General features: G+C 42.9%; 1 protein-coding gene across 3 annotated transcripts; it reads left to right on the plus strand.

Annotated features, from left to right (window-relative positions):
• The first annotated feature begins 19,459 nt into the window (after positions 1 to 19,459).
• Positions 19,460 to 44,350, plus strand: BTNL9 (butyrophilin like 9). Of its 3 annotated transcripts, XM_069591829.1 has the most exons (11): positions 19,460 to 19,667; positions 26,681 to 26,812; positions 28,864 to 29,211; positions 30,628 to 30,909; positions 36,358 to 36,486; positions 36,686 to 36,718; positions 36,995 to 37,015; positions 38,142 to 38,162; positions 38,388 to 38,414; positions 40,988 to 41,014; positions 42,118 to 44,350. In XM_069591829.1, the coding sequence occupies exons 2-11, from the start codon at positions 26,707 to 26,709 to the stop codon at positions 42,735 to 42,737; spliced, it is 1,614 nt and encodes a 537-aa protein (XP_069447930.1). In that variant the 5' UTR covers positions 19,460 to 19,667; positions 26,681 to 26,706; the 3' UTR covers positions 42,738 to 44,350. The 3 variants fall into 3 exon arrangements, with proteins under 3 accessions (XP_069447930.1, XP_069447932.1, XP_069447931.1); XM_069591831.1 differs by lacking the exon at positions 40,988 to 41,014; XM_069591830.1 differs by lacking the exon at positions 38,142 to 38,162.
• The last annotated feature ends 27,739 nt before the right edge of the window (positions 44,351 to 72,089 follow it).

Genomic DNA, 72,089 nt, shown 5'->3' on the forward strand with positions numbered 1-72,089 from the left:
ATAGCAGACAGGGCTTCCATTCAGGGATCCCACAGACATAGCAAACAGAGGAGCAATTCTTAACTGGCTGTCTCCCCAGGGCTCATAGAAGAGGGAGCAGATATTCTCATTTCCTTGGGTTTTTCCCCTAAAGTGGTCTATTTGCATACTTCAAAAGTTACTTCCTGAAGGTCTGGTAGCTTGCATCTAGTGGCTGACTGTAATCCTCCAGGAAGACAAGGGAAGTGTGGGAATATTACCCTTGCCTTCTTTCTCTAGCCTACACCAAGTCACCAGTGTCTCCATTGAAGGAGCTTATACACATGTCTGCTGCCTGAAGGAAGGGCCTATGGATCAACGGGCTCTGATAGACAACAGGGCATGCATTCAGGAGTCCCATAGGACTGTGGTCCAAAAGAAGTTCTTAAGGGGCTTAGGAGCAACCATCCCATGGTTATACAACCCAGCTCAACACAGAGGGAGCAGGTAAAAAGTCCTACCTCCCAATTTCTTTCTTAGAAGGGCATAGCATTATATGTTCCCAGATGCTAACTGAAGGTCTTGCTTCTAACCCATCTGTGTCTGAGTGCTGACTGTGATTCTCCCATTTAGGACACTGATAGGTAACGGCAAGCCCACAGTTACTGGGAGCCACTAAGAAAAAAGGTCACTTGACCAATCATAAAGGTTTGAGACATAACCAGGAGCATATTCTAGGCTGATTGATGAGGTTCATCTCTTATATAAGACCATTCTGTCAAAACTAGGGGAGAGGGTAACTTAATCTACAAATATTGCACAATAAAAAATTTAAGAAAGAAGTGTTAGCTGAGTTGCATTTAATTATATATGACAATTGAAATAAGATATATTAAACACAGTTTCAGAGATTCAACTAGTGTTAGCCCACATCAAATAATAAATGAACAAAAGTCCTTTATAAATCCCTGTAGCTTAAATATCAGAAAAATTATTTTCATCTTATATAAACTGCAGAATGCTGTCCTGTGCCATCCAAACTAAGTAAGGAGTAAATCCATGAATAAGAAATAGTGATAAACAAAACTAGACACTACTGTCGACTTAAAAAATATTCACAACCTAAAAGTTGAGAGTTATGTTTTATTCAGTGGGAGTTTTTAGGACTTTAAGCCCAGGAGTCAACATCTCAAATAACCCTGAGAGAACTGCTCGGAGGAGGTGAGGGAAGGAACCAGGTTACATAGAAGTTTTGCAACAAAGGGCAGGTGGTTAGAACATTAAAAAATTATTGTTAATTAAAGAAAACCAGATAACCCAAGTTAAGGAATTGAGCACTTTTCTATGAATGGGAAGATGCAAGAATCCGGGCTCACTGAAATCATTCCTTTCATATGCATCTCAGCTATTGCAGCCAGTGTCCTGTGTTTTTCACACTCTGGGCTCCCTTGGGCCTCTCCTTAGGGAACTGCTGCAGTCTGATGGCTGCTTGATTGCAGGTATTCTTCTCTCTCTATTGACAAGAGCTTGAGGGCTACCATCACCACGAAACCCATGCATTCTGCTAATCCCACCAACAGGTGCTATCCTTCCCATCCTGCAAGTCACAGCATAGGATCTCTGCTGATCCAAAGTAGAGAGTTTCAGTCATCTTTCACCTTTAAGTCCTACTATAAGAATAGCCACACAGAAAGTCAATGGCCAGGAGAAGGCCAGGAGTCAGGGTAAAATTTCGGGGGCATAAATAAATATTGCTGAAAATCAGTGGTTTTCATAGGCAGATAGCTGTGTTTCAAGTCAACCAGAAAGACTCTGCATGAGGGTCAAAGCAGAGTGGAGTCAAACATCCAATATTGTTGTTGTTTAGTTGTGTCTGAATCTTTTGCAACCCCATGAACTGTAGCCCACCAGGCTCCACTGTCCAGGGAATTTTCCAGGCAAGAATACTGGAGTGGGTTGCTATTTCCTTCTTCAGGGGATATTCCTGACCCAGGGATCTACTATACAGCAGGTGGATTCTTAACACCTGAGCCACGGGGGAAGCCCCCAAACATCCAATGGCGGGCAGGTAATTCAAAGAAAAAATGAAGAGGTCAAGTTGTGCTTCTTGAACTTTACATAAAGCATAATATCATAAGTGCCGTATGGAACCCAACAATATGGTGCAGGAGATCGACCAGGTGCAGGCAGAAAGTGTGGGTAGGAGCAGTAAAGAAATAAGTGCTGGTGTTTGTGCATGACAAATAGCTGAGAGGAGGTGTGCAAATGACTGTGACAGTCTCTCTAGTGTTCAAATTAAGAGGCTATCTGGTACCTCCATGGACTTCAAAAGCATTGTGTCCAAAATAGCTTAAGCTGGGCTTAAAGGATGGCCAGGAGTTGCCTGGGAGATGAAAGGAGAAGCTCACTGGACCCAGCTGCAGGCCAGCTTCTCCACCCTGGCCTGAGAAAAATCTCAGAGACTGCTTTCCCTTCTTACCTACCCTACTCTTTCCCTTCTTTTCATCTGTGTTTATGGGGGAGGGGAGATGGCTCAAGATGTCTTGCCAGCCAAATGAGAAAACACTGCACAATGACCTCATCAGGAAAGGACTCATTACTGCTTGGTTTTAGGCAAGAGCTGGAAAAAAGTTAGCTTCACCAAGGACTTTCAACAACTGACCTTGATTCTGCATTGATGGCAGCTCCATATGCAATAACTGATTTCAGTTTTGTTCAGCCTCCAAGCTTAAGATGTACAAGAGATCACTCAGTTGCTGAAAAGTAGGCATGACAAACACTTCTGGTAGTTTATTGTTGGGTACTGTAATCTTCCTACAGCCCAATCAATGGCTACTATGCTGTTTTGCATCCTTACTGCACAAAATTAGGACTACATCTATGTGACTGAATTTCCTGTCTGTATAATATATGAATTGAGCCTCTCCGTTGTGATTTTTTTCCTTTTTATAAGAGTGACATGGAGCAGTCACTTTGAAAAAGTGAAAAAAGTGAAATGTTATTTGCTCGGGTGTGTCTAACTCTTTGTGACCCCGTGGACTGTAGCCCACCAGGCTCTTCTGTCCATGGAATTCTCCATGGCAAAGTACTGGAGTGGGAAGCCATTCCCTTCTCCAGGGTATCTTCCAAACCCAGAAGTCGAATCCTAATCTTCTGCATCGCAGGCAGATTCTTTACCATCTGAGCCACCAGGGAAACCCAATCAGTATAAGAGGTCTGCCCAAAGTATGGGTCATTCAACCAGCCCAAAAGTCTGAAGGTGGCACTCTGTGGTGAACAAGATGTCCTGGCAATCCAAGGGGAGAGATTATGGTAAGAGATGACAAAACACAGGAATAGAGGGGTTGGGGGAAGTGGCTTTGAAAGGGCAAGTTCCAGGTTCTCAGGTATTGGGTTTTTGTTTTTTTCATTTTAGGCAATTAATTTATGGTTTTAGTTACCCACAAGAGAGTTTCAGCATGATTCCTAACAACCCAATGCAACTAAGACAGATGTTATCCATTAATAACTATTGCAATGTGGGAGAGAGTTCAGTGCAAGCTGAGTCCATCTAGTGTAGACGTAGCTGCATGTTTTAAAGTGAGGATGAGAGAAAGGGGAGGAAAATCCAGGGGAGTGAAAATAGAAAAAGAGAGGGAGGAAGGGTTAGTCTATGTGACAGGGTTTGATGTTTATTGAAGCTATAGAGACCCTCCTATAGAGACTGAGAGACAGGGGCTCTATCTCTGAGTGTTGGCTGGAACAAAGAGTAAATTCTTTTGGTAGCCTTGAGCTTTCCAGGGAGGAACCTAAAGGGCTAGGTCATCCCAGGGACATAGCTATGAGTTGTTAGAAACCAAGCTAAAGTTTGTTCAAGTCTCTTAATGTGGTTGGTGAGCAACAGTATGCTGAGAGTTTGCAGTCCTTACGGGCCAAGTTTGAGGTCTAGCTTACAGCTGGTCTCAGATGTGTCTGAGTTTGGTCAAAGGGGGAAATTTTGCATGTCCTTCTTTTTCGAAGAAGAAGAGAAATTCTGAACAATATAAGTCTATATATATATATATATATTTTGCTTCATTGATGTTTTGGTTATTAAGTACCAGTTAAGCCATCTGTTAGACTTGGTAGTAGAAGATATTTGCTGGTGATGTGAGCAGTAAGGCATTTAATGAAGTTCTAATCTATGAAAACAAAAAGAACAAGATTAGTGGGAGGATCAGACTATATACCCAGTTTCTGAGTTCACAGTATAGCTAGTCAAAAAGATTTGTAGCTGCTGGGCAACATCAGAAATAATATTAAGGCAGGGAATCTTTGTTTCCTAGGCAGATTACTTAAAAGGCAAAGAAAAACTTTGTATAATTTCTTAAGAACAAACCAACAATTTAAAAAAAACTTTGTTATTTTAATAGAGGAAAGCCAAACTCTAGCTTTGTATCAGTTATGATATTAAAGATCATCAAAAAACACTTCTAAATAAGGCCATACAATCTTAGTCAGCTTGGTCCATGAGAGATAAGATTCCTTTTTCACAGGCCTTCTCAACTTTCCATTATCTGTTCAGATTTTTGTCCTATACTTTCCACTTTCTCATTGTGGAACAATCAGTCATTTCAGTTTAGAATAAAATTACTCTTTTTTTCTTAATTAAACATATCCTACATTCCTTGCATACCTTTCATGTAGAATTGTTTCTCTTTACTCTTATTGTTTCTAGTAGTTTTGTTTATATATATTGATTATAATTTTTAGTCATTAGTTCCCAGGTGGTGTAAAGGTAAACAATCCATCTGCCAATGCAGGAGATGCAAGAAACACAAGTTTGATTCCTGAGTCAGGATGATCCCCCAGAGTAGGAAGCGACAACCCACTCCAGTATTTTTGCCTGGAGAATTCCATGGACAGAGGAGCCTGGCAGTTCACAGATCACAGGGTCGCCAAGAGTCAAACATGACCGAGTGACTGAGCACACACATAACCTTTACAGGGAAAATCAGGAAGTAGACAATTGTAAAGTGTCATATATTGGCATTCTGCAGCAGACCAGTAAATTTAACAAGCATGTGCCTTGTGCTCAGTCGTGTCTGACTCTGTGTGACCCCATGAGCTGTAGCTCCTCTGTCAGTGGGATTTTCCAGGCAAGAATACTGGGGTGGATTACCATTTCCTTCTCCATTTGTAAACATAACATCTCACAATTTTTATAGGTATATGTTTCCTTATAGAATAATTATTTTAGTGTGGCAAAAAGAACATGTTTATTAACAGACCAGATAGCCTTAGCCTTTTGTACCATATAAAGAAGCCAAAAGAATATAAACTTAAATTTATGCTTAATACTGAATGTCAATATTTTATCTTATAAATAATCTATCTATTTAATGAATATCTGTTAATTTAATTTGGCATAATTCTAAAGTTGCAAGTTACAAAAGAGATTTTGGAAACTACTTTTAAGTAAACATTTTATAAAATGTAATTATTGTTGAAAAAATTGGTCAGAATAATAACTCAGTTTGGTTAAAATAAAATTTATAGTTTATATAATCCTCTACATCTAGTAAGTAGGTCTTCTGCATCTAATAAGCTTATTTGATTAGTCAACTCAAGTAGAATAAAAATGTATGACTATTACATTTAAATCTAACAATTAAGAAGACATACTTAAAAAAATTAAACCTATTGTATAATATCAAACTAGACTTATTTATCAAAGATTTACCTAAATCAAGTGAACTTGATAAATATTTCTAAATTTCTGGGAGTTTTAAATTTCTATAAGCATTCATTTTTATCTAAGTCAATCAAATAGACTTTCTTTAAAGGATCTTATAATATTAACTTGGTAATACCATCTGCAGGGAGGAAAATACCACATATACACAACATTCATGCATAAACATACAGACAGATGCAAATAGGAATCTTATGACTTCCATTCTAAAATTTTAGCTGTGGACATAAAACTCAGGATTTTATGTAAGAGTTGGTGCTGCTTACTTTATATTTTTATCAGAACTGTATTCATGGCAGATGGAACACGTTAAAGTTACCTGCTCAATACGGGGACTAAAATGCTTTGCCATATTTCTGGAGGGAGACTTTTAAGATTTTATTTTGCCCTGATATATAATCTTGCAGAGGCTGTGGGCTAAATTTGGAGTGAGGGTCTGAGGAGACTGTAAATGGCAATCTAGCTATGTTCAAATCCCATATAAATGGATAAAATATTTGCTTTGTTCCAATTAGTTCTTTTTACTTTTTCAGTCTCAGGTAGCTTTTTGGGTCTGTGGTCTCTTGAGAACCTCTGGTGGGGGAGCAGGGCCTAAAGTTTGACAGACCACAGGAAAAGTGAGAAGCTGGAGTGGGAAGAAAAGTTCTAGTGGGTGAAGAGAGGAATACAGGAGGTAGGAGTTTCAATAGAAACAAATCAAAAGATTTAAAGGAGCCAAAAGGAAAACTTGAGGTGATAAAAGGATGAAGGAGTAAAGGGGAAGGGAAAGGATACATCTCAGATGAGATGGTTTGGGGGAGATATTAAGTTTCCCAAAGAAGCCACTGAATTTCAAATTGTCTTTAGTAAAGTCCGTCCACAGGAAAGGACATGAATAGAATGAATGTCACTGTGGTGAAGCATATAGGCTGCAAGAGCTTGAAAAGATGGAATTTCAGCTGGCTGAAAATCTCCCAAGTTCTTAACTGGTGGTAGTTTTTAGACAAAGAAACCTGCCTTTAACCCAGGCTTCCTGTCTTATAAACAGAGAAGTCTGGGACTCTAACCTGATCTCTTCTGACTGGGATTCTGACTCAGCTTGTAAAGTATATTCAGAATCTTAAGTCAAAATTTATCATTATCAGCTTTGACAGACATTGTTGTTTCTTCTTTTTTCTTTTTTCTTTTTTTTTTTTGAGCACTGGATCAGGAGTTGGACTCACCAATGGATTCCCAATCAGTAAGTCAGGAGTGAAGACAAAGACTTCAAAACTGTGCATCTGGGGTCCTGAGTGAGTGGTCCAGTAGTCAAATGATGTATTTGATTCTTTCCAAGTTGTGACACCAGATAATTGTCAAAGATAAAACTGGGTCCTAGCTAAGATGATAAACAGGTTTTATTGATTAATACATTATTGAAATAGGGAAGAGTCCAGGGTAAACTGAGTTCAACTATGACTTGAGCAGAGGTGACTGGGTGTTTGAAAGGGAGGATGAAGGAGTAGGGAGTGCAGTAAGCAGGGGATTAAGCAGAGTCAGTGTCCATTGAACCACTGTTTACTATACCCAAGACATGGAAGCAACGTAAATGTCCATTGACAGATGAATGGATAAAGAAGATGTGGTGCATATATACAATGGAATACTACTCAGCCATTAAAAAGAATGAAATGATGACATCTGCAGCAGGATGGATGGACCTGGAGATTATCAGCTAAGCGAAGTAAGCCAAAGAAAGGCAAATATCATGACATCACTTATATGTGGAATCTAAAAAAATGGTACAGATGAGCCTATTTACAAACAGAAACAGACTCATAGACTTAGAGAATGAACTTTTGGTTACCAGCGAGGAAAGATGAGGGTGGGGATAGACTGGGAGTTTGGAATTGAAATATATACAGTGCTATATTTAAAATAGATAACCAACAAGGACCTACTGAATAGCATTGGGAACTCAGTTCAATATTGTATAGTAACCTAAATATGAAAAGAATTTGAAAAATAATAGATACATTATGTTGTTGTTATTGTTTAGTTACTGAGTTGTGTCTGATTCTTGGGACCTCATGGACTGAAGCCCACCAGGCTCCTTTGTCCATGGGATTTCCCAGGCCAGAATACTGGAGTAGGTTGCCATTTCCTTCTCCAGGGGATCTTCCCGACCCAGGGATTAAACCTGCTTCTCCTGCATTGGCAGGCAATTCTTTACCACTGAGCCACCAGGGAAGCCCAGATACATGTATATGTAAAATTGAATCACTACTGTACACTTGAAACAAACACAACATTGTTAATCAACTATACACCAATATAAAATAAAGATTTAAATTAAGAAAAATGGAAATTTACAAGAATTTCCACTTGGGGAAACTGGCTCCTACCCTTCTATACAGACTAGGAGACCAGGATACATCTTCAAGTGTTGACTGGCAGTAAACCGTTTTTTCAGCCTTGAGTTTTTTCAGGCAGGAGCTGTAACAGGGGCTAGGTCATCCCAGGGACACAGCCTTGAGTTGTTAGAAATGATGCTCAAGTTTGTTCAAGGCTCTTAGGTTGGGGGTTAGATGGAATCATTTGTGCTGGGAGACTACAAGGTTGAAGACTAGTTAAGATTAGGGCTCAGAAGAACCTGAGTTTGGTTAAGCAGTCTTTGTCAGTATTTCATATGAATAAGAAAAAAATTAATGTTATGCAGAGTATATCATGAGAAATGCTGGGCTGGAGGAAGCACAAGCTGGAATCAAGATTGCTGGGAGAAATATCAATAACCTTAGATATGCAGATGACACCATCCTATGGCAGAAAGTGAAGAGGAACTAAAAAGCCTCCTGATGAAAGTGAAAGAGAAGAGCAAAAAAGTTGGCTTAAAGCTTAACATTCAGAAAACTAAGATCATGGCACCTAGTTCCATCACTTCATGGCAAATAGATGGGGAAACAGTGGAAACAGCGTCAGACTTTATTTTTCTGGGCTCCAAATCACTGCAGATGGTGACTGCAGTCATGAAATTAAAAGATGCTTACTCCTTGGAAGGAAAGTTATGACCAACCTAGATAGCATATTGAAAAGCAGAGATATTACTTTGCCAACAAACATCCGTCTAGTCAAGGCTATGGTTTTTCCAGTGGTCATGTATGGATGTGAGAGTTGGACTGTGAAGAAAGCTGAGTGCCAAAGAATTGATGCTTTTGAACTGTGGTGTTGGAGAAGACTCTTGAGAGTCTCTTGGACTGCAAGGAGATCCAACCAGTCCATCCTAAAGGAGATCAGTCCTGGGTGTTCATGGGAAGGACTGATGCTAAAGCTGAAACTCCAATACTTTGGCCACCTCATGCAAAGAGTTGACTCATTGGAAAAGACTCTGATGCTGGGAGGGATTGGGGGCAGGAGCAGAAGGGGACGACCGAGGATGAGATGGCTGGATGGCATCACCAACTCACTGGACATGAGTTTGAGTAAACTCTGGGAGTTGGTGATGGATAGGGAGGCCTGGAGTGCTGCAATTCATGGGGTTGCAGACAGTCGGACATGACTGAGCAACTGAACTGAACTGAACTGAGTGTGGTAGTCAGATTTGGAATATGAGTGTTAATGAACATCTTGCCCTCCTAAATCCCAATTGCTTTTCTTAATAAATATGGAAAGCAAAACACAGAAGTCATAGATGTAACTGCAGGCCACAAGAGCTGTTAGTGAAGCCCAGGATGTTGTCAGAGTCAAACCACTGCAGACCTAGGCAAGTGGAAGCTTAGGGACCTTGTCTCCTGGGGGCATTCTTCTGAACTTTCTCACCTTAGGACAGCGATTAGGATCAGGTTGTAGGGCTTAAATCAAGCCAGAATGATGCAGTGTGCCTGGTGATAGAGATATGATTCCTGAAGAACTTCAAGAGGAGGCAGGACTTGTTTTGGAAGATGGACTGAGTTCAGGGGGCCAGAGGAATCAGAGGATCTAGGAACACTTCGGTGAGTGGCAGAGGTGAGGGTTGGTTCTCTATGGGTCCCAAAAGGAGTAGGAAATAGAAAGCCAAGAACTGAGAAGACTATGGGGGTGGGTTGGGTTAAGGGATTGTTATCTAGAAACAAAATAGTCAGCTCAGGGGACAGTGTTGAAGGAGAGGTCAAAAATGCATCTCTTAGGAGGAAAGGAAATGGCAGTCCACTCCAGCACTCTTGCCTGAAAAATCCTGTGGATGGAGGAGCCTGATAGGCTACAGTCCATGGGGTCGCAAAGAGTCGGACACAACTGAGCAACTTCACTTTCACTTTCACTTTAGGAGGAAAGGAGAGAGAGACACAGCCAGAGAGAAGCCTGGCTACACACACACACACACACACACACACACACTCTTCACACATAAAGGTATTTGTGTGCGTGTGTGTGTGTGCGTGTGTGTGTAGTAAAAAAAGAGATGGGGTGGGAGAGAGATTGATTTTGTAAACTTCTATGCAGTTTATTCTCTCTTTATTTGGCCAATAAACTGAGTCACTCACAGGTAAAACCTGACTTCACACCCCAGATTTGGTTGGAACTAAGAAGTTCCTTTGTATATTGAAGTAATGCAGACTCATGTTTAAAGATTAAAATTGAACAAACAAACAAACAACAAAAAAACAATAATACTTCACCCTCCCTCCCTTCTTCATCCTTTCCCTAGTCATTCCAGTCTTATTGCCAGAAGGAGAACTCACTGACTTTGGGGTTTGGTTTTCCTGTAATTACTTCCTTATGTGTAAATTTTATCACCAGTCCCTGTCTATTGACTCTCTGGTCAGAGGGCTCAAGATTAAGTCATTTATACTACTCTCTACCTCCTCACCACTCTTCCCCCATGACTATTACAGGTTCATTTTCTCCCATATATATATATACATCTATATTTTTGAACAATCATCTTTCAACTAAGGAAGTGAAAGAAGATCTTCAGGAATGACGGAAATCAGAGAAATTATTCTATTGAAAGACATTTATGGAAATAAAACACTGGAGGGTATTTCAAGCAAAATGAACCTAAGGAAAGATAAAGTAGATGAAATATGTAACATAAGGAAGAGTGGTGTGCAGCAAAATTGCCAAAAGTAATGAGTATTATTTTAACTGTGGCTAATGAAAAGTGAAAGTGGAGAGTGAAAAAGTTGGCTTAAAGCTCAACATTCAGAAAATGAAGATCATGGCATCCGGTCCCATCACTTCATGGGAAATAGATGGGGAAAGAGTGGAAACAGTGTCAGACTTTATTTTTTGGGGGGCTCCAAAATCACTGCAGATGGTGACTACAGCCATGAAATTAAAAGACGCTTCTCTTTGGAAGAAAAGTTATGACCAACCTAGATAGCACATTCAAAAGCAGAGACATTACTTTGCCGACTAAGGTCTGTCTAGTCAAGGCTATGGTTTTTCCAGTAGTCATGTATTGATGTGAATTGGACTGTGAAGAAAGCTGAGTGCTGAAGAATTGATGCTTTTGAAGTGTGGTGTTGGAGAAGACTCTTGAGAGTCCCTTGGACTGCAAGGAGGTCCAACCAGTCCATTCTGAAGGAGATCAGCCCTGGGATTTCTTTAGAAGGAATGATGCTAAAGCTGAAGCTCCAGTACTTTGGCCACCTCATGCGAAGAGTTGACTCATTGGAAAAGACTTTGATGACGGGAGTGATTGGGGGCAGGAGGAGAAGGGGACGACAGAGGATGAGATGGCTGGATGGCATCATGGACTCGATGGACGTGAGTTTGAGTGAACTCTGGGAGTTGGTGATGGACAGGGAGGCTTGGCATGCTGTGATTCATGGGGTCGCAAAGAGTCGGACACAACTGAGCGACTGAACTGAACTGAACTGAATGTACTTGTGATTTTTAATGTAATTTTAAGAAAATAGTTCTTAACATAGAAGAAGGACAAAATGTATTTAAAAACATCTGAAACTAAACTTCCAGATTATTTCAATTAACCTTGGGAGTTTGGAGGGAGATGAGTAGAAAGAAAGGGAAGACAAGTAAAAACATGTTTAATATTTTGTCTCATTGAGAAGTGACCAGCACTTCTAGAAACACTGAGGAAAAAAAATACTCTTTTACATTTTTAAGAGTAATTACAAGTAGAAATAGGTTACAGAACTTTAAAACCACTAGAGGGGGCACAAAGAAAGAAAATTGTACAACCCAACTGCTAGGAAACAAATATGCAAGAAGAAATTGTTTCATAGGAACATAAAATAAGAAGACAAGAGTAAAAGTCAAAGCAAATTAGTAACCACAATAAATGTGACAGATTAAGTTCTCCTATTAAAATAAAGAGGTTTTATCATGTGGGAAACATTTTACCCATTGTTTGTGTTCTAACTTTATTTATAGTATCATTCATCTTAGAGAGATATAAAATTTTAATGTAGATAAACCAACTAATGATTTATTTTATAGTTTCTGGGGTCTGTTTCATGGCTTTGAATATAAATATGATTTTAAAGGCATAAATATTTAAATAGAAAAGAAAATGTATTTCTTGTGGATGATAAAGTTGTCTACCTATAAAACCCAAGAGAACCCACTGAAAAATTATTTGAACTAACCAGAGGGCTTTAAAAGGTGATCAGGTGCAAGATATGATCAAGAAGACAATGATTCTTCCTCATACACTAGCGATAAGGAATGACACTTAAAAAAAATTCTCTTTCACAGTAGCCACACAATCCATGAAATAAAGTCTAGGGAAAAAAATCTTAACTATATACCTGAAGAAGAAAACTAAAAGACTATATTGAAGAACAAAAAGTGGACAATATTCTTGGATGGGAGATTAACTTAAAGATGTCAGTTATTCCAATCCAAATCTCAAGATGTTTACTTTGAAAAATAGTAGAGATGATTCTAAAGTTCATATGGAGGAGAAAATAAAAAAATATATCTCAGATACTATAGAAAAAGAAGTATAATCAGAAGTGAGATGCCCTTCAGATATCAAAATGTTATTAAAACAGTGTGTTTCTGACATAAAAAGAGATTAAGTAGGTCAATAGAGGGGCTTCCTTGATAACTCAGCTGGTAAAGAATCCACTGTAATGCAGGAGACTCTAGTTTGATTCCTGGTTTGGGAAGATCCGCTGGAGAAAGGATAGGCTACCCACTCCAGTATTCTTGGGCTTCCCTGGTGGCTCAGATGGTGAAGAATCTGCCCGCAATGCAGGCTAGTCCATGGTGTTGCAAAGAGTGGGACATGATTGAGCGACTAAGCAAAGTACAGCACAGGTCAATAGAATAAAACTGAGGCTCTAGCAACAGACCCAATATTGTATGGAAATACAGTAATTAATAAAGATGTCACTTCAATCATGGGAGAAACTGATTTTTTTCTAACAAATTATATGCCATTTGCTTCCCACTGAAAATTTTATGTTCCTAACCACACACGTGATGATTACAAATGAAACAAAACCTATAAAATTATTAGAAAATACTAGAAATATTTGTATCATGTGTTTGTCATTTAAAATTACATTTATGTTCAAAACATGAAGCAGACCCCAGAAGTTATAAAATGTTGATATACTTACCTACATTAACTTTTACAGCCATGAAAAGGAACAAAATTGGGTCATTTGTTGAGATATGGATGAACCTGCTGCTGCTAAGTCGCTTCAGTCGTGTCTGACTCTGTGTGACCCCACAGACGGCAGCCCACCAGGCTCCCCTGTCCCTGGAATTCTCCAGGCAAGAACACTAGAGTGGGTTGCCATTTCCTTCTCCAATGCATGAAAGTAAAGACTGTCATATGGAGTGAAGTAAGTCAAAGAGAAAAACAAATATATTAACACGTATATGTGGAATCTAGAAAAATGATACAGATGAATCTGTCAGCAACGCAGAAGTAGAGACATAGACATAAGGAACAAATGTATGGATACAAAGAGGGGAAAGGAGGAATGGGATGAATCTGGAGGGTGGGATTGACGTGTGTATACTGCTATCCATGCAATGCATAACTACTGAGAGCCTGTTCCTGCCGGGAACTGTACTCGATGCTCTGTGGTGACCTAGATGGGAGGGAAACCCAGAAGGCAGGGGGTAGTGTTTAGCTACTCAGTTGAGTCTGACTCTTGCAACCCCATAGACTGTAACTGGCCAGGCTCCTCTGTCCATGGGATTCTCCAGACAAGAATACTGGAGTGGGTTGCCATTCCCTTCTCCAAGGGAGGGGATGTGTGTATACATATGACTGATTCACTTTTCTGTACAACAGAGACTAGCACAATGTTGTGAAGCAATTATACCTCAATAAATTAAAATTAAAAAAGACCAAGCCAGATGAAAAAAAATTTCTTTTACATCTCTAAAATGTCATACATAAAGTTAAAACACAAACAATGGATAAAATAATATCCAAAATATCTAAAGAACACATCCAAACCAATGAGAAAAGGTAAACAATCCAATATGAATGAGATGAAATATAGCAGACAACTCACAGACCTGAAATACAGTAAAACATAAACATGAACTAGAGATTTTAAAAGGTACACTAAAATAAATGCAGCGAAATGCAAGAGATTGATGACTTCAGTATTTATTTAAAGAGTGCACAGAGATGGACCTCATTGTACCTTGCTGCTAAAAGTGCCAATTGGCATAACATTTTTGGAGTATAGTCATCAAAACCTTAACTACGTGTTTCCTATTATCCAGAAATCCCCTTCTGTTCTAAGGGGAATGTTACACATATGCGCAGAACACATTCAGGACAGCTTTTGTGTGTCTGTGTGTGAGAGAATGAATTTCTGCCCTTCAGAAGCCAAGACAGACAAGATCAAAAAGGTGCACAGATCAGCAAGAGTGGGATAATGTGAAGCACCTCCCTTGCAGGCTTGAGAGCCAAGTCTGAACAGAAATACTGTGTCCATGACCAGCCCTCAACCTCAGCCGGGGCAGATTCTCAGAACTACACCCAGGATACAGAGTGTGCACTTCCCCAGGCATGCTGTGTCATGGAAACTCTGCTTCCTTATTTAGGCTGGTGGAATCACACATTCTGTGTTTCAGTTCTGGATTGTGCAATGAGGGGCTTGGGTGAAGTGATCTCTAAGATAGTCTGTACCCTACGTATTGTGGAGGAACTTACTTCTCTTTCTAGTCTCTTCGTTCCCTCCTCCATTTTTCCCTCCTGATGTCTGCTCGGGAGTTGGTGTGTTGTCCCAGCTGTGGTTGTTGAGGACAGAGGCCCACATGCAGAGGAAAGGGCTGGCCACCCCAAACCACCATCAGCTTCCCTCCCTCCCAGCCAGCTTCTTCCCTCCTCCAACACAATACTGGACAAATATTTTAGGAGTCAATAGAGATGGTCAACTCTGAATGATAGTCCTCCTTTCTCCCACCTTAGGCAGTTACTCAAACCAGCCTGATTCTTAGTTTCACACTTAGGAAGGGACCATCATCTTCCCTCTTGTGCCCTGTTCAGGGAACAAACTTGCTCAATTATAGCTGAGGATTTGTGTCCTTACCAGATTCCAGACATAATGATGTAAGTGTGCAGGTGAGTGATGTGAATGTTCTTTTCAAAAGGTCTTCATAATGACACTGTCAATCATACTTAGATGTTTAGAAATTAAACCTGAAATGATAAAGAAGACAGAAAGGCCTCCTAAAAGGATGTTGAATATTTGAGATAATTTTCCTGGCAGTGTTTTCCAGATGATCCCATTTTATCCTGCCTCCACTGGGGATGGACTGGGGCTCATCATGTCAGTGATGAGCACACAGTGCTGATAAGACCAGGCCAATGGGTCCCTACTCATTGAGGGCCAGGGTCAGGGCACTTTCAGGGAAAGCTCTTTCTAGACTAATAACTTGTCAAAGTATGTATTTTTTTTTAATGAAAACATGAGCCATTAAAATATGAAATGAACACATTAAGGATTTTATTTGACTCATAATTAATCAATAATATGGCAAAAGCTGGTCCAAAGACCATTTGAGGAGTTGGATATTTCGAGCCAGCTTAATATAGGAATGTTTGGATAAAAATTTATTTTTGGCCGTGCTGTGTGGCTTGTGGGATCTTAATTACCTGACCAGGCATTGAACCTGTGCCCCCTGCATTGAAAGCATAGTGTCTTAACCACTGGACCACCAGGGAAGTCCCTAGAATGTTAGGATAAGATTACTGGCTTACATGCAACAGTGGTTAATGTCCCACAGGGCAATAAGCTGCATGTTTGAGACTATTTTTCTTTTATACTTGACAGAAGTTATTTGCAGTTTTACTAGACAAAAACCTACAAGTTAAACATGCAAGTTCGCTGAGTCTGAGAGCTTCAGTAATAAACAGTAGTGAAATAAAGTATATATGCTCCAATCAATAATGAACCCTTGGTTGCACAAGTGTTTCCATATGACCCTGAAAGGACATGTTGCCACCTTTTATGCCTTATTTAGAAATTTTAAACATTTTTAAAAATGGTTTCCATCTAACATAACAAACAGATACTATTTGTATGTCCAAGGAGCCAGGAGAGAGTGTGGATGGCCCAGTGGAATCCACCCCATGCTGGGGAAGGAAGCACTGGTTTGATGCCGATGAGTGTGGAGCATCCTTAAATAACAGCCTAATCACTTTTTTCCATTAAAATCTCTTTATGTAACTCAATCTCTGTCAAATCCTATTTAAAAAAGAATTTGGCAGCTGCTTTAAAAAAACATAATCGAGGCACACTGGTCAAAGCCTGCCTTCTTTTCCCTTTATGTGAACCCTTTATGTGTTCTCAACAGGGCCTGCATTAGTTGATGGCTTCTTTACAACCAATTCTTACTCTCCACTATTCTGTTCATTACAAGAGGATGTTGGCTAATTCTTTACTAGACAGGGATTCCTTTGAGGCTGGAGTGTCCAATGAGGATGCCTTTGGGCCACACTCCTAAAGTCACTCCAGAAATGCCTGTTGACCTTGGAGATTTCAGGATGGTTGAGTAGTGGAAGGGTGTGTGAGGCCCTTGTAGCCCTTTATGTCCCCCAGGGCCTAGCTTAAAATGAATGCCTGAGCTGGTAGTGTGTTTTTCCTTCTCTCTCAATACAAGTGTGCATCTCACCATTTGTGTGACAAAAGCATAATTGTGAGCACCCTGCCAGCTGACAGGCACAGGACCTTCAGTCTCAGTTTCTTGGAAAACAACAAAAGAAGGTATATAATAGGAGAGTTCAGGGAGCCATGCTATGGGCTGGGGGAAGGTTGCTGAGAAATTAGCAAATCTTTCTGTCTCTGAGCAGTGCAGAGCAAAACCCATCTCCTTTAATAACTGTCTTCTCTTTTGTGGATCAGGTCATGCGATTGGCTAGAATCCTTTGTGAGGAAGAATCACTTCTAGTACCCAAGGGTCAAGGAGACTTGGCTGCTGAAGAGCAGGAGCCAGAATTGTAGAGGAAAAAAATATATAGTTACATAAAGACATTTGTAAATGTGGCCCCATGAGACATTTATACAAGTTTAAACTATATGAGGCAACTTAAAAAAATGAGAAGAAAGTATGTATACAGAGGTAAGAGGAAATTCATTCATGAAGGCATTGGAAGAAGAAATTTTGAGCAGGAACTTGGGGAAAGTGATTAGCAGAGAGAAGAGGTGGGTGGGATGCTGGGAGAAAATGCATGAGGGTGGAGGTCACTACCATGGGTGCTTGGCTGGTAGAGATTAGGGGCCAAGAATAAACAGAAAGAAGACTGGAAAAGCTAGAATGAGCAGTGAGACGTAGTGAGAAAGAGGATACAAGCTCCTCTGAAGGAGGAACTCTGATACTCTGAAGATGAAGGAAAGCTTTATATATTTTCAAACTCAGTATAGAAGGGGGCTTCCCTTCTCCCCTACGTTTACATCTATTCTCACAAGTTTATCTTAAGCTGTTCTTATTGCCATTTCTTCTGCTGTCTTTCCTTTTTTTTTTTTCTTTGCAGAAGAATTAACCGATCTACTTGTGAATTTGGCATGACTTTTTGTTCCATCTTCCCATGTCGTATGTGAGAATGGCCTTTATGCTGGAGGTGTTCTCTGGCTCCCCACCCATGAATCCTCTCAGACAACCTCATGGTGAGGTTGGTATACACCAAGGAGAATTGGCCAAAGTGACCCAATGGAATAGCTGTAAAGATGAGTTCCTCACTGACCAAAGGCAGCTGAGTTCAGTTCAGTCGCTCAGTCGTGTCTGACTCTTTGCAACCCCATGGACTGTAGCACTCCAGGCTTCCCTGTCCATCACCAACTCCTGGAGCTTGCTCAGACAAATGCAGCTGAGGGTCCTTCCCTTTTCACTTGCAGCTCCCCAGGAGTCCAGAGCTCATCTTTTTGAACACAGGCCTGTATGCACTTCTTGAGGCTTTGGAATGAGGTGCCCACGTGCAGCTGGTAGGACAGGGCACAGGGTCCTGTCCCTGCTGGAGGATGCACCAGGAAGTGCGGAAGTGGCAGGTGGGGGTCTCCCTCCCACATCCCAGCTGTGCTGTGTCCAGAAGTCACAGAAGTGAACTCTGTCTGCTGCCTTTGGGTTGACATTCTCACCTCTCCCCAAGTGGTGTGCAGGACCTCAGGGAAAGACCAATAAAAAACTCAGGATTAACCTTTCCAAATAGTCCCTCAAACAACCGCCATTTCTCTTCCCATTCTGAATCACTTCAGGTCCTTTGAATGTCCAATTGACTCTTGCCTGCCAACTAGGACAATGTTCCACTTCCTTCTGTGGAATAAAAGTTCCTTTGCAATTTGGTCCCATCTATTTTTGTTTCCAGGACTGCCTTCCACTGGTGATTTTCGTAAACTCTCATGGCAAGCCCATGACCTATTCCTGCCCCATACGTGCTAACAGCCTCTTTCCACTCAGTGTCTTTACCCTTCCCTTTGTCTCCATAATTTCCCTGATCCTGTTCTTTATTCGGTGTCAATTTTATGTTAAATCTGTTCCTGGGCCCTCCAGGACTGGGACCCACCATTTAAGCTCACTACTCAGCTCTCTTTGCTGTCCTGGGATGTCTCTATGGGGGGCTTGCACCAGCCTGTCTCAATATGGAGCGTCACCATCAGGTTGGGGCCCTAAAGTTCACTGTTTTCACCTCCATCCACTAACCCAGAACCCCAGCACCTGCACAGGCCCCTCCCTAAACATCAGGCATTTCTTTCTGGGAGTCCTCCACGTGCTTGAATTCCCCTGTACCACAGCTCTGACTTGTCCCCTAGGAACGATGTCAGGGTTGGGGTAATAGCTGGTGAGGCTGGCACCTTGGTCCGTTGTGCTTCATTCCCACTAACACCAACGTGGCACAGTGGCATATGGCAAAACGGGGTAGGGTGGGATAGTCATTGTTTTTTCTCTTTTTGAGCTTTGCTCCATTACAGGAGTCCCAGCACAATACCCTGCTGCATTTCCAAGTTGTATGTGAATAGCTCTTGCAGGTTTTACTCATGGCCAAGTTCTGAGATTATTTTTCTTACTGTCCTTAACCCTATGGAGGTAAGAGTTGAGCACCAGAGTTAAGAGTTGAGCTCCAGATCTTTCCTAATCCTTAGTGGATATTCCTGTCCAGTCTCTGTATATTTTGCTATGATGGTGAAGAGAAAGGGGCAGGCATGGCCATCCTGCCTCCCTGGAGCCCCAGAGATCCTGGGCAGCCAGCTGGAGCGTCTTCTCCCTGCTCTGAGCTTCTATAGTTTGTAGTCCCTACAAAACTCCCAGATACCTTTACCCTACTTCTTAGACCTTAGTGGGGCACTTTCCATGGAAATTCAATTCAGGCAGGATGTGACAGAGACTTCCTCGTTTTGTTCTATCTATCTTGGCTTTTATAACAAAGGGCTGAGCAGGCAGCATGTATCTCAATGTGGAAGGTGGGTGAGTAATTCTGTCACAGAAGAGCTGGTCCCCTTCTACTGTGCTGCCAGTTTGTGTCTACGGGACCTTAGCATCTGGAGCCAGGATACTTCGCAATTGTCTCCCTTGCAGGGAACTTGAGATCACCTGTCATTTTGGAACCTTTGCTGCTACCTGCCAGGTACGTGACTCAATCCTGTCTAAACCTCCACCTTTCAGAAATGGGACACAGAAAATGAGGGCTGAGGAGATAGCACAGCATGGGTTGGTACCATCTTATCAGCTGAACCTGGCTTCAGGATAAGGATGTCAGTGTGACTGAGGGGAGATGCCCGTTCTGGCAGTTCCACCTGAAGAGGAAGGATTCAGACACATCCCATTTCCCCCTCAAGCCATATGAAACCTCACTGAAGATCTCTCCTTGGGATAATTCATCTCCCTTAGAGACCAGGGGTATAAATACTCTTGTGGACCTATTGAAATAAAACCAAAGCAAGCTGGGGAGCATTAATTAACAGTTTGCAGAGGGCAAAGCATTGCTGTGGGCGCTGGAAAAGGAGAGGGTGCAAGAGTGCAAAAGTCCTACCCCCGGGGGCTTAAAGCTTAGGACTCAGGGAATGATAGAAGGGCAAAGCACACACAGCCCAAGCCTACAAAAGCAGCAAAAGCAAAACAAAATAATATTTAAAGAGAAACTCAAGAGCTGAAGGACTGGAAATCAAGAAAACATAAATGTTGTTCAGGAGGTGGGAGGCAGGAGGAGAAAACTGGAATGAAGTTGGAGTGTGGCCAGGGAAAAAATGAGAAGGAACAAAGAAAGAAGAGGAAAGATAAACTTGGGTGGACGATAGCAGCATTTCAGCAGCATTTCTTTGGCATTGGTGTACACGACCTTTATATCTCCCTGTGTCTTCAGAGGCTCCCTGGAGAGCAGGGAGCATGTTCCCCACCAGCAGAGCTTAACTCTAACCTGGGACCCCCTTTTCGGCCATCCTTCCCCTCCCTGGGTCTACCATCTTCCTCAAATCTGCAACGTGTCCAGTCTCTCACCTTTCCCCAGCAAAACCTCCCCATCAGAAAACGAAGCTAAAATCCATTTCCACTGTGATGTGAATAGCTGAGATCAGAAGGGGTTTCCTCTCAGAGGGGTAAGGATCAGAGTGTTTCAACTGCTAAGGGAGGTTGGAAAAGGCAAACTTCTGGCAGCAAACAGGGAGGAGCATGCTCTTTAGAATGGGAAGGGAGCATTCAGCTCTTCTAATTTCCCTTCAAGAATTCACCAGACGGCTTCCCTCCAATTAAAGGCTTTAAAATCAGCTCCTTGAGTGTTGGAAGCAAAAGTACTATGGGGCATGACCTCCTGCTGGAGAAGATGCTGTTGACAAGTTCTGAGGGAAACACTCGTTTTAAGCTGTTTTATTAGAAGTGGAGTTGTTTGTATTCATTTATTGGTTGGTTAGTCTTGCGGCTGACATCTGGGGACCCAAGCCACTTCTTCAATTGCCGTGAGATGCTGTCAGAGTGAGTGCTGCAGTCTGTGACCAGATGGTCCCTAACAGGGGTCGTGAATCGGGGGACAGGAGAACTGAGGTGCACCCAGCCTTGACACAACACTGCTGGTGAGGAAGCTGCATCCACAGAAGTGCAGAGCTTGGGAGGAACTCCCCCAGCTCCACCACCTTCCAGCCATGTGTGCAGGGCAAGTCACTTAGCCTCACTCTGCTTCAGTTTTCTTGTCTGTACCTTGGTCCTATAATAATAGTAATAATACTTCTGACATAGGAAAGTTCTGGGTAGATAGTAAGCACTCAATTCATGTTAATTTTTATTATTGTGGACACATGCATGTATGTATGTGTGTTTATGACCTCTTCCACCTGCAGCCTCAGTGACTGAAATCACAAGAGTGTATCACAACAGAGAACTGCAGTCCTGATAGTAATTCCAGGGTCTGGAACACACAGACTGACTGATAGATGGCAGCTTCCTCCTTCCCCAGGAATATGGGACCTTGAATACTGATCCTGCTGTGAGGTGCCCCTTCCCCCAGCTGCAGGCCTATCTAATGCCCTGTTGCTGCCTTGGGAACACTCAAGTTGTTCCTAGCACAAGTCTCGACTAATTCCTCACAGTCTGGCCAATCCGTATGGATCCATAAACACCCTCTGAGCTCTCCTTGTTTTGGAAGGCATTAGCTGGTGCTGATGTATCCTTAGAGCATCACACTCATAGGGCTCTGTGTCCTTTGTTCCTAGTTGGTGGGCCTGTCGCAGACACATTTCTGCCGTCAGCCAAAACGGTGAAGGGCTAGACTGCCCAGCCTGAGCCTGGGCTCTGGCCCAGGGCCTCTGTTCTGCTGGTTATTGTGTGACAGTATTCCAATAGCTGCTGGCTATCAAAATAGCCAGGCCCCCTTGAAAGGGGACTCCAATCTCCTTCCTTAGGGGCACCTTCTGATGCATGAATGGAGCTCCCCAACTTAGCCTCTGCTTTCCATGAGGCAAGGCCCCTGGCCAACTGACTCACAGGCCATTGCCTCTCCCTCTGGCAGTGGTCCTGTCAGCCCAGGTCCTTCCAGCACAGAGGTCATTCACGTTGCCTGCCTTCCATCAACTTACGTACAAACTTCCTCAGATCATCTTCTGCTACATGACCAACAGTTTTAAAGTCTTTCACATACTATTAGTTTTCTTTTCATTGTCAACTATTTTATTCTAAGGATTTTGACAGTTTAGGTAAATTAATCAATTGAAAAAGAAGGAAAAAAAATATGACTACCTGAATAGTTGCAGAAAAATAATTTACTAAAACCTAATACGTTTTTCTCTCAACTTAATGAAGCATGATTGACAAATAAAAATGGTATATATTATTTATTTTTTTAAACATATTTATTTACTTGGCTGTGTTGGGTCTTAGTTGTGGCATACAGGATCTTTAGTTGTGGCACATGAACTCTTAGTCACGGCATGTGGGATCTAGTTCCCTGACCTGGGATTGAACCTGGGCCCCCTGCATTGGCAGTGGAAAATCCTATATACAGGATCACCAGGGAAGCCTCCCAAATTGTATATATTTGTACCATATGAAATCTTGATAAATGCATTCATTGTGAAATAATAATCCCAACCAAACTAATTAACATATCTACCATCTCACATAGTTATCTCCCGGGGTCCAGCCCCGGTGGATCCAGGGTGATTCAAAGGTGGGGGGACGGAGTCGGCGTCTTTGGAAATAACTTATTTAATTATAGATAGAAAGGGATTAGAAGATTAGCGGAGGAAAAGAGGCTGAATAACTTGGTTCACATGGGATACCAATCACCACCTACGCAGGCCGCAGGCGTCTTCCTGTTCTCCAGAAGGAGAGGTGGCACTGAGGCCCCCCCGGTCCGATCTTAGAAGCCCAGGCAAAGTTAGTAGGCTTGGCGGGTACCCATGTACCAGATGGGAATTCGGCCAGAAAATAGTAGGAGAGAAAAAAAGGGGGCTGAATAACTTGGTTTACGTGGGATACCAATAAAATTCCAAGACAAGGAATTTGCACCATCTACGTTGGGCCACCGGTGCCACTTGAATATCGGAAGGTGCCCCTCTTTGGGCTCCTCGCGTGGTCTTGAAAACCGGGGTGAATAAGTAGACTTGGAGGGCACCCACGCTCCAGATGGGAATTCAGCCCGAAAAATGGGGAGCAGAAAAGAACGACATGAGGGAATCAGTCTTTCCGGAAACTGATCCGATTTCTTTATTTTTGGGTTTGCTTATATACCTTTTGTTACACATAGGGATGAATACAGAGTCACGTGGGGGTCAGCAGTCCTGACCTTTATCAAAATCAGGTGCTTCACATAAATGTATAAAAAAAAGGTCTTAGGGATATTACATCATCTTCTGGCCATGAGTGAGACCTGCTGACATTTTATGATCCTTTCTTTCTGATAACCAAAAAACTTATTTCTTCCAAGGGTGTTTTTTCTTAAACCAGGCACCACCCTCCAAATAAAGTTACATTCCTATAGGGTGAGGGTGTAGTGAGTTACAATCAAGAAAGGAATTTATTTAACCCAAGGTTAACATGATTAATCTTAAAGGTTAATACTTATTTCTCCTATATGCTTAAAGGTTAATACTTATTTCTCCTATATGTTTAAAGGTTAATACTTATTTCTCCTATATGTTAGTTATATTCATTATAAGGGTAGGGAACATGGAGATTTAGCACCAAACATCAGCCCAACAAATGAAAATCCTTTCACCAATGCTCCCCTTAAGATCTATTTAGTCTTAAGATATGATAAAGTTACATTCTTACATAGCAAGGACACAGTGATTTATAACAAAGTACAGTGATCTATTACAAAAGAGAAAATCCATTAACTCAAAAAGTCTAGTATTGCTAACATCAAAAACTACCATATTTCCTTTTCTATAGTCCAAATATATTGATTAATATATTCCCAGGTGCCTAAGGATATGGAGGCCTGGCAGCAATCATTGACTCAACAAGAAGAAAAAGTCCTATGCTAATTAAGACTCTCAAAATACTCCAAAACTCTCTGTGCTGTTTATGGTTAAGAGGTAGTAAACAATCATGTGGCAGGAGTATGAATAATCCTGTCACACAAGCTAGTCTGTCAGCAGAGAGGTTTGACCTGAGACATCCTTGTCCCACCCAGAGCAGGGAATTAGCAGCAATTATTGACACAACAAATGAAAAACCCTTCACCAATATAGTTCCTAACCAACACACTATACTAATAATTTCCAACTCCCCAAAATAATTTGCCTTTAGTAAGTCTAAAACATCTCATGCCTCTCAGGTTGGGAGGCTATAAACAATCACATGTGGCCGGACGAACCTATACAGGTGGGCTAGATAACCTTCAGAGGAGTCTGTAAGCTGAAACACTCTTGTCACACCCAAGAATTTTTATTGCCTTGGAGCTGCATCTCTGAGAGAAACGGTTATGGGGGAGAGCCCCCCGTAAAGTCAGAGGTGTAGGTGAGAGCATAAAACAGACTCTGGTTTTGGGGTTGATGCTCTGGAACAGGGGGTTTCCTGAGGCTTGATCACGCCTTTGCGTATGCCAAGCCTCCTTCCTCATGACCTTTGCCATGGGCGGAATTCCTCACGCTGGCCCCCGGCAGTTATCTTTTTTGTTTGTTGTGAGAACACTAAAACTTTAATCTTAGCAAAATTTAGGTATACAATGCAGTATTATTAATTATGATCACCGTGCTATACATTAGATCTTCAGAACTTATTCATCTTATATCTGAAAGCTTGTACCATTTGACCAACACGTACCACATTCCCCCATCCTCTTCCTCTGCTAACCATCATTCAACCCTTGGAATTCGGCTTCTTTTTTTTACTGTAAGCTTTCATATGTAGGATGGATAAACAAAGTCTTACTGTACAGCATAGAGAACTATATTCAATATCCTATGATAAACCATAATGAAAATATTTTTTTAAAACAAAGTGGATTGAACTTGGGTCTCCTGCATTGCAGGCAGATTCTTTACTGTCTCAGCCACCAGGGAAGTCTCTATAACCCAAACCATGTGTGTGTTAGTCGTGTCCGACTCTGTGATCTCATGGACTGCAGCCCACCAGGTTTCTCTGTTCCTGGAATTCTCCAGGCAAGAATACTGGTGTGGATAGCCATTCCTTTCTCCAAGGAATCTTCCCAACCCAGGGATCAAGCCCAGGTCTCCCACATTGCACACAGATTCTTTACCATCTGAACCACCAAGGAAGCCCAACACAAACCATAATGGAAATAAATATTTTAAAAAAAGAATGAATCACTTTACTGTACAGCAGTAATTAAGACATTGTAAATCAACTACACAATAAAAAAAGAACTAAAGTCTTTCGTGTAAACCCTGCTGATGATATTACTGATGGTGTGGCTGGGGCTCTGTAGCCACAGGATCCCAGGAATGGGTGCCACCTCGCAGGTCTGTGGTAAAAGGCAAACCAAACAGCAGAGTGGGGTGGCAGACAGAGGGAGAGGGGAGACTGGGGAAGCAGGAGAGTAGAAACTGCCATGGGCCTTTCTGCTCTGGGATGCTATGATGGAGTGAAAGGAGAGGGATGTAGCCTCTAGAAGAAGATGGGGAGCAGAAAGCAGATGTTTGGAAGTTGAGGGCAGAGGGAGGAACTGATTTTTCTTTAAAGAGCATCCATCTCACCTTGGAGGCTTAACAACCCTCTGAATTGGATTGGTTTTTTCCATTGTTCAAGTGAAAAAATTAAGATTCAGCAAGTTACATAATCTGCATAAAGTCCCACAACTAAATAGAGGAGAAATGTGGGGAGGCTTGTATATTTCCCAAGATGAGTTGGTTACTCAGGCTCACTGATTCTCATATTACATTACCACAGCTCCCGAAAAGGGCATCAGGAATGAAGAGGAAACAGCCCTTGCTTGCACTGGGGCTGGGTCTCTGGGGCCACGGATGGGTATGGGGAGGAATCAGTGAGACAGCCCCATCACTGTGGTCTTAAAGATGCTATTGACTCAGTGAGAGTCATCAGCTGACCTCCTGGGAACTCCACCTGAGGTCTTAGGGCTGGAAAAAGGTGTCCTAGGTGTGGCTGGAGTTAAAAGGCAGCCAGGCATGCATGCCTCATGTTGATGTATAGCAAAACCAATACAATATTGTAAAGTAATTAACCTCCAATTAAAATAAATAAATTTATATTAAAAAAAAAAAAAAGAAAGTGCACTGTGTTTGTCCCTCTGTTTTGTGGACCTGATGTTCCAGGTCAAAGGGAATTGGGAACTGGTTTGGGCCGAGAAAAGGAAAACGCATCTGGGAGTTCTTATAGATTTCCCTTTGTTTGGGCCAAGTCACTGAAACCTAACTCAGCTCCCACACAATACATGGCTCTATTCCTGGCTCTAAACAATGAGAAGCTCAGAAGCTGCTTCCTCTGGGACCCTTTGGCCCTGTCCTGTTGGAGGACTGTGAGTCCAAGCAAGGGTCAGCCCCACGACAAGCAATGCTGCCTGTTAAAATTAGAAGCAACTCTCACATCTGGCTATGATTGGAAGAAGCCAGGCGCTGGAGCTTGCAAGTCCCTGAAAAAAATAGACTTGAGGCAATAACAGATGTCAGGCCTGATACGTGGCGTTCTAACTCTACCGCATCACTCCAGTATGCCTTTATCCCTCTGCAGGTGGCCCCCACTTCTGTGGAAAAGTGATGGATTTCTCAGTCTTCCTGAACTACCAGCGAGGACGTCTGCCCAGCAGTCTCTTCTTCCTCACTCACCTGCTCCTCCTCCTCCAGCCCAGGGTGCTGTGCTCAGGTAACGTGTCTAATCTGCATCCCAGACAGCCAGGACCTCAGCGAGCACATCAGCTTCTGCCCACCCCTTCTGCAGGTTATTCCAGGCCTGAGATCTTGCAGCCTTTTACTAGGCTGTCTCAGGGGCTAAAAAATAAGCCCTCCATCCCAGTTGTTAAAGAGTCACTGACCCTGAGCACCGTCCAGCCCCACAGTGCTCCTCCACCATCCCTTCAGGGCCCCCGTCCCCAACAACTCCACAGCTCACAACCATGGCAGAAAGCGTAGTGGGAGGGTGCCAGGAAAGTCTTAGTGGTCTGTACTTAGGCTGAGTGAGTGAAGTCGCTCAGTCGTATCCGACTCTTTGCGACCCCATGGACTGTAGCCTACCAAGCTCCTCTGTCCATGGGATTTTCCAGGCAATAGTACTGGAGTGGATTGCCATTTCCTTCTCCAGGGGATCTTCCCGACCCAGGGATTGAACCCAGGTCTCCCGCATTATAGACAGACACTTTACCATCTGAGCCACCAGGGAAGTCCACTAGGCTGAACCAGTTGGAAAATACTTTTAACTCCTCTCCTGCGATATAAGCCATAGCTTTTGAAGAACAGAAAGGATCCTGGTCATACTATCTCTCATGAAAGAAGCAACTAACAGAGAATGTAAACTAATTATGCAAATAGAATTCCCCAACTCCCTGAGCTGGAAACCAGGGATGCTGAAGTGATTGACAAAGCAGTCAGTTGAAGGAAGGTGACAGACATGATATACATGATTGTCCAGCTGTGTGACCAGAGCTGCAAGAGAAATACACCCAGAGATCTGGGATCACAGCTAAGAGACCAATTTGTTTTTTCCAGAAAGCCAAGAAGGGCCATAGACAGGAGGTACTATATGAGTAGAACCTTGCAAGAGACAGTCTGTAGGAAGATGACAGATGGAGAGTAAACTGAGGCAGGGTATGCCCAGGAAAAGGGCCAGGCATCAGGCATGGGAGCAGCGACAGCTGGAGAGAACCTGAAGAGGGAAGCTGGTAGGAGCAGTGTCAAGGCTATACCCAGTAGGCAACAAGGGGTCTCATATGGAGAGAAGAAAGGTGCTCCCATGCTCTATGGGCAAAGCGAAGGATGGGAGGAATTCATAAAGGAAGAATTGGGGGTGGGATTAAGCTGAGCTTTGAAAGAAGGAAAGGAGCAGCACAGAAGCTAGAAAAAAATGAATGAAGGCATGCTGGGTGGAAAGGCACTGCAGCAGGAACAGCAACTCTCATGGAAATTGCAGAAAACAGGGAGTAAAGCAGCCACATGGAGACATCACTGCAGAGGACAATCAAATGAAAGATCCAGATGAATAAAAATCTCGACAGCAGGATTTGATCTTAGATAGGAAAACCCGTGAGGCAAGAAGCAACCCCCGAGATTATTTTAATAGTCTTTGTTATTACAGAAGCTATGCGTGTACATTATAAAATATTAGAAAATCAAGAAAGCAAAATAAGAAAACAAAAGCAAAAATAAGAAAACATCTATTTGCACCATGCAGAAATGATCACCATCAATAATTTGGTCTTTCTTCTTTCAGATCTTTTATTCTGCACATTTATGCAAATACGTCAATTTTTATTCACATAAGAGGATAGTGTACATTTTTTTTTGCCAAAGATTCCATTTAATTTAATGCCTTGGTCATACTGACACAACCATCCCCTGAATAATATTGGCAGCTGGTTGGTTCAAACCAGCTACCAGTACCCCACCACACATTTGTGTCTGGTTGTAATGTGTCTTGTGTAGTTTTTAACATGGCACATCCAACTATTTCATGACAATTACTTGCTCAAGAAACAGGATTGGTTGTCCTGTAGAGTGTTTCACCTTTGTCATTTGAATAGTTCACTGTCGATTTCTGAGCTGCAAAAAACAAACAAACAAATAAACAAACATATTTTTGAGGCACTAAATTACATGGAATCTTTGAAAAAAAAAAAACAACACAAAACCAACCCACAAAACATGTACATTATCTTATTTGAAGAAAGTTAATCTGGGCCATTGTCTGGGATCTTGTCCTAGAGGAGATCAGGGTGGTAGGCCATGAGGAGCCCATTCTGGCACACGTCGGCGATGAAGTGGAATTCTCCTGCCACCTGTCGCCATACCGGGACGCCGAGCACATGGAGATCCTCTGGTTCCGGAGCCAGGCCTCGAACGTGGTGCACCTGTACCGGGAGCAGCAAGAGTTCTACGGCTGGCAGATGAAGCAGTTCCAGAACAGGACCCAGCTCATCACGGACGATATCGCAGACGGCAGCGTGACTCTGCGGCTCCACCGCGTAGTCCCCGCCGACCAGGGTCTGTATGGGTGCCGCTTCCTCTCCAGCGACTTCACTGGGGAAGCGACCTGGGAGCTGGAGGTAGCAGGTGCGTGGTCAGTCCCCAACACGGAGGGGAGAAGGATCCATTTGGGAAGAGCTCAGGAGAAATTAGATTGAAAAGCACGGAGAAAGGGAAAATTTCTCTAATTAAAAAAAAAAAAAAGAATATTAAAAAATATTCGTCAGGAAATGAACCCCCAAAATGCACACAAAATGGCCTTTAAACAAAGGAAAAGACAATTATTCTACTCACAGTGAGAAAAAGGCAAATTAAAACTACAGAGAGGTGATTTTTCCCTATCAGACTGACAAACATTCAATAGCTGGACTACACACTCTTGATGGAGGAAGCAGGCCCCTTCTTCCTGTGCTGATGGAATTCGAAGTCCTGAACTCCAGCGCAGGGGGATTTGGCAATAGCTAACAGGACTTCCTTTGTGTCTGCCTCTGAACAGCAATTCCACCTCTGGGAGTTGACCCTGGAGATATACCTCCCACAACTCCAATATGAAAGAAAGGCATTTGTATAAATACACATTGTACAGCAGTGTCGCTGCTGTTCAGTCCCTAAGTCATGTCTAACTCTTTGTGACCACATGGCCTACAGCACATCGAGCTCCTCAGTCCTCCTCAAATTCATGTCCACTGATTCACTGATGCCATCCAACCATCTCATCCTGTACCACCCTCTTCTCCTCCTGCCTTCAATCTTTCCCAGCATCAGGGTCTTTTCCAATGAGTCTGCTCCTTGCATCAGGTTGCCAAAGTATTGGAGCTTTAGCTTCAGCTTCAGTCCTTCCAATGAGTACTTAGGGTTGATGGAAACTCCCTAAATGTCCAAGCATAGAAAAAGCAAGATGCAAAAGAAGCTCTATAGCATATTAATTTTTGTGTAAGAAAGGAGAAGAAACCTGGCACAAAAGAAACACAGGAAGCTAATGAAATTGGTTACTTAAAGAAGAGGGAGCAATGAGATGCAAAGGATGGAGAAAAGCCTGGGGCTTTTTTGATCTACTTGTTTTTTTATGGTATTGATGTTTAAACCATACTAAGGTTTTGCATATTCAAAATATAAAGCTAGTTTACCTGGGTAAAGAGATTTTTAAAAGTATGCATAACAAAGATACTTTAATTCTGGTGGGATTCAAGAGATAGAGAAGGCAATCTATTGAATTTTGGGATGGGATTACTCTTCAACCTAGGGGGACGGTCCCTTGCATTATATGGCTGAATACCAGCAGCCTTTCCTTATTTTAAAATGCCCTTCAGAGGTAGTGCTGTCCCCACATGCCATCTATAGTTTAGCCTGTCATTTATGGTCCATGGTAGGCTGCAAGCCCATATGTGTTGAGTGGTCACAGTCACCATGCCTTATGGTGACTGCAAATGGTGACTGGTGACATGAATTTCATGTACATCTGGGAAGGAGCCTGATCTTTCCTACTCTTCCTGCCTCTCCCAGGACTGGGCTCAGACCCTCATATCTCCATTGAGGGCTTCAAGGAGGGAGGCATTCAGCTAAGGTGCCACTCCAGTGGTTGGTACCCCAAGCCACAGGCTCAGTGGAGAGACCATCACGGACGATGCCTGCCCCCGGAGACTGAAAACATTACTGAGGATGTCCAAGGCCTGTTCAGTCTGGAAACATCTGTGGTTGTCCAAGAGGGGGCCCACAGCAACGTGTCCTGCTCCATTCAGAACCACCTCCTAGGCCAAAAGAAAGAGTTTGTGATCCACATAGCAGGTCAGTGGGTACCAGCTCACCCTCATCTTCTTAGCCTTTAAGTTCTCCGTGTCCATTATCCCTATGTGTCTGAGCGCTCAGTCACTTCAATCGCGTTTGACTCTTTACAACCCGTGGACTGTAGCCTGCCAGGCTCTTCTGTCCCTGGGATTCTCCAGGCAAGAATACTGGAGTGGGTTGCCATGTCCTCCTCCAGGCCATTATCCCCCAAACCATCTATTAGGACACAAGGGCTCTGGAGCTTGGTTGTGTACAGGGCAGGCTGAACTTGATACCTGAAGCCATAATATTTAAAACCTACTAAGAGTACAGTAATTGGGGGAGGTTCCAGAAAGCCAATATTATTAGACAGCATCATAAGAACCCATGTGTTCCTAATTTTATCCCTCAAACAATATTTATTGAGCACTCACAATGTTCCCCAAACCCCTGCCCTCAGATGCACATTCCATGGGGGAAACAGATGCACAAAAGAGTAAATTATAGCACATGTTCGAAGGTATTAGTGATACAGAGAAACATGAAGCAGGGAAGAGTGCTAAGTATGGTGGGTTGAATATATATACGTGGATTTAAAAGTGGTGAAGCAGGAAAGAAGACCGTTGGGAATGAGTTGAAAGTGAGGCCATTATCTAGCATCAAAGTTTTGTTATGAGGCCCCCACTAATGGATTTAATGTTCATAGGGATATATATGTGTGTGATACATAGTTCACCCAAAATTCACCCGGTAATTGGGTAACTGGTAACATCTGTGTTAGCTAATTGCTTTTATGCAAAGGAGAAAGATATCTCTTATCTCAGTGACAAGCATGTAGCTACAGCTTGGAGCCAGGTGCCTAAGTGAACGTCCCAGGAGGCCTGGCGATAGGAGTGCTTTCTTCTTGATGTTTCCATTTCAAAGAGATGGCTCTGAGCTCCTTAAGAAAATCATTCCTGGATTGTAAAGCTGGAAGATCCTTATATAACTTTCAGAAAGATTTATATACATCTTAAAGGAATGTGCGTGCTAAGTCACTACAGTCGTGTCCGACTCCTTTTGACCCCATGAACTGTGGTCTGCTGGGCTTCTCTGTCCATGGATTTTCCAAGCAAGAATACTGGAGTGGCTTGCCATTTCCTTCTCCAGGAGATCTTCCTGACCCAGGGCCTGAAGCCAGGTCTCTTGCATCTCCTGCACTGGCAGTCAGCTTCTTCTCTTTTTTTTAACCAGTTTTTTTTTCTTTTTTAAAATTAATTAGTTTATTTTAATTGGAGGATAATCACTTTACAATATTGTGATGTTTTTGCCACACATCAACATGAATCAGCCACAGGTATACGTGTCTGCCCCATCCTGAACCCCCCTCCCACCTCCCTCCCACCCTATCCCTCTGGTTGTCCCAGAGCACCAGCTTTGGGTGCCCTGCTTCATGCATGAACTTGTACTATTCATCTATTTTACATATGGTAATGAACATGTTTCAGTGCTATTCTCTCAAATCATCCCACCCTCACCTTCTCCCACTGAGTCCAAAAGTTTGTTCTTTACATCCTCATGTAGGATCACCAGTACCATCTTTGTAAATTCCATATGCATGCATTAACATACAGTATTTGTTTTTTGACTTAACTTCACTCTGTATAATAGGCTCCAGGTTCATCCACTTCATTAGAACTGACTCAAATGCATTCCTTTTTATAGCTGAGTAATGTGAGTTTGAGTGAACTCTGAGAGTTGGTGATGGATAGGGAGGCCTGGCGTGCTGCAATTCATGGGGTCACAAAGAGTCAGACATGACTGAGCAACTGAACTGAACTGAACTGACTATTCCATTGTGTATATGTACCACACTTCTTTATGCATTCATCTACTGATGGACGTCTAGGTTGCTTCCATGTCCTAGCTATTGTAAATATTGCTACAGTGAACGCGTGCAGGGTATGTGTGTCTCCTTCAATTCTGGTTTCCTCAGGGTGTGTGCCTAGTAGTGGGATTCCTGGGTCATATGGCAGTTCTATTCCCATTTTTTTAAAGGAATCTTCACACTGTTCTCCATAGTGAAGGTACCAGTGTGCATTCCCACCAACAAAGCAAGAGGGTTCGCTTTTCTCCACACCCTCTCCAGCATATATTGTTTGCAGACTTTTTGATGATGGCCATTCTGACTGGTGTGAGATGATACCTCATTGTGGTTTCGATTTGGATTTCTCTAACAATGAGTGATGTTGAGCATCTTTTCTTTCTTTTTTTTTTTTTGTTGAGCATCTTTTCATGTGTTTATTAGCTATTGGTATGTCTTTGGAGAAATGTCTGTTTAGGTCTTTTGCCCACTTTTTGATTGGGTTATTTGTTTTTCTGGTATTGAGATGCATGAGCCGCTTGTATAGTTTGGAGATTAATTCTTTGTCAGTTATTTCATTTGCTATTATTTTCTCCCATTCTGAGGGCTATCTTTTCACCTTGCTTATAGTTTCCTTCTTTGTGCAAAAGCTTTTAGGTTTAATTAGGTCCCATTTGTTTATTTTTGTTTTTATTTCCATTACTCTGGGAGATGGGTCATAGAGGATCTTGCTGTGATTTATGTCAGAGAGTGTTAGCAGTTGAGTTCTTTGCCAGTAGTGCCACGTGGGAAGCACTTGAAGGGATAGAGAAAGAATTTATAAATTTTCTAAAGGAAACAGTCTAAGAGAAGGGGAAGGGGAATCTCTCTTGCTTTTTTGCACAAATTTTAAAATTTGTGTTTAACCTTGACAAAGGGTGTTGGTCATGTGGATTTCTGTAAGGAGACTATTTAGGTAGAGGGAATAGCAAGTGCAAAGGTCCTGAGGTGGAAACGTGCATAGCTAGTGGAAGAGCTGGAAAGAGGCAGGAAAGGCTGGAACAGAGAGCAAGATGGAGATCACAGGTCATCAAGGCTTAGGACTCTGAGCTCTTTATCTCCTAGGTCAGTGCTTCAAAAACCATCTGTGGTGAAGGACCAGTCCTTTGTGGCTCAATACTTTTACCAAATAATAAAAACACACTGCTAAAAAAAGGAAATTAAAAACCAACCAAAACAACACATTATGTTAAGTGAAACAAAGACAAACACAAAAGGACAAATATTGTATGATTCTACTTATATGAGGTACCCAGCATCATCACTTCATAGAGAGGAAAAGCAGAATAGAAGTTACCAGAGGCTGGGTGGGAAGATTGGGGAGTTAGTGTTTAATGGGTACAGATTCTCAGTTTGGGACAATTAAACAAAAAGTTCTGCTGGTGTTGGTTGCACAACCATGTTGGTGTACTTTTTTTGGAGGGGGGGCATGCCACAATGGCTTGCAGGATCTTAGTTCCTCAATCAGGGATTGAACTCAGTGGACTACCAGGGAATTTCCAGTGTGAATGTACTTATGCCACTGAACTATAAACTTAAAATGGTTAAGATAGTAAATTTTGTGTTATGTTTATTTTACTACGATAAACCGAAAAAATTAAAGACCATTGAGATAAAAACACCAATTTCATTATCTTCAACAGACATAAAATTATTCTATCGAATTTCCACCAGAGTTTCTAGAGGATTGCTGTATTTCTTTACTGTCTGGCCACTGTCTCTGTAGGCTCTGCACCACACTCTGCTTCTGGGAAGATCCTCCTTAGGATGTCTGGAGTGGGAAGAGGGGAACTGTCAGTCAGCCCTACAGGGCTTTGCTAACAATTCTTGCAAAGATGTGATAAGAAGTAGAAGCCAGGTGTTTGCATGAAGGGCAATATGACACATGGATTTGTTAGAGCAATCAGTTCAGTTCAGTTTAGTCGCTCAATTTTGTCTGACTCTTTGTGACCCCATGGACTGCAGGACGCCAGGCTTCCCTGTCCATCACCAACTCCCAGAGCTTACTCAGACTCATGTCCACCAAGTCAGTGATGCCTTCCAACCATATCATCCTCTGTTGTCCCCTTCTGCTCCCTTCAATCTTTCCCAGCATCAGGGTCTTTTCCAATGAGTCAGTTATTTGGCATCAGATGGCCAAAGTATTGTAGTTTCGACTTTAGCATCAGTCCTTCCAATAATATTCAGGACTGATTGCCCTTAGGATGGACTGGTTGGATCTCCTTGCAGTCCAAGGGACTCTCAAGAGTCTTCTCCAACACCACAGTTCAAAAGCATCAGTTCTTCTGCGCTCAGCTTTCTTTATAGTCCAACTCTCATATTCATAATGACTACTGGAAAAACCATAGCTTTGACTAGATGGACCTTTGTTAGCAAAGTAACGTCTCTGCTTTTTAATATGCTGTCTAGGTTGGTCATAACTTTTCTTCCAAGGAGCAAATGTCTTTTAATTTCATGGCTGCAGTCACCATCTGCAGTGACTTTGGAGTCCAAAATGATAAAGTCTCTCACTGTTTCCATTGTTTCCCCATCCATTTGCCATGAAATGATGGCACTGGATGCCATGATCTTCGTTTTCTGAATGTTGAGTTTTAAGCTACCTGTTTCATTCTCCTCTTTCACTTTCATCAAGAGGCTCTTCAGTTCCTCTTCACTTTCTGCCATATAAGGGTGGTGTCATCTGCATATCTGAGGTTATTGATATTTCTCCCAGCAATCTAGATTCCAGCCTGTGCTTCTTCCAGCCCGGCGTTTCTCATGATGTACTCTGCATATACGTTAAATAAGCAGGGTGACAGTATACAGCTTTGACATACTCCTTTCCCAATTTGGAACCAGTCTGTTGTTCCATGTCCAGTTCTAACTGTTGCTTCTTGACCTGCATACAGATTTCTCAAGAGGCAGGTCAGGTGGTCTGGTATTCCCATCTCTTTCAGAATTTCCCATAGTTTGTCAGAGCAATAGGTAGCAATTATTCACTGAGTTTCAGATATCAACACCTTGATTTCTAATTTTCTTAGATGTAAAGCAAGAGTGAGAAGTAGAGGGAAGTCAGGGCTGTGGTCACATAAGTTCTAAGATGAAGGACTGGGCAGAGCCCATCAGCTCCTTGCTTTTATATCCCTCAGTTTGCAGTATTTTCCCCTCTGTGCTGAGCAAGTTCAAGTTTCCACTCTTCCTCAGATGCTACCTCTCCTGAGCACCATGCAATAGCTTTCATGTCCATTTTGCAGATGGCTGTGGTGGGGCCTGGGCTTCCCAGGTGGCTCAGAGGGAAAAGAGTCTGCCTGCAATGTAGGAGACATATGAAATGTGGGTTCAATTGCTGGGTACGAAGATCCACCGGAGGAGGGCATGGCAACCCACTCCAATATTCTTGCCTGGAGAATCCCATGGACAAAGGAGCCTGGTGGGCTACAGTTGATGGGGTTGCAAAGAGTTAAACACATAATTGAAGCGGCTAAGCATGCATACAGACATGGTAGGGCCCAGAAAGGGCCAACCAGTTGCTAGAGAGATTTTCTGAACTACAGTGTCTGGACCAGTCTTCTCACTTAGTATTTAGTGATGAGTGGGGTGTTTTCCAGATGTGTTTTTACCCGGAACCTCTCCCTGGAAGAGAGCTTTCCTTGGGACTCTGGTGGGCCTGCCGCTCCTTCTGGCTCTCCTCATGATGCTGGTGCTATACTTCTTTCGGAAGCAACGGAAGTCCCAAGGTACCAGGCAGAGTCAGGGGGCTGCCCTCCTGGAACTGGCTTTGCCCAGGAGAAAAGTGGTAGAGCCGGCCATGTGGTGGGGCGGGGAAGACCACTGCTGAGGGGCCATCTTGCCTGGTGGCAGGGTAGGAATGGGACATGGGAAACAGGTAGAGCAGCGCACGCACTGATCTCTGCTCCCCTTTTTCCTTCCTTTCAGAAAAGCTGAAGAAGCAAGCAGAGAAAGACAAAGGTAAGCGGGAAGAAAGACGGCTTTTCACCCACATCTCTGAGGGCACTGGATCAAGAAGACAAGTAGGGCACATAGGGTTAGGGGAGTTTGGGAGGGGCCGAGAAGGATTGAGGCAGAGGTTTACTTTCACTTCTCTTGCCTTGGAGCCTGTTCCTCTCCCATGTCCAGCTCAAAGTGGCTCTCCAGAGCATGTGGGTTCCAAGTCTGTGCACTTTGGAGAAGCAAGCCCTCAGTGATGGATGGAAACTTTTCTCTATTCTTTGTTTCTTTCTCCAGGGAAACTCACAGCGGAGCTGGGTAAGTTCTGGGTGCCATGCCCATTGTGCTGGTGGTGGGCTAGGGGGGTAACCCATGGCAGAAACAGGGATTCGGTGATTTTAGGTCCCCTTTGGAGAGCACTGAATCACAGTGATCTAATTCTATATCCAGCCCTCTGCGTATCCTGCCTTTCTCCTCCCAAATGGATGTGTGCACACCTGCCAAGGAATTATGACTTAAGAATTTCTGGATAGATTTTGCCAGGCCCTCTCCTGCAAATTATATGATTCAGTTACAGTTCCACGGTTAAAGGTCTCCTCCTTCTGGTTTATCTTCCTAGGATAGCCTTCTCTTTTTAAAGCAAATGTCACTGAGAAAGAAGGCATCTGCAATTGGCACCAAAGTGAAAGTAACTTATCAAATCCACTTTTCTCCCCAGGGGGATTCAGCACCTTGAAACCATGTTGGGGGAGGAGGAAAGAGTGAATTCAAAGGATGAGGGGATGGAGGAGAAGGCCACAATGGGTAGGGGAAGACCTTGAGAACCACTTTGTCTGCCCCAGAAAAACACCAGACAAAATAGTGAAGTAGAAGCTTGTTTTGCAGTCTACCTAGTCATGCAGGGGAAAACAAATAAAAGGCAATTGACCAAACAACAACAAAACAGCATGATAAGTCATTAACCCTATAGTCTGAATTAGTGTATATCATTGCCTTTCCTAGTCTTAACTTTTAAAAGATGGCATAGAGTAGAGAACTCAGAGGAATGCATTTCTGGTGGCAAAATATCAGAGTCTCGGTATCTTGCCAGGGGAAATAATTGAGTGTGATATCCACCCAGTTTTTTAAATAATAACCGGTAAGTGACCTTGAGGTTCATGCAGGATGTGCCCTGTGCCTGGATTTACACAGGGACTTCCTCCCTAGGAAAAGCTTGCAGTTTCAGGGCAAATGTTTTCCCTTCCCAGCCCTGTGCAGATTTCTGCCGTAGAGAAAAGAATAGGGTGAGGAGTAAAAAGCTTGCAGATGGGTGATGCAACACCTAAAACAGGATTGGAATGAGTAATAGTTTAAGACTATGAAACCTTGTCTCAGTGACCTAACTGCCTTGTGAAGGTGGTTTCACTCATCCAAACGCTATTTTCTCTGTGGGTTCTGCTTACAGGGAAGCTTCAAGTAGAGCTGGGTAAGTGAGTCTCCCCTGCCCAGAACTATCTCTTCTTGTCTATCTGGTTATCTGTAAATGTGCTTCTGATCTCCCAAGCAGGTATGACGGCCAGATTGGAACCCTGCTGGCTGGGTGGGTGGCAGGAGAAAGGGGAGTGGAGCAGGGGTGGGTGCAAAATTTGATGTGTGAACAAGGAGGCTGAAGGGACTTTGTTCTAATTCTGCTTTTCCTTGGCTACTTCAGACTGGAGAAGGGCTGAAGGCCAGGCTGGTGAGTGAAGCCCATGTTTCTCCCACTGTCCACTTTATGTCTCAGCATCCTAGTCACCTGCTCTAACCAACTACGCTTCATTCTGATTTATCCCATTTGCTACACACATGTATTAATCTATGTCACTCGGTATAGGCTATATTTGACTTTGACTTTTATATTTATGTTTACATTGCCCTGAGGTGGAGAAGGCAATGGCACCCCACTCCAGTACTCTTGCCTGGAAAATCCCCTGGACAGAGGAGCCTGGTGGGCTGCAGTCCATGGGGTCGCCAGGAGTCGGATACGACTGAGTGACTTCACTTTCACTTTTCACTTTCATGCATTGGAGAAGGAAATGGCAACCCACTCCAGTGTTCTTGCCTGGAGATTCCCAGGGACGGGGGAGCCTGGTGGGCTGCCGTCTATGGGGTCACACAGAGTCAGACACGACTGAAGTGACTTAGCAGCAGCAGCAGAGGTGTAAGCATACAGTAAATCATTGCTGCCAATCTTGGTTGCACGTCAGAATCACCTAGATTCCTGGTGCCTGCCCTCAAAGACTCTCACCTGTGGTTCTGGAATGGGCATGTTACCTTACATGTAAATATTTGTCCCTGTACCTTCTTCCATTTCCCCCGTAAAACAGCCAATAATGTGTATCTTTATTTTGTATGTATTCTTGCAAGAGGTGAAATTTCTGTTTTGTGCGCATACACTGTAGTTACTGTAAAGATATTTATGGTCTCATGCTGATCTCACTTGCTTTTCTCACTCATCACTGTGCTTTAATATCTATCCCTGCTGCCACATGTAACTCTAGTCTGTATCCCCTTGCTGCAGAGCACTCCATTTGAGCCAGCCATCCTCCTGGAGTAGACATCCAGCCTTCTAACTCCATATCACTATAGACCACTAGTGATGAATAAAGTGTTTTCTGGCCCTGTGTGGAGATTTCTCTAAGAGAAGTGCTGGTCCACTAGGGATGTTTCACTAAGTGGGATAGAAGGATTCCTGAAAGTAACACCATCATCCCATGCCAGCAGTGCATGGAAGCTCCATGAGCCCACAACTTGTGTGAGCCAGCTTTCTAAGCTTGCCAGTCAATGGAGCTGAGTAATTATTCTTTGGGTTTGCACTCAACTGAGCACTAAGAAATATGAGCATTTCTTTACATGCTAGCTGGCTTTTGGGCTTCCTCTTCTGAAAATTACCAGTTCGTGTCCTTTGCCTATTTTCCATATGTTGTTGCTATCTTTTTCTTGTTGATTCACAGGACAGGGCTGGTGTCAGTGCTGGGGAATGGAGCCTTTGGGCTTGCAGGCATCCTTCATGCAATATTATTTTTATTATATAATATATATGATATTAATCTCTCATTGTTATCACACATTGTGAATTCCTTCTTCTCTTCTGTTATCTGCTATTAGCTTTGTCCAATGGTGCCCCTTAATTGAAAATAATTAGTTCTGATAAAATATAATTTATCACACTTTTACTTTATGGTTTGTGACTTTTAATTTTGTTGGAGATCTTCTTCACATTTAGGTCACAAATCTAGTCTCCTACATTTTCTTCTATTCACTTTATACGTTATGTGTAAGTTTTTGTATCCATCTGAAATTTACCTTTTTATGTGGTGTTAGACAAGAATCCAGTGATTTTTCTCATATAAAGAGTTAGCTTTCCCAGTGCCACTTACTACATACTATCTGTGACTTACCCGTCAATGTGGACATCACCTTTAGTGCATACTCAGTTGCCATGTCTTGATGGGTCTGCCTCTTGGTCACCTATTACCTTGGTTTTTAAAGTACCTGAAAGTACAAGTTCTCCTCCATTTCCCCTTCCTTTTTTAAAGTTCGTGGACCTTTTAAAAATATAAATTTTAGGATAAATTTATGAAGTTCCCCAAAACATCCAAAAGTAGTTTTAGCTGGGATTGGTTTGAATTTACAGCTTACTTTAGAGAGGATTGGCAACTGTATAGATTTGAGTTATTCTATGCAAGAGCTCTAGATTTGTGAAGTTCTACTGGTTATTCTGATGCAAAATCAGGGTTGAAAGGCTCCATATAAATTTATGGAGCTCTGATAACATCTTCTACTGTTTCTGCATTTTGTGACTTTGGTGCTCTCTGCTGTAATATAGGACGAGATAAAACAAAACAGAAATCCACACAGTAAAAAAGAGAGCAAGTCAGGGCGTCCAAAGGATGTCTTAGAACAGGAGCCAAGCTCAGCTGGGCCTCCTGGGGACTAAGCCAGTCAGAAATGGAGGCTTTGTTTCCATCCTTCAAGGCATCCCAACTGCCTATATTGGTTCTCTTTGCTCACATACTCTGTCATCCCACTATCCAGCACCACCTCAGCCTGTACACAGCTTTGGCATAAGCCAGCACTGGCACCAGCCTCCCTGCCCAATCCCAAATTCCTGGGAAGATGCCATGGTGGACCCAGGCCAAACAAGTTATCATGATGGAGATGAGATTACTCAGTTTACAGGCATCCTTCATGCATCTTAAGGCTCCCTCAAGGTTCCAGAGTTACTGACTCAGATCTCTGAGTCTCTTTTTCTTCTCTGTTTGGTTTCAGAGTGGAGAGCAGCTCAACGACATGCAGGTAACTGAAGCCAGGGAACTGTATCTTGTGAATTAGATTGGCTGGATCTTAATCAGAAGGGAGGTCTCCAGAACTGAGATTAGAGGAAGGGTCTTTCCAGGAGCCATGGACGGAGCCTGCATACAAACTCACAAGCTCACTTGCACACACACACAACATGACATGTATGCCTGCACACATACACGCTCATATGCACAAGTGTGATTGCACTCACACATGCACACATTTGTGTGCACTCTGCTGCTCCCACATGCATATAACTTTCTGGATTTTACTAGATTTGTTTCCATCTGGCAGAACTTCCCACATTATCTGACAGAGGGATCCTTGGGGTCCCTGTCCATCAAATGAGTGTGATTTGGGGGTGGAGGGGGAATGGGTTGCTGGAGTGCAGGGTACTGGACTAGATGATCTCAGGGGTCCCCTTCAGTTTTAAAATCCTAACATTGCTGTACAACAGAGGCCCAGAGCTCACTAGTGATCTCAAGGTCACACTGAGTGATAAGAGCAGCCAGGAAGAACCAGTCCTAAGCTCCTTCCTATTGACTGGGCGTGTGTGCTAAGTCACTCCAGTCGTGTAGGACTCTGCCACCCTATGGGCTGTAGCCGGCCAGACTCCTCTGTCCATGGGATTCTCCAGGCAAGAATACTGGAGTGGGTTGCCATGCCCCCCTCCAGGGGCTCTTCCTGACCCAGGGATCAACCCCTCTAGCTTATGTGTCGGGCTTTGGCAGACGGGTTCTTTACCACTATCACTACCTGGGGAGCCCTCTTGCAGCCCAGGTCTTGGGAAAAGTGAGCCCGCCTCCATTCCCAGAAACCTCCCTCATTTGCTATCTGTGCTCTGTATGGCACCATGGAATTCAAGAGCCTTCCGGTTAAGGAAGGAAATGAATTCCTCTTATCACTTTCAAAAGCTAGGGAGTGACTTCCATGCCTCTTCAGTCCCAGGGTGGTGGGAGGAGGGGCTTCAGGAGAGGGGTAACTAGTCCACCGATTGCTCCATCGGTGCAACTAGACGTTTGCCTATCAGGGGAGGGGACAGGGATGTGGGTGCGGGCAGAACGGTCCCTGGCGGGCACTGACCCTGTGCCTTTGCGCAGTGGATGTGACCCTGGATCCTGGCTCCGCCCACCCCAGCCTGGAGGTCTCCGAGGATGGCAAAAGCGTGTTCTCACGCAGGACTGCGCTGGGGTCAGAGAACCCTCAGTGGTTCTCTGAGCAGACGTGCGTCCTGAGCCGGGAGCGCTTCTCCGCTGGCCGCCACTACTGGGAGGTGCACGTGGGCCGCCGCAGCAGCTGGTTTCTCGGTGTGTGTCTGGCTGCGGTGCCGAGTGCAGGGCATGCTCGCATGAGCCCGGCGACTGGCTACTGGGTGATGGGGCTGTGGAACAGCTGTGAGTACTTCGTCCTAGACCAGCACCGCGTCCCGCTCAGCTTGCGCGTGCCGCCCCGCTGCGTGGGCATCTTTCTGGATGTTGAGGCTGGAAAGCTGTCCTTCTTCAACGTATCCGACGGCTCCCACATTTTCACCTTCACCGACACCTTCTCGGGGATGCTCTGCGCATATTTCAGGCCTAGAGCCCACGATGGCAGCGAACACCCAGATCCGCTCACCATCTGCCCATTACCAGTTGGTGAGAAACGCGTCCTCGAAGAGGAGGACAGTGACGCCTGGTTACAACCCTATGAGTCCTCGAACCCTGCCCTGGGCCTGTGGTGAAGTGCTTTCGTGGCCACTGGACTGGGTCCTGGGCGGCTTCCTGGATACCCAGCTGGCGCTATGCTCTTCTGCTTCCTGTAAAGCCAACAGATACAGTAACCTCACTGTCTGCCCCAGAATGTCGGCAAAGGCTAAAAGGCTCAGCAGAATGGGAGCAAAGAGAGACCTTTGCCTATGCAGATGTGAATGTGTACATGTATGCATATGATTTTTTCTTTCTTTTTTTTTTTTTTAAAGAAAGACAATTCCAAAGTTTATCTGTGTATGTTGTAGGACTGAGCAGGTGAGTAAACATATATTCATGTTGCTAGGAGTCACAGTGTTCACTGTGAAGACATGAAAGAAACTGGAATGGGGAAAAAAGAGGAGAAAATTCATCAGATAAGATTGGGGTATCAGTTAATTTCTGTATTTTAATATTTTTGTATGTATTTTCTAGCTCTACAAAGGTCTGGAAACAATGACACTTCATAAGCAACAAGTTCACCTAAGGCTCAGATGCTAGTTTTCACTGCCAATTAGCACCAAAATGAACTTGGAGAAGTGGTGAGAGTAGAGAACATCTTTTGCTTTTATGTACAAGAATGCTCAAAAACGGACGGGAACATAGCAAAAAGACATTGGAGCTAGGTGAAAGGGGCTCCATTGACCAATTATAGGACAATTTGAACATTAAAATGAATAATGACAAGAATTGCCCAAGAAGAGGTCAATTCACTAAGTGTGCTGAGAGGTTTCTTTAGCCAGAGACAAGAGATACAAAAAGAAAAAAAAGCCCACAAAACAAACAACAAAATATAAAAACATAAAACAAGACATAGGGAAAGGAGAGAATGAAAGAATAATTGTGAACTCGAGGTTTTTACTATGAAATAGATGCATATTGTTGTTAAATAGACAGATGTGATATAATTCCTGGCTCTGTCTACACTGAGGGCTTAGAAACAACAATACCCCTGTACCAATGAGCATGTCTAGCACTGAGATCTTAGTTTTTAGTTACTATTTACTACTGAAAGGAACCGAGGCTCCCTGGAGAAATGGTGCACTTCAGGGCTGGCACAGGGAAAATACATGGTGAGATTCTGATCTATACTAGGAAATATTTATTTGGTTTTTGACATAGATTTTAGAACAGAGCTCTTAACCCTTGAAATTTTCTAAAATATAAGAGTCATAAGGATGTCTTTGGATATTCATAACAAGCCCTTTAACCACACCTGAATTTATATTACTGAGATAATTTTTAGAAAGCCAGTAAGGATGAGGCTAGTTGCCATGGGAACCAACTGTGTGACCAGAGGGTTGTAACTTAGCCCTACCCTACCCACCTACCTCAAAGAGGGAAAAGGGGCTGGAGATTGAGTTCAACCACCAAGCACCAATGATTTAACCAGAAATGCCTATGTGATGAAAACTTTCCATAAAACCCCAAAAGGACTCGGTTCAGAGAGCTTTCAGGCTGGTGAACACTGGAGATGCAGGGAGAGAGGTGCTCAGAGAGATAAAGGAAGAAGCTCTGTACCCCTCCCACATACCTTCTTCTATGCATCTATTCTACCTGGTTCCTGAACTATATCACTTTATAATAAATCTGTAATCTAGTTAGTAAACTCTTCCTGACTTCTGTGAGCTGCTCTGATAAATTAATGGAACTCAAGGTAGGGGTCTTGGGAATCTCCAACTTATAGTGAGTGGGTCAGAAGCACAGACAACCTGGATTTGTAACTGGTATTGAAAGAGAAAGGGAAGTCTTGTAGGACTGAGAACCTGTGGGATCTGACCCTATCTCTCGGGCTTCCCAGGTGGTGCTAGTGATAAAGAACCAGTCTGCCAATGCAGGAGATGCTAGAGATGTGGATTCAATCCCTGGGTCGGGAAGATCCCCTGGAGGAGGGCATGGCAATCCACTCCAGTATTCTTGCCTGGAGAATCCCCTGGACAGAGGAGCCTGGTGGGCTACAGTCTATAGGGTCACAAAGAGTTGGACATGACTGAAGCGACTTAGCATGCACACACTAGGTAGATAGTGCCAGAACTGAGTTAATAGATTGGGGGTGTTGAAAGAAACACGTGGCAGAATGAGTCTGTCTTTTACCAGAATGCAAGAAGTCCTCAAAGAATAGAGGGGGAAATGTCAACTGGACAGAAAAGCCAGTTTGAAGGGACTCCCATTAGCCAAATTTGAACATCAAAGTAATTAATGGGAGTTATAGATCGAGAAAAAAGGAATCCAAGAATATGTGTATCTTTACTGATATACATAAATAAATGAACAAATAAATGGGGGAGAAGAGAAAGTTTTACCAAATCACCCCCACCTCCTTTCAGTCTATGCCCAGTGACCCTCTGTCCAGTTTTCTAAAAGTAGGACCTGGTACATTCAATTCTCCCCACTGTTCACATTTTCCATGCAGCTATTCCTCAAACCTGGGAAAGGATGAAAACAACACCTATGTATGGGTCCCAATCCAGTGTATAAAGCACACCTGTGATGTGAGGCTTACCCTACCTGAGATGGTCTTTGTGGTTAACTCACAGACACTAGCAGAGCTGAGAGCACCTAGACTTTGACAGCAACACGCAAGTCATCCTTGTCTCCACAGGAATCTTTCATGGAAAGACAAAGATTCCCATGGATCGGGCACATTTTTGGTGGGCTTATATATTGGTACAGCTACTTTGAGGTCAACTTTGTTAACATCAACCCATGTGGAGGACACCGCACCTCTGTCCCCCACACCACTCACATCTCCTCTGAGCCAGGCTACAGTGATGCAGGAGGCAGGACCAGGAACTCTGTGTGGCTTTGGGCAAGCAGTGAATCTGCCTGGAACTCAGTTTTCCCAACTGTAAAATGGGGCCAGTCATCATGCTCTGCTGTCCCCATAGGACTGCTGAGAGGCTTTGAGGGGGCCAGTGTGAATCCCTGTAGAGGAGAGGGGTGCTGGGAGGTTGTGTCACAGTTTACCTCTCACACAAGACACTGAGCCCTCTCTGGGTCCCCTTCCTTGAGCTAGCCTCACCTGAACTTTCATATTCATTAAACATGGTGTCATTACATAAAAAAAATTTTCTAAACATGAACATCCTCTGACAAGCAATTCCACATCCAGGAATCTGTTCTACAGAAATATTTACACCTAATGATGCAAAAGGATGCTCACTGTGGCAGTGAAAACAGAGGTTTGGAACCATGTACTTGTAACTAGAACAGATAAATATAGCTTATTCATACTGTGGGGTACCACGGTGCTATAAATTTTTATGGTGCATATATATCTTTACAGGGAGCATATATTGCTTCTGTAATTTAAAAAAAAAAGTTGATGAGTCTTTTCCTTCTGCCTCATCTCAATCAGAAAAAAGTCACAAGAAAATATTTTTTTCATGTATAATTGAATCCATCTGGTTGAAGAGTCAACACCAGGGTGTAGTAACATGACACATTGTCATGTCTGTTATGGTTTTCAAATGACTGCCTTTGATTTCCTCTATGAAATCCTTCCTTATTGTTCCTCAGTAGCATCTTGAACAGAGCCCATCATATTCATACAGCTTTGATTATAGTGTTCAGTTTGCAAACTCTGACCTTGTATCCAATTCTGACCCCAGCAGGTAGGGGGCCTAATGTGGGGAGGGGGTCATTCTGCCTCTGAAAACTTCCTGTTGCTCTACTCTCACAGGCTCTTGCCTCAGTGCTGAGGCAAGAAGAGGAGACAAGAGGGAGGGTGCAGCCACAGCCTCCTCGAATCCTCCCTATTCCTCAGTTCCCCCAGCCTTGGATGAGCAACTAATCTCTGCTCCATCCTGTTCATGCCAGGCCAGCCCAGCACTCCTTTGATTCTGGATCCCTTCACTTGGCAGACAGCATGCTTAGAAGGGATCCAATAAAGTGACTTAATTTTGGCTAGCTTCCCAGATGTTCTTTTGACCCGTAGTAAATTCATATGTGTGTGCATAGAGTGCAGACTGGGCATGCTGTCTTCAGGGACCACATCTCCCTGTCTCCTCTTCCTCTGGGTGAATCAAACAAGATGCTATGCTCTTCTTGCATTCATCACCGAAAATTGCATGATTCTTTGAGGGTTGGATTAGGGGAGTGGCAAGTACTTCCACCAGAGAGGGTTATTGCCTCTCACTGTATGCATTAAAACACCCAAAACCTTGGGGACTCCCTCCCCAGTTTCCTTCCCATCCTCTATCCCCCAAAGGAAATGATCTCGTTTAACCTATAAATAAATATCTTATTTCATACATTTCTTTTATTTACAGTTTATTGTCAACATGCGTTAGTTACATAAAGTGAAAAATTATGAATAATCAAAGTATAATGATGCAGACTCAAAATAGATATTCAACACAAAAAATACAACCATAAAAGCAGGTTAACTCATGCACACATAGCAGCATAGATACAGCAGATATTTCAAAGGACAGCAAGTGCCTGCTTTTTCATTTGAAGATGGTGGCCATATCATACACTAGAATGCCTCAGTTTATCAGTGCCTGAGAGCCAAAATTCATTTGTAAAAATGTTTTTCACATTGACACTGTTGAAAAAGATAGATTTTCCTGAATTAAGCCTCCTCTCAGGCTTCTTGCCAGTTTCTAACACCTAAAAACTGATACAGAAAGTATTATAAATGTAACTACAATGAATCTTAAAGGTTAAAAAAGTATCTCTCAAAATAATTTAAAAGAATTATTGCAAACAGTAATGCTGGTGCTCTCCTGGATCTACTCCAGCATGAGCATCTCTAGTTCTGCTTCTGCAGCCTTAACCACACTGCCATCCTCTGCTTGCTTCCTTCCCTGGTTCTTCTACTGGTAGCTCCACCCCGGTTCCAGGCAGCCTTGTATCTTCTAACGGTGCCTCCCAAAGACTTGGTCTGAAGCTCAGTCCCACCTGGGCCAAGACTCAGGACACTCCCAACACTGATGAGGCTTGGGGGGCTCCTCCTCCAGCCAACAGACCCCTCTATACTGGTTGCCACAGTTCACATCAGGGTGAGCAACTCTTACCGTCGTCTTCTTTCCCAGCAACAGTTTGGAGAAGATTTTGTAAACAAAGTTCCAAAACATTATTGCTGGCACTCCTGTGTCATGTGACTGCTGCTGTGTCCCTGGATGTTCTCTAGACGTTCCCTGGAGTGGGCCTTTGGAGAAGAGCTGTCAGCAAGAGACCTGGGAGAACCCTAGGACTGAGAAACAGAGATGCAGCTGGTGAGCTGGGCAGCACGGGGTACTGGTTGGAGTCTTTGTGGGTCCTGAATCTGGATATAGAACATAAACCTCCACAAGATGGGGCCCAGCTGTAATCTGTCTTCTACTAATCTGGAAGTCCACAACCTTATTGGAAGGCCAGGTACAGACCACCATTCAAACTGTCACTTGTTACTCTCAGTAGGTCAAAAGTAAGTGTAAGTAAGTGTTAGTCACTCAGTCGTGCCCGACTTTTTGCAACCCCATGGACTGCAGCCCACCAGGCTCCTCCATCCTTGCGATTTTCCAGGCAAGGATACTGGAGTGGGTTGCCATTTCCTTCTCCGGCAAATCTTCCCAACCCAGGGATCAAACCCTGGTCTCCTGCACTGCAGGCAGATTCTTTACTGACTGAGCTACACGGGCAAAGGAGCATGAAAAGACAAAAATCAGTGAAAGGAAACAAGTCATTTAAATGGAATTAGGTCCCTCTGTTGGCAGTCAGGGTAGGGAACCTCAGACACAGTAACCTAGACTTCAGATTTCTGCTCTGCAATATAAGAAGCTTAGAAGCATGATTCTAATTCTTACAATAGAAAATAACTGAAAACACTGAAAAAAATCTCTCAGAGTAATCTGTCAGAGTATTGAAGTCACAAGGCAAACTGTTTCCCTGAAAACTAGGGAGATAGGCAGATACAGAAAATCACAGCTTCTAGGTAAAACTGCACAACTGAGAGGAGATTCACACCTAATCAAAACTCACTGTTTTTTAGATAAGACCACTCATCTGGTACCAGTTTACTCAAGCTCAGGTTCTTTACATCTCAATGCAGAAGTGATTCAGTGAGATAAAATGATAGGTAAGAAGTAGATTTATTTAGAGAGACACACATTTCATAGACAGAATGCAGTCCATCTCAAAAGGTGAGAGTGGCCCAGAAAAAAGAGGTGGTTAGTTTTTATGAATTGGGTAATTTCATAGGCTAATAAATAGAAGGGTTATTCCAACTGTCATGGAGAAGGGGTGCAGATTTCCAAAAAGTGGGCCTGACCTTTTATGGTCTGCTTCAGAATTATCATGTTCCCTATAAGTGTACCTTTTAGCATATGCTACTGTACTACGAGTGTATAATGAGGCTTGAGGTCTACTGGAAGTCTAAGCTTCTACCATCTTAGGCCTAGTTAGTTCTAACCAGTTAATGTTGTATCCTCAACAATTCTGTCATTCTTTAAGATTGTGCCCTGATCCCTTCCCTTGTTTCACAGGCTGTCCAAGTGGAGAAGCCTGCTGGTGGAGAGTATAGGAACACAAACTGTAATTAACCAACTACTAGAGACAGTAGAGGAGGGCATGGTAACCCACTCCAGTAGACAGAGACAGAAGTGGAATAGCTTGAGAGTTTAAAACTCAAGGGGACAGCAGTTTTAGTTACCCCATCCACTTTCTTGAGTTTTACCTTCAGGATCCCCACTAAGTTCTCACTGTGAGGACTGGAGGAAAATTCTCTCACTCTTCCATCAGGAACAACCATTTTGAAATCTTTCAGGGCACTCAGTTCTTCCTCCAATTCTATGTAACAAAGGCCAGGTCTTAAGGAAAACTACTTTTTCTGACCTGGGCAAGGGCAATTAGCCACTCCAGCCCCCTCTAGCCTTCCTATCATACAGAAGTAAAGAAGGGGGGAGCTGAGAAGTACTTGTGAAGATTATATTCCTGGGGCCCAGACCCATAGAAAACAGACATAATCATAGGACTACAGAATGTTCTGTTTTCCCAACACCTTCTTCCAACACAACCACAGAATCCCTACATAATGACAGAGGTTATAGTTGAACAGAAAATGAAAGGCTCATACTCTTAATAAAGGACTTTGCTAGGAGAAAACAAGAACAAGGACACTAGAGGAAACTGATATCTTGGACAGCTACAGCCAAACCAAACAGCAATCACAGTGTAACTCCCAGCCTGGTCAACATACACCATCACACTAAAGCCAAGTTACCTAGTTCCTGTTACCTAATAGATCATGTTGAGTTTTCAAGAAAATTTACAAAGCTAAAAGCAAGAAAAAAAATAGTCTGAAGAGAAAAAGAAAACAGAACTAAATTCAGATATGGCAATTAATTTTGGAATGATTGGACTAGGAATTTAAAATAACTATGATTGCGATGCTAAGGATTTTAATGGAAAAAGTGGAACACATTGCAAATACAATAGATAATGCACATAGGGAGACTGAAACTCTGAGAAGGAATCAAAAAGAATTGCTAGCAATCTAAACCACTATTGCAGAATTCAGAGTGCCACCTACTGAATGCAAGAAAATATTTGCAAATCATGTATCTGATAAGGAGATTTAATCCAAAAAATAGAAAGAATCCATACAAGTCAGTAGCAAAAAACAATACAATTTTAAAGTGTGAAAAGGATCTAAATAGACATTTTCCAAAGAATACATGCAAATAGGTAACAGATATGTGAAAAGATGTTTGACATCACTAATAAGGAAATGCCAATCAAAACCACAGTGAGCTATCACCTCATACCTGTCAGAATGGCTATAATCCAAAATATAAAAAAATAACAAATATTGGTAAAGATGTGAAGAAAAGGGAATCCTCATGCCTTGTTAGTGGAAATGTAAAATGGTGCAACCTCTATGGAAAACAATCTGGTGGGTCCTCAAAAAATTAAAAATATAGCTATCATATGATTCAGCAATTCCACTTCTGGTGTATTTATCCAAAGAAAATGAAAAGACTAACTCAAACATATCTTTACAACCCCATCCCTATTCACTGCACTATTTACAATAGCCAAGATGTGAAAACAACCTGTCATCCATTGATGAATGAATGAATAAAAAAGTGCTATTCCAGTCATAAAAAAATAAGGAAATCCTTCCATTTGTGACAACATGTATGGACTTTGAGTGCATTAAGCTAAGTAAAATAAGTCAGAGAGAGAATACTGTATGATCTCACTTATATGTGAAATATATTTTTTTTAAAGGTAAAAGAAAGGAAAAGGTAGCCTAGATTTGGGGGAAATAGGTTTCCAGAAAGGAGAGCTAGGATCTGTGGCCCCACACTCATGAAGTTATTAGCTCCAGAACCATGAAGGGAGGAGAGTCACAGCAGAATTCCTAGAGAAATACGGCAGTGATCCTAACTGACTAGATGGACCTTTGTTGGCAAAGTAATGTCTCTGCTTTTTAATACTCTATGTAGGTTGGTCATAACTTGCCTTCCAAGGAGTAAGCGTCGTCTTTTAATTTCATGGCTGCAATCACCATCTGCAGCGATTTTGGAGCCCCCCAAAATAAAGTAAGCCACTGTTTCCCCATCTATTTGCCATGAAATGATGGGACCAGATGCCATGATTTTAGTTTTCTAAATGTTGAGTTTTAAGCCAACTTTTTCACTCTCCTCTTTCACTTTCATCAAGAGGCGCTTTAGTTCTTCACTTTCTGCCATAAGGGTGGTGTCATCTGCATATCTGAGGTTATTGATATTTCTCCCAGCAATCTTGATTCCAGCTTGTGCTTCCTCCAGCCCAGCATTTCTCATGATGTAATCTGCATAGAAGTTAAATAAGCAGGGTGACAATATACAGCCTTGATGTACTCCTTTTCCTGTTTGGAACCAGTCTGTTGTTCCATGTCCAGTTCTAACTGTTGCTTCCTGACCTGCATACAGGTTTCTCAAGAGGCAGGTCAGGTGGTCTGGTATTCCCATCTCTTTCAGAATTTTCCAGTTTATTGTGATCTACACAATCAAAGGCTTTGGCATAGTCAATAAAGCAGAAAGATGGTCTTTTTGGAACGCTCTTGCTTTTTCCATGATCCAGCAGATGTTGGCAATTTGATCTCTGGTTCCTCTGCCTTTTCTGAATCCAGCTTGAACATCTGGAAGTTCAGTTCACATATAGCTGAAGCCTGGCTTGGAGAATTTTGAACATTACTAGTGTGTGAAATAAGTGCAATTATACAGTAGTTTGAGCATTCTTTGGCATTGCCTTTTTTTGGGGATTGGAATGCAAACTGACCTTTTCCGTTCCTGTGGTCACTGCCGAGTTTTCCAAATTTGCTGATATATTGAGTGCAGCACTTTCACAGCATTATCTTTTAAGATTTGAAATAGCTCAACTGGAATTCCATCACCTCCTCTAGCTTTGTTCGTAGCGATGCTTCCTAAGGCCCACTTGACTTCACATTCCAGGATGTCTGGCTCTAGGTGAGTGTGAGTGATCACACCTTTTTGATTATCTGGGTCCCTACCATTTCTGTTCTTTATTTTGCCCATTTTTGCATGAAATGTTCCCTTGGTATATCTCTAATTCTCTTGAAGAGATCTCTAGTCTTTCCCTTTCTCTTGTTTTCCTATTTCTTTGCATTGATCACTGAGGAAGGCTTTCTTATCTCTCCTTGCTATTCTTTGGAACTCTGCATTCAAATGGATATATCTTTCCTTTTCTCCTTTGCCTTTCACCTTTCTTCTTTTCATAGCTATGGACAGAGATTTGTGACATTGTACAGGAGAGGCTTTGGGGACATAAGATAGTTAGGTGTTCCCCAGGAGGTAATGTAAGACCATGGCGGATAGGTCACACCCACAGTGAAAATCAGATTGTCACTTGTAAGTCTTCTCTCTGGGTTCAGAAGCTAGAAAATGTAAAGTGAGTGTAGGTCAGAGATTAAAAACCAAACTTATGGTTATCAAAGGGAAAAGGTGGGAGGGAGAAATTAGAAGTTTGGCATTAACATATACACACTACTATATATAATATAGGTGACTAATAAGGACCTACTGTATAGCACAGGGAATTATATCCAAAATTTTATAATAACCTATAATTGAAAAGAATCTGAAAAAGAATATCAATACATATGTATAACTGAATCACTGTGCTGTATACTTGAAAATAACACAACATTGTAAATTAACTATACCTCAGTAAAAAATTTTTAAGTCAGGGTAGGTGCTTGCACCGTTGGAGGGAATATAAATGATAGAGTCACCATGGAAGGCTGTATGGAGTTTCCTTTAAAAACTAGGAATAAAACTACCATGTGTGTGCACTAAGCTGCTTCAGTCCTATATGGTTCTTTGTGACCCTTTGGACTGTAGCCCACCAGGCTGCTCTGTCCATGGGATTCTGGGAAAAATTCTGGAGTGGGTTGCCATGCCCTCCTCTAGGGGATCTTCCCAACCCAGGAATCAAACCCATTTCTCTTATATCTCTTTCACTGGCAGGTGGGGTCTTCACCACCAATGTCAGTTTTAATGAGGTGGATGAACCTAGAGCCTATTAAACAGAGGGAAGTAAGTCAGAAAGAGAAATATAAATATTGTATATTAACACATATATATGGAATCTAGAAAGATGGTATGTATGAATTAATTTTCAGGGCAGCAATGGAGAAACTGGAAAATTCTTAAAGAGATGGGAATACCAGACCACTTGACCTACCTCCTGAGAAATCTGTATGCAGGTCAAGAAGCAACAGTTAGAACTGGACATGGAACAATAGACTGGTTCCAAATAGGAAAAGGAGTACATCAAGGCTGTATACTGTCACCCTGCTTATTTAACTTCTATGCAGAGTACATCATGAGAAATGCTGGACTGGAAGAAACACAAGCTGAAATCAAGATTGCTGGGAGAAATATCAATAGCCTCAGATATGCAGATGACACCACCCTTATGGCAGAAAGAGAAGAACTAAAGAGCTTCTTGATGAAAATGAAAGAGGAGAGTGAAAAAGTTGGCTTAAAGCTCAACATTCAGGAAACTAAGATCATGGCATCCGGTCCCATCACTTCATGGCAAATAGATGGGAAAACAATGGAAACAGTGACAAACTATCTTTTGGGGCTCCAAAATCACTGCAGATGGTGATTGCAGCCATGAAATTAAAAGACGCTTGCTCCTTGGAAGAAAAGTTATAACCAACTTAGACAGCATATTAAAAAGCAGAGACATCAATTTGCCAACAAAGGTCTGTCTAGTCAAGGCTATGGTTTTCCGGTAGTCATGTACGGATGTGAGAGTTGGACTACAAAGAAAGCTGAGCACCAAAGAATTGATGCTTTTGAACTGTGATTTTGGGGAAGACTCTTGAGTCTCTTGGACTGCAAGGAGATCCAACCAGTCCATCCCAAAGGAAATCAGTCCTGAATATTCATTGGAAGGACTGATGCTGAAGCTCCACTACTTTGGCTACTTGATGCAAAGACTCATTGGAAAAGACCCTGATGCTGGGAAAGATTGAAGGCAGGAGAAGGGGAAGACAGAGGCTGAGATAGTTGGATGGCATCACCAACTCAATGGACATGAATTTGAGTAAACTCCAGGAGTTGGTGATTGACAGGGAGACCTGGTGGGCTGCAGTCCATGGGGTCGCAAAGAGTCAGACAGGACTGAGCAACTGAACTGCATGGAGAAACAGACATAGAGAAGAGAATTATGGACATGGGGAGGGGAGAAGAGAGACGGTGAGGTATGTGGAGAGAGTAACATGAAAACTTACATTACCATGTGTAAACTAGATAGCCAATGGGAATTTGCTGTATGACTCAGGGAACTCAAACAAGGGCTCTTTGACAATCTAGAGTGGTGGGATGGGGAGGGAGATTCGGGAGGGAGGGGACATGGGTGTACCTGTGGCTGATTCTTGATATATGACAGAAAACAACAAAATTATGTAAAGCAATAATTCTTCAGTTAAAAAATAAAATTTTAAAATATATATTAATAAGTTTAAAAAAAGGGATGCATTTGAGCCAGTTCTAATGAGGTGGATAAACCTAGAGTCTATAATATAGAGTGAAGTCAGTCGAAAAACAAATATCATATATTAACATGTATATATGGGATCTAGAAGGATGGTACTGATGAGCCTATCTGCAGGGAAGCAATGGAGCCACAGACATAGAGAACAGACTTATGGACATAGGCAGTGGGAGGAAGGCTCTAGGGTGGGATGAATGGAGAGAGTAGCATGGAAACACACGCACTACCATATGTAAAATAGATAGCCAAAGGGAATTTGTTATATGACTCAGGGAATCCTGGTGGCTCAGATGGTAAAGAATCTGCCTGCAACATAGGTGACCCAGGTTCCATCCCTGGATTTGGAAGATCCCCTGGAGAAGGACATGGCAACCCACTCCAGCATTCTTGCCTGGAGAATTCCACGGACAGAGTGTCCTGGTGGGCTACAGTCTGTGGAGTCACAAAGAGTCGGACATGACTGAACGACTAACATGTTTCGCTTCTCAGAAAACTCAAACTGGAGCTCGTAACAACCTAGAAGGGTGGGGCGGGGTGGGAAGTGAGGGAGAGGTTCAAGAAGGAAAGGACAGGTGTATACCTATGGCTGATTCATGTTGATGTATGGCGGAAACCAACACAGTGTGTGCTTAGTCACTCCAGTCGTGTCTGACTCTGTGACCCCATGGACTGTAGCTCACCAGGCTCCTCCTTCCATAGGATTCTCCAGGCAAGAATACTGGAGTGCATTGCCATGCCCTCCTCCAGGGGATCTTCCCAACCCAGGGCTTGAACCCAGGTCTCCTGCATTGCAGGTATATTCTTTACAATCTGAGCCACCAGGGAGGCCCAAACAAAATATTGTAAAGCAATTATCATTCAATTAAAATAACCTAAAAAAACGAAGGTAGGGAGACAGGGCAGGAGATGAGTTCTCAGGTATAGGCAAAAGGGAGTGTTGGCTTGGAAGAATGGTGAGAGTAACCGGGACATCCAAGAAGCACTTCAAACATAACCTGAGGACAAATGCCCTTTTGATGTCCCACCCTCTCCCAACCAGCTTGCTCCCTGCCCTTGCATCTCATGCATGCTCTTACTCAGTTGCGTCTGAGTCTTTTCAACTTTATGGACTGTAACCCACCAGGCTTTGTCCATGGAATTTTCCAGGCAAGAATGCTGGAGTGAGTTACCATTTCCAACTCCAGGGGATCTTCCCTACCCAAGCATTGAATCTGCACGTCTTGCATCTCCTTTATCACCGCACTACCTGGGAAGCCCTCCCTGCCCTTGCTAACTCACTTCACTTCTTCCTGTTGCTCAAGATCTTGGTGCCATCTTTAACTCTTTGTCATATTTCAGCCTAGCCTATCCACAAATTCAGCTTTACTGGCCCAGTCACCCCAGAATTGCATCACTTCTTATCATGTGGTCTGAGACATCTTTTTTGGCACCTAGAATGTGGCAGTAGCTCCGCTTAGCCTCCCGGTTTGCCTTTGGACTTTTCTGTTTTGACAAGCTATTCCCTCTCAGGCTGCTGAAATACAGTGCTGAGCCCATTGTCTGAGCCTCCCCTGCAGCCATCACTTCCTTCCAAAACCATCCAGAATGTGCTCTGGCTAGTGCAGCTAGACTTACATTGAGGAGCTTTCTGTTTTGTTTGGGGAACAGTGAGGCCTGTCACCTAGCTCAAGTAGAGATTGTATATCAAAGCTTACCCTGGCCACTGTTTTGCCACCTTCCCACCACCCTGGAGGTGTTCAAAAGCTTTTTGGCTGTGTGGACCCTTGGACTGAATCCTATCACCTCCTATCTCCAACTTGAACCATTTTCACAAGGAATTCTGTTTCTGCTCGAGAGGGTACCTGCCCCATCCTAGTTGTGGTCACTCACGTTTTACTTGAGGTTCAGCAGCTCCTCCAGGCTGTGGAAGTGGATGGGGCTTCTGGAGGTTTTGCTCCAGAGGGACCCTGAGCCACTGTGAATCTACCAGTTACAAATAGAGCAGCCTGTGCTTCTCCGGCAGCCCTCTCTCCCTGCATCTTCTACAAGACTCCATGAGAGACTATGTAGGGAGATATCAATTGGCCACGTGGTTGTGGTCAAACTCTCTTGCCCCACTCCACTCATGTCCTACAGCTGGGATCATTTGTGGCACTGAGCATGCGCATTGTGGTGTGATTATATATATATATAAGCAGCACCTGAAACACTCTTGGAGAGTGAGTCAAGGTGGTGGCATTGTTTGTGACAGCCGTTAGAGAGTAAAGCATGTCTGCCTTGCTGCTGTGAATGTTTGCAGTTCCTGCTGCTCCTTGGACCTTCTTTCAGCTTCCCAGCTGGACCCTTGCCTACCCTGGGTGCAGCAAACAGTGAGATGCAGCAAGACAGACCATATCAGGTGTTTGCTGTTGGTGTGGGTGTAAAGAGGAGCCCAGATCAGAGCTCACTAAGGGCCAGGCACTGCAGACCAAAGATGAGTGTTGCTCTTAAGAAGCCCAGGCTACAAAAAGACAGCTGGAAATAGTCACAAGTCAGTAGGCAAGGCCCCAAGACAAAGAGGCACAGTCAGGATGGGCAGATCCTTGGAAGCTCCCATAGCATGCAGTGCTGGAACTAGTCTTTACCATTTAGGATGCTTCAAAACTTTCCTGGGGCTTTCATAAATACAGATCCATGACTCCCAGCCCCAAATAATCTTATTCAGGAGTCAGGAGAACTCACAGGTTTAATGGGTTCAGGGTGATTCTGACTTAGGTGGGTCTATTTTAGAAGCCTGGAGACTCAGACTGCTGTGGGGAGGGGAGCAATGGGCTGATGGTCATCAGCCAAGGAAGGTTACATGGGAAGGTTTGGAGCCCCAGTATATTTCCTAGCAGTTCTGGTGGGTCTGGATATGCAGTATACAAGTAGTATAGATGGGGAAGGAAAAGTGAAGCTAAAAGGCAGTTGTGCTCAACAGATGTCCCAAGATGCATGTAAAAGGACAACACTGTCCCAAATGTTCTCTAGGAGTGAAGGTCCTGGTACCTTCCAGAGGAGATTCAGTGACACCTGATCTTTCAATCACTTCTCTAGAACAGATTAATCCTTCCTTCATGTCCCTCCTTCTTGGGATCTAACAGTCCAGTGCTCAGCTTTCAGCAACTCTGCATTGGCACCATCTTCCCAACTGCAGCACAAACATGAGGCTCACTGTCTTCCAAATTCAGTCCTGCCTCACCCTTAGAACCACCAACTGCTGCTCTTTGAGCTACAAGAAAGACTCACACAGGATATGAATCTTGGAGATACTAATTTTTTTAAACTGCATGAAGAGTTTCAGAACAAGGAATAGAAAAATCTCACCCAGACCAGGTGAGGTCAAAACTTGCTGGTGATTAAGACCCCACATTTCCATTGCAGGGGCCACAGGTTCAATGCCTATTCTGGGAACTAAGATCCCACATGCCCCATGGTGCAGCCAAAATAAAACAAAAACTTGCTGGATGTCAAACTCCAAGGATGGTACCTTACTCCTCTCCTCCCCACCTCCACTACTCTATTGGTGATTTTTTCTCTAGATGGGGAAAAAGTGGAAACAGTGACAGATTTTATTTTCTTGGGCTCTAAAATCACCACAGACCATGACTGTGGCTGTGAATTAAAAGATGCTTGCTTCTTGGAAGATAAGCTATGACAAACCTAGACAGCATATTAAAACTCAGATATCACTTTGCCAACACAGGTCTGTATAGTCAAAGCTATGGTTTTTCCAGCAGTCATGTATGGACGTGAGAGTTGGACCATAAAGAAGGCTGAGCACTGAAGAACTGATGCTTTTGAATTGTGGTGTTGGAGAAGACTCTTGAGAGTTCCTTGGACAGCAAGTTGATCAAATCAGTTAATCCTAAAGGAAATCAACCCTGAACATTTATTGGAGGGATTGATGTGGAAGCTGAAGCTCCAGTACTTTGGCCACCTAATGTGAAGAGCCATTTCATTGGAAAAGACCCTGATGCTGGGCAGGAGGAGAAGGGGGCAGCAGAGGATGAGATAGTTGGATGGATTCACTGACTCACATGAACATGAGTCTGAGCAAGCCCCAGGAGATAGTGAAGGATGGGGAAGCCTGGTACGCTGTTGTCCATGGGGTTGGACATGACTTAGCAACTGAATAACAACAACAAAGAAATAGTTGGGAAGGATGCCCACTGCTTCTGCTAGTTAGCAGGCAAAGCATGGAGCCACAAAGTAGAAAGTAAGATTAAAGGTGGGGGAAACTGAGGTCACTGACTGTCCAAATTGCTAATGGACTGGAAATGCAAGATGAAAGACAAGTGCTAGTTACATGGATGCCAGGAGAGAGCAGTACACAGGTACTTACTTAGGGAAGAAAGCAGGATGGCAGGCACCGAGTGCAGGGCTGGAGGAGATGGGAGGAGCTGGAGGCAAAGACTGGTCCGGTGGGCTAGGGAGAGGACAGAAAGTGGATGAACTTAGTCTTATACCTTCCTTAGCATTTACTAGAAGTAAGGGGACTTCCCTGGTAATGCATTGGTTAAGACTCTGTGCACCCAATGCAGGGGGTGTGGATTTGATTCCTGGTCAGGGAACTAAGATCCCACATGCTGTACAGCAACTGACCTTGCAAGTTCTGAAGCTGTGTACCACAACTAGAGAGTCTGTGCACCACAACAAAAGATCCCGCTTGACACAATGAAGATCTCATGTGCTGCAACTAAGACCTGATGCAGCCGAGTAAATAAAAAAAAATAAAAATGAAAGTTAAGCTTACTCTGCCAGCTAAAGAACAGCGACCAGCTGAGGTGCATGCTGAAGCAAAGGGAATGCAGGATGGATAGTAAAAAGTAGTGATAAATGCCAGCTACAACCACACAACTGGTCACAGAAATGAGGACAAAAAGTGTTATAAGTATTTCCTTATTTTGTTATACATGTCTGTGTTATATATACATAAATTAGCAAATATCTTTTTATTTCTTTTCTTCTCTTATCTTAACACTCTTAAGATAAGCTGTATTGACTTTGTGTCAGTACTTCAGTATTTCTAGGGCTTCCCAGGTGGCGCTAGTGATAAACAACCTGCCTGTCAATGCAGGAAAGATTTAAGAGATGTGGGTTCAATCCCTGGGTCGGGAAGATCCCCTAAAGGGCATGGCAACCTACTGCAGTATTCTTGCCTGCAGAATCCCATGGACTGAGGATCCTGGAGGGCAAGGGTTCATAGTGTGGCAAAGAGTTGGACATGATTGAATCAACTTAGCACACACAAAAAAATGTAAGGGGTGGTGAATGGGGTTTTTCCCTTGGGATTTAGGACTTTTCCTTTCTCCAGATTTCCCTGGTGGCTCAGATGGTAAAGCGTCTGTCTACAATGAAGAAGACCTGTGTTCGATCCCTGGGTCAGGAAGATCCCCTGGAGAAGGAAATGGCAATCCACTCCAGTACTATTGACTGGAAAATCTACAGTCCATGGGGTCGCAAAGAGTCGGACACAACTGAGCAACTTCATGTTCCCTTTCTCCAGACATCGCACACCCTAAGGCAGCAGAAAGCTAGTGAGAGGCAACTGAGAGAGCATGGCCATGGGAGGCACTCAACTTCTAAGTGAAGAGTGAAAGGGGCATACCAAGAAGGCACTGGGGCAGGCTTTGCATGGGGGCTGAACCAAGCACCCCTGAAGCAGTGCTTCTCTAAACACGGGTGGCTCACCTGCACTACCACCTCCCTGCAGGTTTTTGGACAAATGACTTCCTGATCTTACACTTGATGTACTCAGAATCTCTGAAGGAAGACCTGCAAATCTGCTCCATCAGCAAGCAACCTGGGTGACTTTTAAGCAGTCAACTTGAAAAGATCCATTGATCGAGATTTCCCTGGCAGTCCAGTGGTTAAGAACCTGTGCTTCCACTGCAGGTTCTATCCCTGGTGGGGGGACTAAGATCCCACATGCTGTGCAGTGTGGCCAACCCCCGCCCCCACCCCGCCAAAACAAAAACATTAAACCAATTAAATAAACAAAAAATTAAACCCCAAAATACAAAAAGATTCCTTCAGTCTGTTTACAGTGTGTTCTGGGAAGAGAGGCCTACACTGTACTCTGCCGCTATCTTAGTTGATTTAGTGAGTCATTTCCATTTGCTCACCCTGCTGTGGGATTTGAAGGGGATGGGCAAGAGGTCATTGCAAGCAATGGTTCCAAACTTTAGCTGTGTGTCAGAATCACATGGATATCTTTTATTTTGTATTGAAATGAAGATTTACATATTAGGTCGGTTTGGACTCATTTCCATTGCAGGTTATTACAAGATACTGACATATGCTATATAGTTCCGTGTGCTATACAGTAAACCCTTGTTGTTTATTTTATATATAGAAGTGTGTATCTATTAATACCATAATCCGAATTTATCCTTCCCCTTTCCCTTTCCCTTTTGGAAACTATGTGTTTGGTTTCTATTTCTATGAGTCTGCTGTTTTGTAAAATAAGTTGACTTGTGTTATATTTTTTAGCTTCCACATATAAGTGATGTGATATATTTGTCTTTCTCTGCCTGACTTACTTCACTTGGCATGATAATTTCTAATTCCATCCATATTGCTGCAAATGGCAATGTTTTCATTCTGTTTTATGACTGAGTAATATCCCATTGTATGCATATATACCATGTCTTCTTTATCCATCACATGAATCACATAAATTTATATCTTTTGCAAGTTGCTTTGGGAATAACCCAGAGCAATTAAAATCAAAAGTTTGCATTTGAGATCCAGATATCCCTGATCGCTCAGTTGGTGAGGAATCCACCTGCAATGCAAAAGACCCCAGTTCGACTCCTGAGCCAGGAAGATCCCCTGGAGAAGGGAAAGGCTACCCTCTCCAGTATTCTGGTGGAGAATTCCATGGACTGTATAGTCCATGGGGTCTCAAAGAGTCAAACACAACTGGAAGACTTTCACTAAAAGCATTTGAGGCTTGTGAGTGGCTGTAATGGGCAACCAAATAGGAGCACTATTGCACCAAAAGGGATCTTAACCCTTTTGGTACCACATATGCCCTCTCAAAATGTTTGAGATACGTTGAAAATACATAGTATTGGGACTTCCCTGGTAGTCCAATTGTTAAGACTCTGTGCTCCCAATGCAAGGGGCATGAGACTGATCCCTGATTAAGGAACTAAGATCCTGCATGCCACATGGTGCACCCTCCATATACAAAGGAAAGCTATTATACTAATGCATGGTTATGAAAAATTAAAATTTTATTTAGGTGGGCCATTTTTGAATGTCAAAATGTTCTTGGTTTAGTAATTCTATGTGGTTCAGACAAGTAGTAACACATATTTGATGTTTAGTTGCTAAGCCATGTCCGATTCTTTTGTGACCCCATGGACTGTAAGCCCTCCAAGCTCCTCTGTCCATGGGATTTCCCAGGCAGGCAAGAATACTGGAGGTTTCCATTTTCTCCAGGAGATCTTCCCAACCAAGGGATTAAACCCGCATCTCTTGCATTGGCAGATTCTTTACCACTGAGCCACCAGGGAAGCCCAATATGTACTTATTAGATAGTAAATAAAAAAGATATAACAGTAAGCCTAACAAATGACATAATTTCAAAGAAGTTACAAACACTATTTCAAGGTGTCTGCAACAATTGCAAGTAATCTGTAAATGGCTATGATTTCTGTTGGTGACTTGAATACTACTGTGATTCATAATTTCCAGAGAGCAGAGGCATCTGCTGGGAGCTTATTATGAACACAAACCTCAGATGGGCTGTATCTCTGGGGTCCATCAGAGCAGCAGCCAGCTCCATTCCCACTTCATCTCCAGGTAAAAGAATTAGTTCTTCAATCAAATAATTTGATAAGTGGAAAGGTATCTCAAATTAAAAAGAATTATCAATAAACATTCTAGTTTTTCATCTTTTGGGGCCATTTCTATTTCTCCCATGAATTTCTGTCCACATTCCTGTCAAAATGTTATGTCTCTCTTTAGTAGCTCTTTATCTATTAGAGATGTTAATTGCTTTCTCTTTTGGTCAAAAATTAACAAAATTTGCCAATTTTTCATTTATCGGTTTACTTTATACATGGGTGTCTTTGATAAACAGATATTATATTCAAAGATCAATCTTTGCAATTTCTTTAGAAAGATCTTTACCTTGTCAGTTGAAGGTGAACATATACCTTGGTTTACATGCTTACTTCCAACTCCTTACTCTATTTTGAAACATAAGTAAAGAGGTTTGTTTATTTTCTAAATAGTAAACAAATTATTTTAACATTCACTATGGTGAGAAATACCAGGAAAGATAAAAGCAGCCTCTGACAACTTGAAACTGACCTCACACCATCAGCCAACTTAGGGCTAGACCTTGATGTTCTTCTGTTGAACATAAACACAGAACAATATCAGACAAAGCCATCTGATACTGAAATAAAGGAAGAAAAAAGCAAGATGCTCATACCGACCTTCTATGACACCCATCTCTCCAACCTCCCACCCCAACCCAAACACACACACTTCAACACTTGTGCTGACAAAACCTGTTACAGCCCAAGCCTAGAGGAAGCAGGGTCCACTTGTTGTTCTGTCTGTCCCAGGACCCTGCTCACCTTACCCTCAGGCCCTCCTGAAGTTCAGCGTTTGGTGCTGATGTCTTCTTACCTTGACCAGAGAGAATGGGGCTATACTTCAAGCTTCCAATCCAGCATGTACGGGTCTTAGAAGTCACCACTCCATCCCAACAAACAAAAAAGCAGAACAAACTGAAAAATCAACAATTCTTCTTAGATCTATCAGAGAAGTGAGGTTGTTACTGAAAGCTCAGCCTCTCTGTACTCTGGTGCTGAATCAAATCCCAGGGGAAGAGTTTTGGGTGAAACAGAAAAGGATAGCTTTATTGCTTTGCCAGGCTAAGAGAGACACAGCACTTCTGCATCAAAAAACTACATATCTCAACTCCAGAGAACTTGATGAGGATTTTATAACAGTATGTCAGAGGTGGGGTCTCTGACAAGATTAGGGCGTGAGCAGGGCTTTCACTACTTAGTCTCCACTCAGGTCTCCTAATCTTGATGAGTTTCTCTAGTCCCTTTAATCTTGCCTCAGGTGATTTCTTGACTCAGTCACTCAGTCTGACTCTTTGTGACCCCATGAACTGCAGCACGCCAAGCCTCCCTGTTCACCAACTCCCAGAGCCTACCCAAACTCATGTCCATTGAGTCGGTGAGGCCATCCAACCACCTCATCCTCTGTCATCCCCTTCTCCTCCTGCCCTCAATCTTACCCAGCATCAGGGTCTTTTCAAATGAGTGAGCTCTTTGCATCAGGTGGCCAAAGTACTGGAGTTTCAGCTTCAAAATCAGTCCTTCCAAAGATCACCCAGGACTGATCTCCTTTAAGTTGGATCTCCTTGCAGTCCAAGGGACTCTCAAGCGTCTTCTCCAACACCACAATTCAAAGGCATCAATTCTTTGGTGTTAAACTTTATTTATAGTCCAACTCTCACATCCATACATGACTACTGGAAAAACCATAGCCTTGACTTGATGGATCTTTGTCAGCAAAGTAATGTCTCTGCTTTTCAATATGCTATCTAGGTTAGTCATAACTTTCCTTTCAAAGAGTAAGCATCTTTTAATTTCATGGTTGCAATCACCATCTGCAGTGATTTTGGAGCCCCAAAAAATAAAGTCTGACACTGTTTCCACTCTTTCCCCATCCATTTCCCATGAAGTGATGGGACCGGATGCCATGATCTTCGTTTTCTGAATGTTGAGCTTTAAGCCAACTTTTCCACTCTGCTCTTTCACTTTCATCAAGAAGCTCTTTAGTTCTTCTTCACTTTCTGCCATAAGGGTGGTGTCATCTGCATATCTGAGGTTTTTTATATTTCTCCTGGTAATCTTGATTCCAGCTTGTGCTTCCTCCAGCCCAGCATTTCTCATGATGTAATCTGCATAGAAGTTAAATAAGCAGGGTGACAATATTGGAACCAGTCTGTTGTTCCATGTCCAGTTCTAACTGTTGCTTCCTGACCTACATACAGGTTTCTCAAAAGACAGGTCAGGTGGTCTGGTACTCCCATCTCTTTAAGAATTTTCTATAGTTTATTTTGATCCACACAGTCAAAGGCTTTGGCACAGTCAATAAAGCAGAAATAGATGTTTTTCTGGAACTCTCTTGCTTTTTTGATGATCCAGTGGAAGTTGGCAATTTGATCTCTGGTTCCTCTGCCTTTTCTAAACCAATGTGAACATCTGAAAGATCATGGTTCACATATTGCTGAAGCCTGGCTTGGACAATTTTGAGCATTACTTTACTGGCGTAAAAAGTGCAATTGTGCAGTAGTTTGAGCATTCTTTGGCATTGCCTTTCTTTGGGACTGGCATGAAAACTGACCTTTTCCAGTCCTGTGGCCACTGCTGAGTTTTCCAAATTTGCTGACATATTGAGTGCAGCACTTTCACAGCATCATCTTTTAGGATTTGAAAGAGCTCAACTGGGATTCCATCACCTCCACTAGCTTTGTTCATACTGATGCTTCCTAAGGCCCTCTGGACCTCACATTCCAGGATGTCTGGCTCTAGGTGAGTGATCACAGTATCGTGATTATCCAGGTCATGAACATCTTTTTTGTACAATTCTTCTGTGTATTCTTGCCACCTCTTCTTAATATCTTCTGTTTCTGTCAAGTCCATACCATTTTTGTCCTTTTTGAGCTCATCATGCAAAGAGTTGACCATTGGAAAAGACTCTGAAACTGAGAGGGATTGGGGGCAGGAGGAGAAGGGGATAACAGAGGATGAGATGGCTGGATGGCATCACCGACTTGATGGACTTGAGTCTGAGTGAACTCTGGGAGTTGGCGATGGACAGGGAGGCCTGGCATGCTGCAATTCATGGGGTCGCAAAGAGTTGGATGACTGAGTGACTGAACTGAACTGAACTTGCATGAAATGTTCGCTTGGTATCTCTAATTTTCTTGAAGAGATCTCTAGTCTTTCTCATTCTATTGTTTTCCTCTATTTCTTTGCACTGATCACCAAGGAAGGCTCTCTTATCTCTCCTTGCTATTCTTTGGAACTCTGCATTCAAATGGCTATATCTTTCCTTTTCTCCTTTGCTTTTGGCTTCTCTTCTTTTCACAGCTATTTGTAAGCCCTCCTCAGACAGCCATTTTTCTTTTTTGCTTTTCTTTTTCTTGGGGATGATCTTGATCCCTGACTCCTGTACAATGTCATGAATCTCTGTCCATAGTTCATCAGGCCCTCTGTCTATCAGATCTAGAAATCAGATTGATTATATTCTTTGCAGCCAAAGATGGAGAAGCTCTATACAGTCAGCAAAAGCAAGACTGGGAGCTGACTGTGGCTCAGATCATGAGCTCCTTATTGCCAAATTCAGACTTAAAGAAAGTGGGGAAAACCACTAAACCATTCAGGCATGACCTAAATCAAATCCCTTATGATTATACAGTGGAAGTGAGAAACAGATTTAAGGAACTAGATTTCTTGACTGCTCCTCCCTTATTAGCAACAGTTTGAATCCCTTATTTGGAACTCAGGGAAGGTTATAATGGCTGGAGTCTTGCCTACAAGAAATGGAAGACAGAGAGGCTTCCATTTCTGGGAGCCCCATAGGCCCCTACTCGGCTTCAAAGTCCCAGGGCAAACCACTGCCCCTCCTCCCCCCACAACTGGAGAGACAGGCAGATTCAGAGAATCGCAACTTAAGTCAAAAACCTCCTCACAAATAGAAACCTTCTTAGACACTAGTGCTAGGGCAGGAAATCCTGAGCTGTAATGGACAAATTGCTGGGGGCTCAGTGTCATCAAGTCTGGAAGTTAAAAACTCCAGGGGCTCTAGTCATCAGTGGTCCCCACACTTTTGTGAGTTTTATCTTTAAGAGCTCTACCAGATTCTCACATTGAAAATCCAAGAAAAAGTAGTTAGATTGAAATACACTGTAGCAGTCTGTTGTTCACAAGGCTGCTCTGTGATAGCTTATGATTAATGATGACGGATTCAAGATTTCCAAAGAAGATTTAGCTTCTGGACCAGGAATCAGGCTTGATCACTCAAGAGCTTTTGTATAGCAGAGTTTTATTAAAGTAAGAAGGGACAGAGAAAGCTTCTGACACAGACATCAAAAGGGGGATAGAGAGTATACCACTCACTAGTCTTAGCAAGGGAGCTATATACTTTTTAAATTGGCTATTACAATAAATCAAAAGAATGTCTCAAGGTTGTAAAGATTGTACTAGACCCACTCTGCAATTTACATTTTAAGATGACAGGATTAGAACTAACAATAGATCTTACCAGACCCACTCCTATAATATACACTTTAAGATGACAGGATTAGTCTGAAGGTTCTCAAGAAGGAGAAACATGTCCTCAAGCAGGATACATTGTTGTTATATACAGAGTTTAAGAAAAAACATATCCTTGAGCAAGATGAGATGTTTCCTTGTACAATCATCAGCTCTGGGCTTAAAGAAAAAAGTTTGTCCTTTTCTCCTCCTTGAGAACTCCAGACCCTTATCTCCTCTTCGAGAGCCCCAGACCCCTCTCTCCTCCTCGGGGACCCCAGACTTCTTATCAGCCTACCTAGGAATTGACTCTCTCACCTGAAGAAAAATTTTACCACAGCCTCACCAGCCTAGGAGAAGGGAACTACCCAATCCCATCCCTCTAGCCATCCAGCTTCTCTAAGTGTGGGAAAAGCACTGAGAAGCACTGGTAAAGTACATAGCCCAGGGGCACAGGCTCTCTAAAATACTAGGACTTAATCACAGGATTATAAAATGCTTCTCCTCCCCAACTATTTACCAGCAGTTCCTTTTACCCAGTATATCATGTGTGACTTTCAACAAAAATTTTCAAGTTGTACCAAAATGTAAAATAGATAGTTTGAAGAGAGACAGCAAGGACCAGAACCAGACTCAGATATGGCAGGGACATTGGAATTTTCAGAGCAATCTGAAGCAACTATGATTAAGATGCTATGACTTCCCTAGTGGTCTAGTGATTAAGACTCTACACTGGCAATGCAGGGAGCCCAGGTTGGATCCCTGATCAGGGAACTATATCCCACAAGCCACAACTAAGACCTGGGGTAGCTAAATAAATATATAAATAAAGTATGCTAAGGGCTCTAAAGGAAAAAGTAGACCACATGTGAGAGCAAACCAATGAGTAATGTGTGAGCAGAGAGATGGAAATTTTAAGAATTAAAAATAAATACTAGAGTTCAAAAATGCTACCAGAAAGGAAGAATGCCTTTGATAGCAGTCCCCAACTTTTTGGTTCTAGGGATGGTTACATGGAGGGCAGTTTTCCCATGCACAATGGGAGAGGGATGGTTTAAAAGCAACATCTTCCTTGCATGCACAGTTCACAGTGTGATCACACTCCTATTGAAGGAGGAAACAGAGCTGGACTCGATCTTAGGGCAGACTGTGAACATTAGGCTACATGCATGGTCACCTTCCCAACGGACTCTGAATTTTTGCCTGGTATCTATAGAAATGGCATACCAATGGAAAACCAGAGCTCCCGGAGCCTCAGGACTTGTGTACTTGGACTCTCCGTCTAAAAGAATATGCTAATTATCTCTGTAACAGAACAAAGTCATAAATTCCATTATGTTTATCAGGATATGACCACAGGCCTATTGATAAATGTCCACTGTTTAACTATCTAGGCTTATGACGCATGAATCATGGGTTAACTTTAATCGTATCTCTCTTTTACCTTGTCCAGACTAGTTTCAAGGAATCTGGGGAGGTGGGTTTGAGCAAGTACACTTGGGGTATATAAGGTTGTCACAAAAACTGGTCGGGGTCCTTGGCTAAGAGGAGACTCTGTCTTGGGCCCGCTGGTGTAATATACTGCACTCCACTATCTGCATTGTCCTTCTGAGTGAGTTTGTTTCCTGGAATGCATGGCTACAACACTATGAGAATCTATACTGCCACTGATCTGACAGGAGGCAGAGCTCAGGTGATAGTGGGAGAGATAAGAAGTAGCTGCAAATATGGATGAAGCTTTACTTGCTTACCCGCTGCTTACCTCCTACTTGGCAATCCAGTTCCTAACAAGCTATGGACCGGTACTGGTACATGGCCCGAGGGGTGGGGACCCTTGACTTTGATGGTCTCATTACTAGACTGCATACAGCTGAGGAAAGAATCTCTCTCTTCAGGATATGACAATGTTACTGTGTCCTGGCTCACTCTGCTTGCCACACAAGTCAATAGATCAGAGGTGAGAAGTTGAGGCAAGGAATATGACTTTATTTGGAAAGCTGGATCACCAAGATGGCAGACTAATATCTCAAAATAGCTATCTTATAGGGGTCTGGATTCCAGTTTCTTTACAGAATAGAGAGAGAGGAGATGAGAAGTAAAGAAGAAGGCCATTTACCTTGCTAAATAGAAGAAAGAAAGAAAGAAAGAAAGAAAGAAAGAAAGAAAGTCGCTCAGTCGTGTTCAACTGTTTGCGACCCCAGGGACTGTAGCCTACCAGGCTCTTCCGTCCATGGGATTTTCCAGGCAAGAATATTGGAATGGGTTGCCATTTCCTTCTCCAGGGGAATCTTCCTGACTGAACCCGAGTCTCCCGCATTGTAGGCAGACGCTTTACCATCTGAGCCACTAGGAGGGGATATATTAATTTCTTCTATTCTGCCACCTTTCACAGGTGGGCTTGGTCAGATTCTCTCTAACAAAGGCACTTTAGTTGAACAGTCAGGTAGAGGGGCAGGGTTCCCTGAGGCAGGCTATTATGTATGATAATAATAACAAAAAGCAATGAAAAACAAAGACTAAAGCCAAAGAAACAGATCCAACATGGAGTCAAAGTTGGCTCTTCCCTGCAAAAACAATAGAAACAACGGAAAAGTAAACAAAAAAGACAGATTAAAAAAAAAACAGACTATCTAAGAAATGTGAGATAACAAAAGAAGTTGCAACATACTCATAATGGAAATACAAAGAGAAGAAACACAAGAAACAATTGAAACAATTAAGGCCAAGAATTTCCCCAAATTAAGAGCTCTGTATAATCAAAGCAATGGTTTTTCCATTGCTAATCATGTATGGATGTGAGAGTTGGACCATAAAAAAGACTGAACACCAAAGAACTGATGCTTTCAAACTGCAGTGTTGGAGAAGACTCTTGAGAGTCATTTGGATTGCAAGGAGATCAAAGCAGTCAATTCTAAAGGAAATCAACCCTGAATAGTCATTTGAGGGACTGTTGCTGAAGCTCTAATGCTTTGGTCACCTGATTCAAAGAGCCGACAAAATGGAAAAGACCCTGACGCTGGAAAAGACTGAAGACAAAAGGTGAATGGGGTGGCAGAGGAGGAGATGGTTAGATAGCAACATCAACTCCATGGACGTGAATTTGACCAAACTCCAGGAGATAGTGAGGGACAGAGCAGCCTGTTGTGCTGTAGTGCATGGGGTCACGAAGTGTCAGAAATGACTTAATAACTGAACAACAACAATCAAAACAGGCAGAGATCAAGGAAGTTAAGGGAATACCAAGCAGGTGTCAGCTACAAATTGGTACTTGTCAAGAGTTTGCCATCGGCCTCTAGAGATGGAATCCTGTGCTGTTGCAGCTGTTGACCTTTGACATGCCCTCAAGGCAGTTCAGCATGGTGAATGAGGCACTCTGTGCTCCAAGGAATGTGGTGAAACAGGTCTTTAGATATGTTTTTAGGAACTGACTTCAAGATCTCAATCCTTGCATCTGCTCATATCTAGAAAAGCACTTCATGGTGACATCAGGTCCTCCTAACTAGCAGAAAACCTTTTGCAAAATGACTGCTTGATTGCATTGGACTCAATCTTCACCAAAATCTTTTTTTTATTGACCTCCCCCTACTACCTGTTTGGAGCAGTCTCTCAGAGCTATCTGAGGTGCTGTCTTCCAGGCTGAAGTCCTCATTTTAGGCCAAATAAAATTTAACTTACAACTCTCACATTGTGCATCTTTTTAGTCAATACAAGAAAAATGCTTCCAAACCCACACATTTGGATACCACATTCAACTGCAAAAATAAAAAAATAAGCAAACAAATGAATAATTTTAAAAAAATCAAAGAGATAGTGGGATCCAGGATTCTACTTGGAAAACATGAAGGAAATAAGATGAGGGACATGTAGAAGCCAAATTCTTACCACTGTACTGTCTTGTCAGTTCTCTACAGTTAAGACTGAGGTGAAACCAGACAACAAATATTAAGAAGTTTCCCCCTGGTCCCTGGTACCTGGATACTGCCTGATACTTTAATCTCCACCTAATCACCCCCAAATGAACACTTAAGACTCTCTGTCTAAAAGAATATCACCCTTCAGTGAAGCTGCAGTCTCAGTTCCAGTAGAGGTCAGCAGAGGTGGAAGAGGTGGAAGCCCCCAGGCACTCACACGTGGACAAAGCTCAGGGCCCCAGGGAGGAGGAGGCAGGTCTCTGCCTTCCAGACTGAGTCAGAGGGCACCTCCTGCTGGAGAATTGCCCAGCCTGCCCTATGCCTGGTAGATGGAGATGTGTTTACCTGCTTTAGGGTGCCAGGCAGCCCCCAGGGAACCAACTGGTCTGTCAGGTACACTGCATTTTAGCCCCAGACAGGGGTCACAGCCTTGTCATAGCAAAGGCACTTGTATAACTCTATGAAGCTATGAGTCATGCCATGTAAGGCCATCCAAAATGGATGGATCACAGTGAACAGTTCTCTGGAAAATCATGGTCCACTGGAGGAGGGAATGGCAAACTACTCCAACATTCTTGGCTGGATAACCCCGTGGACAGTATGAAAAGGCAAAAATATATGACACTGGAAGATGAGCCCCCAGGTCAGAAGGTGTCCACTATGCTACCGGGAAAGAGCAGAGGGCAATTACTAATAGCTCCAGAGAGAATGAAGTAGCTGGGCCAAAGCAGAAAAGATGCTCAGTTGTGGATGTGTCTGGTGGTGAAAGTAAAGTCTGATGCTGTAAAGAACAATATTACATAGGAATATTAGGTCCATGAATCAAGGTAAACTGGATGTGGTGAAATAGCAGATGGCAAGATTGAACACTGACATCTTATAGGAATCAGTGAACTAAAAAGGACAGGAATGGGAGAATTTAGTTCAGATGACCGTTAAATCTACTATTATGGACAAGAATCCCTTAGAAGAAATGGAGCAGCCCTCACAGAAAATGAAGTCTAAATTGCAGTGCTTGGGTGCAGTCTGAAAAACAACAGAATGATCTTGGTTTGTTTCCAAGGCAGACCATTCAACATCATAGTAATTGAACTATTCCCCAACCACTGATGCCAAAGAAGCTGAAGTTGACAGGTTC

The sequence above is a fragment of the Ovis canadensis genome, chromosome 5 (assembly GCF_042477335.2).
Source record: "Ovis canadensis isolate MfBH-ARS-UI-01 breed Bighorn chromosome 5, ARS-UI_OviCan_v2, whole genome shotgun sequence".
Classification (NCBI taxonomy): domain Eukaryota; kingdom Metazoa; phylum Chordata; class Mammalia; order Artiodactyla; family Bovidae; genus Ovis; species Ovis canadensis.

Bases quoted from the DNA above. Each gene is read 5' to 3' on its own strand.
- BTNL9 (XM_069591829.1), top strand. From the start codon at position 26,707: ATGGATTTCTCAGTCTTCCTGAACTACCAGCGAGGACGTCTGCCCAGC. The intron at 29,212-30,627 runs GTGCGTGGTCAG...TGCCTCTCCCAG, and splicing joins CTGGGAGCTGGAGGTAGCAG to GACTGGGCTCAGACCCTCAT. The intron at 30,910-36,357 runs GTCAGTGGGTAC...GGTGTTTTCCAG, and splicing joins GTTTGTGATCCACATAGCAG to ATGTGTTTTTACCCGGAACC.